This window comes from Megalobrama amblycephala, linkage group LG1 (genome assembly GCF_018812025.1).
Source record: "Megalobrama amblycephala isolate DHTTF-2021 linkage group LG1, ASM1881202v1, whole genome shotgun sequence".
NCBI lineage: Eukaryota > Metazoa > Chordata > Actinopteri > Cypriniformes > Xenocyprididae > Megalobrama > Megalobrama amblycephala.
This window is the reverse complement of record NC_063044.1, coordinates 30,382,157-30,453,490: the sequence shown is the minus strand read 5'-3', so window position 1 is coordinate 30,453,490 and position 71,334 is coordinate 30,382,157. Positions and strand designations below refer to the sequence as shown.

Below are 71,334 nucleotides of genomic sequence, written 5' to 3'. Positions count from 1 at the left end.
GAAATTATGACCTATATGATGTCACACAGCCCCATACTCGACAAAAAGACTGCAAAGTTTATGAGGATTTGGAAGAGTATTTTTGGCACAGAAATACTCTGTCATACGTCCAACTCGTGTTTTGAAACTTTGGCCAAGTTTAGCATGAGAATCCAACTCTTTAACAGTGTAAATAAGTCAGAATGCATGAAATAGCATTACACCCCCCTTTAAGGTTTCCATAACATAGTTATGAATGGACTTGGATGGATTCTTTTGCTCCTGCATCTAAAGGGTCCTAAAGAATTTGTATGGCGGTTGGGCTTAAAAAATAGAGAAGAGTCTCAAGATGGGTGAAGAGCATAAACTGCCTGTGGACCAATGTGAAGTCCTTCCTGTGCTTGAGGTGTCTGACCGTTGTCCTGGCATCCTTATCTGATAGTGTTGGACATTTGTTTGGGCTAGTCCACCAAGATCCAATCAAAATGTAGCCAACCTTTCTCTACTGTTGTAACCTGCCATAAACTGGGCCTGGAATGAGCTGTTCACTACAAAATACCCATGTAGTCTGAAGAAATACACTGCAAGGAAATATGCGATCACAATGGAAAGAGTTGAGGGATTATGGCTCAAAACGTGGACATGAAGTATTTTATTCTTGTTTGTGAACTGCAGGATAAAAGGACGAAGACATCAGCAAGTTTCTTTAGTGTCTCTCTCAAACTAATGAAAACTGAACACGTCCAGGTCTGCCCTCCTCGCCACACTATTAAACCCTATCCAGATTAGTCCCCTTGAGATTTCAATGAGTTTTACATGCTGACTCAATAATGGCATCAATCAGAACCAGACAGCATAAAAATACCAAGCAATTATGATACATTAAAGCATAACAGTAACACTAATTAAATGTGTAATCAAATGTAAAGTATAACATCATGGTAAAGTCTTTTGAAGGATCATCAGATGATGACTGAGTGACAGCAGCTCCATCAGTAGAACTGCTTGGAAAGTAGAGTTTCATTGTAATGAAGATGAAATTTTTGTTGTTGAAACTGTTACAAGTTTTGAAACAAATGTATCTTTTGATTCCCCCAGAGATGATAAAGCAGGTTGCAAAACAAAATGAAATGGTCAAAATGTTCCTCCTCCTTTTTTATTTTTTTATTTTGTAAATGCTTGATACAGAGGAGGAGCCTGACAATCAGAAAGATATTTAAAGATGCATCTGTTGCCTGAACATTCACAGATACGGTGAGTTTTATTTATGGTCATTTTGAATATTATGCAGATCTCATGAAATATATATATGATACAGTTTCTTTCTTCCGTTCATGTCATAACAATAAGGATTTCATTTGTCTGAACTGTATTTCAGGAGCAAATCCCACTGAATCCTCTGAGCTGAACCTCTGAAGAAACTTCTCAAACATGATTGTGAGTTTTTGTGTGTAAGAATGTAAGTAAGATTTAGTCAGACATCAAACATCAGTTGTGTGTCTCTCTCAGGTGTTGCTGTGTTTGTCCGCGGTGTTTCCCGTGTTGATGGGGACTGAAGTGGTCAACTCTAATTGCTTTCTTGCCACTGACTGCTCTGATGTTTATTCAAGTGGGAAAAATGACAGTGGCGTGTACACCGTCTCCTCAATAGATGGACCGGTGCAGATCTACTGTGACATGATCCCCAGCGGAGAAAATCACAGCAAAGGCCACTGGACGGTAAGAGTTTCAATCTGAGCAAGAGTGTTTTATCTCAAGACCTTATTTTATTAGCAGCGTGAATGAAACCATTTGCATATTTTATTGTAACATATACTCTTATCAAAATTGTCACCTAGTGCTTTTATTTGTGCTCTTTTATTTGACTTATACAGTATCTGATGAAATAGTTTCATAAAAGACTGTCACACATTTGGTGACTCAGGAATTTACATTTGTTGCTAAAGAAAGCCTGTTAACTTTAAAAATAAAAGCTTTTTTGATGCTTTACACCCTGAACATTTAAAAAAGATGAATGATGGAAAAGTGATAAATGAATGATTTATGAATGTTTCAGGTGATTGTCAGGCGAATGGACGGTGAGGTGAATTTCTACAGGCCATGGGACAGTTATAAACGGGGTTTTGGTAATAAAGAAGGAGAATACTGGCTGGGTGAGTGTTTTTGTGATGTTTTGGGCACACATTAAGGGGCCGTTTACATGACACTGTTTTCTAAAAACTAAAACAGAAAACTTTTAATGCGTTTTTGCTGCTCATTTACACAACAACAGCATTTTGAGGGCCTGCAAATGCAAGCTTTGAAAATGGATTTCAAAGAGAAAGTTTTTGAAAATGACACAGTTATCATCTCCATGTAAACCTCAAAAACATGAATTTGTGAAAACAGTGACGTGATGCAAAGTCACATCACCAACTACTGGCCTGGCGGCATATAAAGGGTTTTTAGTCATTTTGTGGATCCGTGTGTATGCAAAAAAATGCAAAAGAAAACATCATTGTCATGTGACCGTACCCTTAATCTGGACCATAGTATAAATGCAGATTTATTTGGGCATTAGTTAGCCTATTAAACCAGTTTCATTTCATGTTTTCAACAGGTCTAGAGTTTATTCACCTGCTGACACGCAGGAATCGGTATAAACTGAGAGTAGATCTGGAGGACTTTGATGGGACGAAGGCTTACGCTGTGTACGAGTCCTTCTCTGTGGACGCCGAGTCTGATGGGTACAAACTGCATGTCAGCGGCTTTGTAAATGGAGGAGCAGGTAAAAAAATCTACAAATGTTTAATTTTCCTGTTCTCAATTGTGTGACTCTAATGGATTATTGTAATGAAGGAGGAAGAGAATGCTTTAAACCATGTTTAAACTAATGCTTTTTTAAAAAAAAGTTATTTTATTTAAAAAAAAACTAAAAGCAGTTTATTTTATTTGTCTAAATGAAAGTTTCTCCTTTCTGCAGGTGACTCTTTGAGTTACCACAATGGAATGAAGTTCTCCACCTTTGACAAAGACCAAGACATTTGGAGTGATAACTGTGCTTTAAAACACTCTATGGGAGGGTTTTGGTACAAAACTTGTGATCACACAAACCCCACTGGTCTGTATTTGTGGGGGAAAGAGGGTAGCGCTTCGGTTATTTCGACCAACTGGTACTACTGGAAGAACAACAGGAAATCTCTGAAGGCCATCACCATGAAGATCACACGTGTGATGTAGACCAGGGGTTACAAATGCTTCACGACTGCAGCTTGTGCACATATATCCACAACTATTATGCATTCATGTGGATCTTTCTTAAAATATGGTGACCAGCATGTCCCATCAGCTTTCAGTGAGGGAAAATTGCACATAAAATAATAATTTGACCTCAACCGTCCTTTTAAATAAAAATGCATTGAAATTGGGTTCATGACTTTTCTACATGCTTTGTGTGCTTGGATTTTGAAGCAATAAAGGTTTATTCTCAAAGCAATATGTTGTTTTTGTGTGTTTTATGTATCAACTAAATAGGCAATACTCATGTGGGCTTCATATATGAATTAGGAAAATGTTTTATTTTGGGACAATTTAAGACCTCTTGAAGACCAAGTAAATAAAACCAAACTGAAAGGAACATAATATATCAATGTGTTCATAAACATAGGGAGCAGAAAATTAGTTGTATAAACAGTTTGAAAATGCAACTTCCAACAGATCTCCATTATATTTGAATTAATTTTACAAAAAAGCAAGACTATGTAAATAACATCTACTGCAAAAAAAGCTGTTCTTCCTCAATATTTTTGTCTTGTTTTAAAATCAAGATGCATTGGAAAGCAAAAAGACAAAAGATAACAAGTGTTGTTTGCCGAGAAACTGATCAAAATGAAGTGAGTTTATGATTACCCTTAAGGAACAAAAATATATGGGAATATACTGCAAAATGTAATGCAATATATTAAATACTACATTTCCATATATGGGAAACTAATGCTTATATTTTTCAATATACTGCAATGCATTGACTATGTATAGCTATATATTGATAAAACAAAAATATTTAGAAATGAAGACAAGAATAGCATTACATGTAATATTCATACAATTTTATCCTTTATTATGTACATACAGTGCTCAGTGTAAATGAGTACACCCCCTTTGAAAAGTAACATTTTAAACAATATCTCAGTGAACACAAAAACAATTTCCAAAATGTTGACAAATCTAAATTTAATATAACATCTGTTTAACTTATTTTAACTTATAACATGAAAGTAAGGTTAATAATATAAGTTAGAGAACAAAATTTTCAGTTTTACTCAAATTAGTGTGATGCAAAAATGAGTACACCTCACTGAAAGTCTCTGGAGCAAAGCTACATTTTAGACTACAAATGTCTAATTTAACAAGAATTCAACCACAGGTGAGTCTAATTATTCATTACACAGGTGTCCAGCAGACAGTTGACTATAAAAGGGTGTTAAACCCCCATTTCATGCTGTCAGCAATGGCACCACATGGAAGAGAAATGTCACAATAATTTCTTTACAGCAGAAAGGTGAAGGCTACAAGAAGATACTTATCAGGCAGAATATTGTAGCAAAAGTGGTACAAAAATTTCAAAAAGATTTCACAGAGACGTCCAGGTCGTCCACAGAAGTTAACACCTCGACAGGAGCGTCTTCTGATGAGAAGGGTTGAAGAAAATCGTCATGCAAGTTCACTGCAGTTAAAGAAGTAGAAAGACAAACTGGGGTGACTATTTCCCCACGAAAGAAGCCTCTCCTAAAGCGCAGGCACAAAAAAGGCCGCCTAGAGTTTGCCAGGGCCCATGCTGACAAAGATGAAGACTACTGGGACTCTATACTCTGGAGTCATGAGACAAATGTTTTTGGAACTGATGGCTTCAAAACTGTGTGGCGTCGCAAAAGTGAGGAATACAAAGAAAAATGCATGGTGCCTACAGTGAAACATGGTGGTGTCAGTGTCCTTATGTGGGGCTGCACGAGTGCTGCTGGTGTCAGGAGCTGCATTTCATTGATGGCATCATGAATTCACAGATGTACTGCTCTATACTGAAAGAGAAGATGCTACCATCACTCCGTGCCCTTTTCCAACATGACAATGGGTCTCATTCATGAAACATTCGTAAATATATGAGTAAATAAGTGGTGAGAGTCTTCATCCAGTGAGACAATAACAGCTGCTGCGCGCCCTGAGTCTCCATGCCAGAGAGAGGAAAGCAGATTTACCAAGTTCGAGTCTCTAGAGAGGAAGAAGACGGTTATATTCTTCTTTACATGGGTTCACGAGAGCACTGTGACTGTTAGTCCTCTTTTAAAGAGTTAATTCACCCAAAAATGAAAATTCTGTCATTAAGGTTTTTTTATCCTTTATCCCATTGAAAGCAACGAAATTACCACAATTACCACATTACCACATCTGGACAATTACATGTCCAGAAAAGTAGTAAAAACATTGTTAAAATAGTCAGATGTAAACATGGACATGTGTAACAACTGCGTAACAGATTGACAGGGAAGAGGAAAAATGTTGAATAAAGTCATTATTTTTGTTTTGTTTGTTGCGCACAAAAAGTATTATTGTCACTTCATAAAATTATGTTGACTATTTAACCGAGGTTTTTACTACTTTTCTAGATATTGAATGTGGAAATAAAGTTGCAGTCTATCGGAAGTCAGTCCGCTCTCGGATTTCATCAAAAATATCTTAATTTGTGTTCTGAAGATGAACGAAGGTCTTACAGGTGTGGAACGGCATGAGGGTGAGTAATTAATGACAGAAATTTCATTTTTGTGTGAACTAACCCTTTAATGCAGCACATAAACACACACTGCCAGAAGGTAACCACTTGCCTACTTAAACTTTGTAACACTGCCCTCTAGCGGGACGTTGCTGCAGCAATAAACGCAGATATAATTACTTCAATAGACTGTATGCACATGCATATACTACAAAATCAAACATTTGCAACAAGGTTAAGCTCATGAGAGCAAACCTTCACTTCAAGGTTAATCACATAGTATTTCTTTTGCACTTTATTCCTTTTTTTATTCATGGTAATTATTTAGTAAAGTTGATTTACTCTTGTTGATCTTTTTGTTTATAAAATACACTCATGTCTTCCTTGTGCTGATAATACAGAAGAGGCAAATCATTACATTTTTGAATGGCTGTTAATGGATAAAGATGTTCTTTGCAGTCAGATGAAACATCACACAGCTCACAAACACTCTCAGAATCAATGCAACACAATCACCTATTAGAATGAGTAAATTATGAATCTAGAAAGAGATATTATATAGATTCATGGATCACTGGAGAGAACAAACCCAAAGCAGAATGAAATGCTATCTTGATTTGAACAAAGACAGCTCAGCTAAATATCTCTTCTATGTCAGAGACATTATTTCAAGCTCGAGTTGTTCTTGCATTTTCCACAGACGTTTCTGGTGTGAAGGTAAAAAGGAAGTACATATACACTGCTTTGCAGAAAGGAGGAAGTTAACTAATGTCTGGCACATCAAGTCCAAAGATGATCAAAGAACTGACAAGAAGTGAAACTCAATAGAACGTTCCATTGCAGCACCGGCGCCCAGCCGCAGCCCTACGCTTCAGCCATTTTTCTGTGAAAGGCAGCGAGTCAGCAGTGCACTAGATTCTATGGCAATATCAGCTGCTTTGTTAAAAAAAAAAAGTACCTTAAAGCTGAAATCCATCCTGAATGATGACAACACAGAATAAAACACTATCACTAGTGATCATCAAATCCTTTTAACCGTTTATTTTACAGACTTTGTGTTTAAGTCTTCCACTTTTTTCACAAAACCTTTGCTCTCTAGAAACCCAGTCAGTTTGGGTTAAAATTCTTTGAAGTTCAAATATTAGCATTATAAACACTGAATTAACACCAACATATGAAATTAAATTAAGGACATGCATCAGAAAAATTGGGAATGTTGGACAATAAATATATATAACAAAATATCAGCTTGACAGTAAACTGTTTTTGCAGTGTTGTCTTATATTAATGTCCGCAAGGTGTAAACATAAAAATATGTTCAATAAGGTCATTATGTTTGTAGAGATTACTATTACTATTACTCAGTCTGAAATATTTATTGTACGTTTTAATCCGCTTGTACCGAACAATGAACTGAACAAACAGAGGGCAAGATATACAAAAGATAATGGACTCAAACAGGTGTGTGCTAATTAGTCATATAATGAATAATCATGGAAACAAATGACAAACAGGAACATAAGATTAAAGAAACAGGAAACAAAGATGAGCAAACTAAAAGTCCTTGAAAATGAAACCAAAACAAATTGAACTGAGCATAATTGTGACATAACTCGAAAATCACATCCACGCGCAGTAAAGTCCAAATGAGGAAAGTTGGGTGGGGGCTCTGGAGGAGGATGAGGGGATGATGAAGGAAGAGGCTGATGGTAGGTGGAGCTAGGGAGGCAAGGATAGGAAGAGTAGCCAGGTGAGAATCCAAAGTGCAGACAGGATGAAAGAAAGCCCATGGCGGAGTTGATGGAGGGAGGAGCCATGGTGGAGTTTTGGCTGATGACATCAGAGTGACTGACGGAGATGAGGCCAATGGAGAGCAGATGGGACTGGGCGACACAGATGGTCCTGAGGGTGAGTAAAGCTTGGGCTAATTTTCATTTGAAAGTGAACTAATCCTTTAAAGGGGACCTATTATGCCCCATTTTACAAGACATAAAATAAGTCTCTGATGTTCACAGAGTGTGTATGTGAAGTTTTAGCTCAAAATACCCACAAATAATTTTTTACAGCATGTTAAAATTGCCATATTTTGGGGCTGAGCAAAAATGCACCGTTTCAGTGCGGGCCCTTTAAATGCAAATGAGCTGCTGCGCTCAGCCTAAGAGGGCGGAGCTTCAAGAGCTGATTCTCCAGTGTCAGGATTCAGTCAGGACGCACTTTAATGTCAAAAACTGCGAATACATGCTGCATGGAGATATACTGCAGGTATAGTTATATTACAGTTTTAACTTATATTGTCTTCTTGTTTTTACCCACTATATTAGCACAAGCCAGTTGTACCGGACCCCGTTCGACTTTACCAATGAGTTTTATGACGTTTATTGTACTTCACATAAAATATGAAGCATCCGTTTTCACTCTAGAAAATCACTTTAAGAGCTTAATAAAACACAGTGCAAGTGTGCATTAAAATATTATCCATAAACTCTCTCTCTCTCTCCCTTGCATTATCATCAACATACACAGAAACACTCGTTACAACTAACAGTGAACAAATATATAAAGACCTTATGCCTTTTTGGGTGGTGCTTAATAAAGTGGTAAACTTTATATCCGTAAATCAACTCCGATGAACTGTAATAAAGTGCTCTCACCTTCATTACTGCCGTATCCAGTATCACTCTGGAGACTGTAAGCTGGATCACAAACTGATCTATCCTTGAGTAACACATTTTTAGCACAACCTCTGTTTTGTATTGTCCTTTTCTTTTGACATTCGTTCACAAAGTCCGGTGTGAAATGATTCATGCAGACATAAACGAATTTCAGTAGACTTGAGGGAGCATTTTCTTCGAAAACAAAAATGAATTCACCACGTCTTCAGAGGCTCAGATTTAGGGAGTAAATGAAGAGAGTTATGTGGATTAATCCATCCAGCTACAGAACACCTAAAATGCTTGGGAGACGTTCTCATCAGTGAATGGCAAACTGTAAACTCGCTGTGAACTCGCTCAGGGCGGTTCTGTTATAATGACAAGGATCTTGTGAAGAAAAATGCATGGATGTGGCAAATTACTCAAAAGCAATCTTTGGGAACAGTTTTGAACAGTTAAACATCTAAACAGACACTGTAAATGAAATCAACCAAAGCCAACAGACTAAAGTAAAAGACCGAATGACTCCAGATGTGTAAAATAAATGTTGGATGGATGTGAAAGTCTTGGCCGTTCTGAAGTGATTTCTCATAGATGTGATGAGATCTGCTGCTGCTCTCATCAATCTTCTGCTGTGTGTTCATGTCCTTCTCTAAATCTGCTCATTCTCACTTGTGGAACTTCCTGTTTCTTTCCTAAAATCATCAGATTCTCATCATCATCTTCACACTCTTAATATTTGCATGTCAAATCCATAATGATGATAATAAATGTCTCTGACCTGATGTGTGTCTCATGTAGATGTGAAAACCTCCTAACAGACCCAACAGAAACATCATCTGAAAACACCAGACCAGAACATGCACCACAGACTCTGAAAACAACACAGACACACCAATTAATCAATCAATCAATCAATCAATCAATCAATCAATCAATCAATCAATCAATCAGTTAACACTAGAAGTCCCAGAGATTTGTAACCCTCCTTTAGCCAAGTGGATGCTAACTGGCTAGTCTTTTGGCTATCATTAGCATCAATTCATGTGTAAATATGGTCATTACCTGAGCAATCTGCAGGGGGGTTGGGGGTGTGTGTGTGAATGGTTGCTGGTGGCTTGTTTGTATGTGTGGGGGAGGGAGGGAGGGCTGCAAAAAGCAGAGAACTTGATTGACCATGTCTCACATTGGCATGTAGGGTCTTGCCTAGGTGTAAACAGGTATGAATTAGCACATCTAATTGCATGCATGTAGTGTAGTGATGTAATGTAGTGATGAGGCTGATGGAACCATTCCTAGACAAGGGCAGAAATGTTACCACGGACAATTTCTTCACATCGCTGTCACTTGCGCATAAACTTCTTAGCCGGAAAACCACCATCCTCGGCACAGTCAACAAGATTCGCCGGGAAATCCCTCAATCCGCTAGACACACAGATCGCAATGAATTCACCACTCAGGTATGTTGCAGGTCTTTTGTGGTTCTATGTTTATGTGTTTCTAATTTTTAGAATCAACACCGCCAAGTGTGTCATTGTGTCATTGTGTGTAAAAGTGCTATGAAAATAACAATTTATCTTATTTATTAGGTGTTTTCAACCACTGCTGCTACGCTGACGGCATATGCGCCCAAACGGAAGAAGACCGTCTACATTCTTAGCAGCATGCACAGCGTGATTCAGACTGATAATACCACCAAAAGGAAGCCAAACACTGTCACCCTTTACAACACCACAAAGTGCGGCGTGGATGTGATGGACCAGATGTTGTGGGAGTACACTGTCCGCACAGGGACACGGCGCTGGCCAGTTGCCGTGTTCTATAACATGATTGACATGGCAGCACTGAATGCACATGTGCTGTATCAAGCATGCACCGGAAGGCAGGAAAGACGGGTGGACTTCCTGGTGGAGCTTGCAAGAGAGTTGTCTAACTCTCATATGTGTGCGAAGAAGGCAAGAAAAGAACAATTGCTTCGGACACAACCCTCCACACCTAGCCCTGGAAAAAGAGCCATGTGTCAGGTCAAACACCAATGCAAGAACAATCATGCCACTGTGCGATGTGTTCACTGCTACAGTTACACATGTGGTAAATGCAGACGGGAGATACCATGGCAGTGCCAGGATTGTGAGTGATTGCTGGAATGTACTCACTCACTTTTTAATATTATTTGTAAATATGTGTACAAATGGTTGGTTTCTTTATTTTATTTTGTACTATTTTTATCAATAAATCTCAGCAACAAAGGAAAAAAAAAGAAATGTGTGTTGATTTCTCCCTAAGATGGCAAAGTGAAACACAAGTTTCCTTGAAGTGGCTCAGCATGGCCCCACATTGTTTACATAACAAAAGCAACTGTTCACAGCTGATTAAGGATATTAGCCTAAAGCCTTCCAGCCCATCGGCTGTCCTGCGGGTTTTATAGGTAGAAAAGCCAAATGGCTGCTCTCTGGGACTTCTAGTGTTAATCTATATGAGTTGATTATATCTGTAGATGAACAAAAATCATCTCACCAGGACAGTGTTTTACACTAATGGTCTTCTGTCGGTGACTGACGTGGTTCTTCATGATGCAGCTGATGTTTCCATCAGTTCCCTCATCCAGATCAATGATGTTTCCATCCATCAGTGGATCCCCATTCAGAGTCCAGCTGAAGAGGAGCAGATCTCCATCAGAGGAGCAGGATGCCCTCATCACCCCACTGGAGGAGCAGATGATTGACACTTCCACTGAGCCAATAGGAGCTGGAGGGAGGGACACATGACAGTCACATGACAAACACAGCAGAATGCCATCCTACACTACTCCTATATTCCTGGAGTATGTAGTGAGTTTACTGTGTGTTACATGAATAAAAACCTTCACAGAGATTCATCTGATTGATTTGCATGAGAGTGAGATCTTTGGAGAACATGAGATTGTAATGAGTCTGATGAGAGAGTTACTGTACCTTCAACAATCACTGGAAGATCTGCAGATCTTTCTGTGCCATCTGAGTCTTCGAGTCTTAAAGTGTAAGTCCCTGAATCTGCTCTGATCACACCGTTTATTATCAGAATCCCTTTATAGACTGACACTTCAGGTCTTTTATTAAAAAGATCACATTCCTTCATCATGTCATTTTTTACTCTACAAACTGGATCATCTGAGTTGAAGTTTATTATCTTTAGTATCTTCAGGTCATATCTACTAGTGTCCACCATCAGCAGATTGAGTTTGTGTCCCAGAGCTGCGTAACAGGGATCTGACTGATTAAAACTGCAGTTAACCTCCAGACCTGAAGAACAAAACACACACACACAGAGACGGAGAAAGAGAAAGAGAGCTATAAGACAGGAAAAGCAGCCGAACCATGTGATGAGGTGTGAAAACAAGAATAGAATTGCGGGTAAATTTCTTAAAATAAAATGTTAGCTTAGTTTTCAGACTCATTAAAAGGTAAAGTAACAAGTTTTAATCAATCAGAGAATGATATTTGAATTTTCTGGTATGGAAGTACAAAAACACCTGTTACACTTTGTCCATGAAGACCATATGCAGAATATAATTTTGATTTCATGGGTCTTTAACACAGACGGTGACTGTTAATGAGACTTAAACACTGACATCTAACGTATCATAAAACTCCATTAATACACACTGTTAAGACCAGAAAACACCATGTCTAGATCCTGCGGATGTTTTTGGACATACTCTTAATGTAATATTACAGTGTTTTTATTGTTAGAGCTTCATCATTAGATGAGTTTGATCTGAAAGTCGACTCACATGCAGCAGTTTTCAGCAGCATCAGTCCAAAGATGAGCTTCATTTCTCTAGAGTCCAGAAGAGCCCAATAATCCAGCCGAAGAGAGAAGATGCTGCTTCAGTCACACAATCAAGATCTGCTGACCTTGATTGTGTGACCCACTTATCTGTGCTCTTGATATATTCAGACTATTGTACACTTCTGAGAGAAGAGGAAGTTCACATTGTTTACTGGAGAAGCTCAAGCACGAGGATAAAAAAATAACGCAATCGTTTCTTTTCTACCCTGCTATCTATCGGTTTTCCATCGACTATTGCTTCTGGAGTTTTTCATATTAATGAAGACATTATCATGTTAATAAGCTGTTTTTGTCACCCATTGGTTATTTTTTATAACCACAGGATCCAAAATTAACACTTGACAAGCATCGACCGTGGTTTGGTAGTGCATAGTATAAAAACATTGATAACTAACAAACATCTACTAAAACTTTACCCACGTTTGAATCTGTCACGGTGGCACACAAAAACAAGATGGTAAGGATCCAAGTGCAGCGTACTTTATTAAAGGGTAATCCAAAGTCGAAATCCAGAGAACAGGCAAGGGTCAAAATCCATATAACAGTCCACATCAAACAGAAAACCAGAGGTAACAAAAGTGCACGTAACAATTAATAACAAACCACAAACAAAGGCAGAAACAACTGAGACTAAATAGACAGAACTAATGAGCAAACACAAAACAGCTGGGTGCAATGAAACGTACTCGGTTACTAACGTAACCTCGGTTCCCTGAGATATGGAACGAGTACTGCGTATGGAGGAAAAGTCTCCCTTTTTCCCTGCTACTGAAGCCTTTTCAATAACGCAGTGTAACTACACCGTCATTGGTTCACTCATAGACAAGTTGTTGAACCAATGGCGGCGCGGCTCAGCTGCGCGGCCTATGGGAAAAGAGTGCGCGAACATTCCCGCCAAAAGGGGCGTGGTAAGGTGCTATATAAGCGGGCGTTTCGCCATAGGCCATCAGGCCATATCGACTGAAGCGACGACCTAAGCCGCAGCCTCGTGGCACGGCAAGTAACGCAGTACTCGTTCCATATCTCAGGGAACCGAGGTTACGTTAGTAACCGAGTACGTTCCCTTTTGATATTTCACTCGTACTGCATATGGGGGAACGAATTCAACCGCGCCGTGCCACGGCTGGGGAATGACAGAACTTGACCGGACGCCATTTAAGGGGGGACCAAGGACAAGTGAAGGCCGAAGCCGCCGTTACCCTGTTACACTACAAAGGAGAGAACTCCTGGGTTTGTGCAAAAAGCGGAACACCTAGAGGGCCGCAAATTTACACTGAAAGGACCCGAGCATGTAAGGTCGGAACGTCCAACTGGTAGAATCTGACAAAGGTGGACGGCGAAGACCAGCCGGCCACTTCACAAATGTCTTTGATTGAGACTCCACTGGACCAGGCCCACGACGAAGCCATGCCTCTAGTGGAATGGGCCCTAACTCTGATGGGGCAAGTAGCGCCCACAGAGGAGTATGAAAGAGCTATAGCGTCAACGATCCATCGTGATAGACGTTGTTTCGAGACCGGGGACCCTTTGGTGTGACCACCGAAACAAACGAATAGCTGATCAGACTGCCGGAAAGGCTGTGATCGCTCGATGTATACGCGTAAAGCCCTAACGGGGCATAAAGATTCCAGCTCTGGATCGTCCGATGAATGGGGAAGCGCAGAGAGTGAAATCACTTGTGCTCTGAACGGCGTTAAGAGCACTTTGGGAACGTAGCCAATTTTTGGTTTCAAAACGACCATGGAGTCGTTTGGACTGAACTCAAGGCATGCAGGGCTCACCGAGAGTGCCTACAGATCGCCAACTCGCTTTACTGATGCCAAAGCAAGTAGTAAGGCAGTTTTGAGCGTTAAGGGTCTGAGGCCCGCTAGATGCAGTGGCTCAAAAGGAGGACCTTTAAGAGCTCTGAGGACCACGGAGAGGTCCCAGGGGGGAACAGTGAGGGGACGAGGAGGATGCAATCGCCTAGAGCCCCTCAGGAACTTAATGACCAAATCGTTCCGCCCTACTGATTGTCCAGCAATGGGCAAGTGAAACGTTGCAATGGCTGCTACGTAGACCTTAAGCATAGAGGGGGCTCGCCCCAACTCTAAACGCTCCTGGAGGAAGGTTAGGATGGAAGAAACATCACATCCTTCCGGGTCTATGTTGCGTGTGGAACACCAGCTAACAAAGACCGACCACTTCTGGGCGTAGAGGCGTCTTGTAGACGGGGCTCTCGCCTGTGAAATGGTATCTAGCACTTCCTTTGGAAGGTCAGATGATTCCCGTCGAGAATCCACAGATGTAGAGCCCAAAGCTCCGGCTGCGGGTGCCAGATTGTTCTGTTCGCCTGAGAGAGGAGGTCCCGTCTCAGGGGGATTGGCCATGGGGCTTTTGTGGAAAGCCGAAACAGCTCCGAGCGGCTGGACGAAAGTGGTTGGACGAAAGACCCCCCTGGCGATTTATATAGGTGACCACTGTCATACTGTCCGACTGGACTAAGACGTGGCGATCCGTCAGATAAGCCCGAAAGGCATGGAGGGCTCTTGCCACTGCCAGCATTTCGAGACAGTTGATATGTAGGTGGCTTTCCTCGTGTGTCCACGAGCCGAAGACCGGACTGCCCTCGCACAGAGCGCCCCAACCCGAGTTGGATGCGTCTGTCGAAAGTACCGTTCTTCGTGATACCGCCTAAAGGGGTACTCCGAGTGTGAACCAAGTGGGGTTCATCCAGGGCTTCAGGGCTGCCAGACAGGCCTGATTGACCTTGAGGTGCAGGCGACCGTGGCGCCAAGCGTAAGGAGGTACCCGAACCTTCAACCAGTACTGCAGAGGCCGCATGCGAAGTAGGCCAAGCTGAAGAACTGGGGAGGCGGAAGCCATGAGCCCTAGCAACCTCTGGAACAGCTTCAGAGGGAGGTAGGCTTTGTTCCTGACGGAGGCCGCGAGCTGCTGAATGGCCAGAGCGCGCTCTGGCGAGACTACTGCCGTCATACGGACAGAGTCGAAAACTGCGCCCAGGAACGAGATACGTTGAGTGGGAAGCAGCGAGCTCTTGGCTGGGTTGACCCTGAGACCCAGGCACTGTAAGTGGCTGAGAAGCACGGATCTGTGGTGCTCTAGTTCTGTGCGCGAACTGGCTAAAATGAGACAGTCGTCGAGGTAGTTTAAAACGCGTATTCCCATCTGTCTCAGAGGGGAAAGGGCCGCGTTCATGCACTTCGTAAAAGTGCGAGGAGCCAGGGAGAGCCCGAAGGGGAGGACCATGTATTGGTAGGCCACACCCTCGAACGCGAATCTCAAGAATCGCCTGTGATGGGGGGCTATCTGGATGTGAAAGTAAGCGTCCTTCAGATCCAGTGAACAGAACCAGTCCTCGTGGCAAATCTGCGCGAGGATCTGCTTCAGCGTCAGGACTTTGAACTTTCGCTTCACTCTTTCAGTCCAAAGAGTCCTGACGGGGACACGGGGGCATCTAAGAAGGCCGTCTTGTCCTGCTCCTTGATCTCCGTCAGATTCAGCCATAGTTGGCGCTCCAGCGCAACAAGGCTGGCCATTGACCTGCCAATGGCCTGGGCGCTGTCAGTAGCGCTGCAGAGGTCCTTAAAGGCAGGCGCATCTCTCGTCCAGAGAGCGGAGGAGTTTGGCTTGAAAAACCTGAAAGATGGCCATAGAGTGAAGTGCTGAGGCGGCCTGGCCCGCTGAGGCGTAGGCTCTTCCTACTAGGGCGGAGGTGGTCCTGCAGGGTTTGGACGGGAGGGCTCTCTTGGCTTTCCATCCCATGGCCGCGGGAGGGCAGAGATGAGCGGCCACTGCTCCGTCCAGGGGCGGCAGGTGTTCGTACCCTTTTTCCTCCGCGCCGTCCACTTTGTCAGCTCCTCGTGGACTTCGGGGAAGAACGGGGCTCCTCTGGCTCCTCTGGCGGAGCCCAGTCGAGGTCCAGTTCCTCTACGGCCTTAGACAGGACACGGAATAACTCGGCGTCCATGCCGGTGCCATGTTCAATAGGCTCCAATGAAGGCAGGGGGGCGGGGTCGTCCGGCTTGCCAGCCCACGCTTCATGCTCAGAGGCTGCCATGGATAAAGAGTCGAAGAGCGGCTCTTCATCCGATCCACCGAAGGGGACGAGGTCGCTCGCATCTACCGAGGGACGCTGGTCTGGGCAGGAGAATGAGACGGGGGTCTGCTGTCTGTGGGGAGAGGGCGAGGCACGCGGGCGTTGGGCCGACGTGTGCTCACCCGACTCCATGCGCTGAACTGTTCTGCCCCGCGGTCTTTTCCTGGCAGGCGAGGGAGACGGGAGGGCATGAACAGGGGGGTCACTCTCGGAGAAGAAGGCGGCCCGCGAGCGCAGAGACGCTAAACTCATGCATTCACAGTGTGGGCATGAGCCGCCGGCAAGCGCGTCATCCGCATGGGCAACGCCCAGACATCCAACGCACTCCCCGTGTCCGTCATCTTCGTGCAGTGGGGCTCTGCACGTAGCACAGTGGTGAGGCATTAAAAAATGCCGGTAGCGCCGTGAAAACGGCGATTGGGAGGCTCTTTAACGGCGAGGGCCGGGCTCGTAGCGATGAAAACCGCTGGAAAGTTGCTCTGAGGCGCGGTAAGGTGACCGCGGGAAGACGCTCTCAGGGCGCGCCGGATGGCAGCAGGAGACACGCTGGGAAGCGGCCGGTTCGCGGGAGCTGAGCCGCGCCGCCATTGGTTCAACAACTTGTCTATGAGTGAACCAATGACGGTGCAGTTACACTGCGTTATTGAAAAGGCTTCAGTAGCGGGGAAAAAGGGAGACTTTTCCCCCATACGCAGTACGAGTGAAATATCGAAAGGGAACGAGGATAATGAGTCCAGGAGTGAATTATGGGAAATGCAGTTCAGACAGGTGACAAAAATCCATGTTGGAGTGCCCTCTGGTGGCTAAACAGGGCACTCCAACTCATGATCATGACAGAATCCACGAGGCCTGGAACAAAATCATAATGGATGATGTTTTCTGTTATCTTCACTGACAATGGAAATTTACCATAAGAAGTTTATCTAAGATAAAATGTTTTTCTACAGACACAAATGAGGAATGTTCCTCATATTAAACCACTGAAACTGAAATATGAGGGACAAATGACACAATGACCAGTGCTGCAAGTCAAATATTAAAACAAACAGCTAAATAAAATAAGCCTATAAAGGATATTTATATTATCAGTTTTAAAGCCTTCTTTTTATTGTTGCATGTGTGTATTAAAATATTTTCCCTGATAAAGAAGCTCAGTTTGTACTGCTGAAATGACACTCTTTACTCGTGTTCACCACACGAGGTCTCCATCAGCACACTTACCAGTCTGTTGCCATATTAATAAATGAGGCTTTTATCATGCAGAAAAAAAAAAAATAAAATTATATATATATATATATATATATATATATATATATATATATATATACGGAAACAGTTGTACGGCACATGACTTCCATAGAATGGAAAACAATGCTATGGAAGTCAATGGTGTCCCACAAGTGTTCTTCATTCTTCAAATGATCTTCCTTTGTGTTCAGCAGAAGAAAGAAATTCATATAGGTTTGGAACAACTTGAGGGTGAAAATATGTGTTGACAGATTTTTTATTGCAAACTGTCCCTTTAAGATCTCTCTAAACCTTCTTCTCCACATAAACCACAGTTTGACATACAGAAACAACTTAACATCTTAATGTGATGGTGGTTTAATACATGCATATGTATGATAGATAGCATCATTGGAATCACTTTCAGAACTGCTGAAAGTGCTTTTCCTGCATCCTTGCACTATCGACTGAAAATACAAAAGGACTTTAGGGTTGGTTAAATTTTGGGTTAGTATCCGCCGTATTTTGCAGTGTGGACGAAAAGCTATTTTATGTGATAACGGTGTGCATTCAGGTTGAAGTCCCCACCGGGATAGAAACACACACACACACGTCTGGTTTACTATCTTTGTTGGGACTCTCCATAGACGTAATGGTTTTTATACTGTACAAACTGTATATTCTATCCCCTTAAACTAACCCTACCCCTAAACCTAACCATCACAGGAAACTGTCTGCATTTTTGCAGACACAGACAGACGAGAGGAAGTGACCATGACTCAGATCTGCACCAACATTGTACAGCAGATGCACTGGGCTCAAGGAGCTTGTTCAGCCAAAATACAGTATATTTTGATTTTGTATAAGTAAACATTTGAAGTTTTTAAATAAATATATGAAATAATAATCTTTGAAATATAACCTCATCAGTTAATTCAACCCAAGGCTGCTTGGAGAGATAACAGGTAAAAAAAATTCAACATTCGAATTGCAAAACACCCATTATGAAAAACTCAACTCATTGTTGTGCTTTGAGTTCATCATTCAAGCAAAGTTGCTTTATTTGGCTTTGTTTTGCAACCTGCTCAAGTCACTGGTGTCTTTATAAAACTTGAGCAAATAACATGTAGACAACAGAGATACTGCTAATAGAGCTCTGGAGGTTGACGTCATGCAATCTAAACTCCGCCATTTTGGCAGGCCATGCAAACCGGACATGTTTAGACCTTACAAACCATACTATTTCAACATGCTGGACAGCTGCTGTGTGCCAGGATGCCAGAACAGGCAGGGGAAAGCAAAGGGGAAATCATTTTAACATATTCCTAAGGATCGCAATAGACGACTGAAATGGTTCACTGCAATAAATTTTGCTAACCAACCCAACAAAACAACAGATGGTTGTATTTGAATTTTTTGTCTTTTATCTCAGTATTCCTATAAGTGTTGTGTAAGGGTTTTTATGTTTAATAGTAACCCTAAAATGATATGAAAGAGTTTAAAATGTGTTAAATAACTGGGCTGATAGGCTATATTTTCAGTATAATGTAACGTTACACATTATTCCACCGGTCACAATTGTGGCCGAACATAAAACACAATTTTTCACACACGTTTCCATAAAAATTTCAAAAATAATTATTGATTATTTCAGGGGCAACTAATGACATCTCATTTGGATATTTTCATGTCTGGGAAAAATTTGGGATTAAACGGGTTAAGATATTATGACATTTATGATGTCTACTGTATTCACAGTAATATAACGTTAGCTGTGCTGTATACCTACAAACAAGGACAGCTAGAGTCATACAATTTTAATGATGCCAAATGAATACACAAAACAAAAGTAAATGCACTAATAGGCCTATAAAACAGTATTAATTCCATGAACACAAAGATATTCCAAACAAGGAGCCGATGGCAATAAACACAAACATGATGACAGATGTAAAGACAATGACCGACAACTACTGACTGAAACATAAGGGTATGAATACTGTACACAAAGCCAAGTGAAGGCAAGCTTGCGCCATTACCCGAAAAAAAAAGCATAACACTGCGGTACTGTCACAGACACGTCAGGCTCCACCATGCACCAATCACAATGCTCCCAATCACCAGAATACTAATCACCGTCACCTGCTCATCATTATCCCCTTCATCACCACCAGTATATAGAGCACTCACACCCTGCACTCACTGTCCGGTCTTGTTGAGCTATACTTACCTGTATGCTTACCTCAAGGACTCCCCACATACTACTTACCTGTCTCCTGTGCATCCCGATCTCCCAGTGTGTTCTTCGTCTGTGTGTGAGTGCTCCTACGATCTCCAGCTCCATCCAGTTAAAGGACTCTGTCATCTGCAATCACAAAAGGACCGTAACTATCACCAGTCATTACCATTGCTCATCTGTTCACTCCTGCTTGCCTTATCTGCTCACTGGTTTTATAATAAAGACTGCTTACCTGTTTACATCTGTGTCCGACCCCTCTGTATCATAACAGGTATGCTTATCACACAAATGCCGTTTTTGTCCCAAATAGCAGGATTGATTAGGGTGGCCATATGCGCCATTCTCCCAGGACGCGTCCTGTCCAGGATTTCTAAATTGCCTAAAATGACTTAAACGCCCTTGCCTCTTTAATTGTGAAAGTGGTCATATCGATGTGCCCCCGGAACGTGATTTAGGAACGCGATTTCTACACGGAGGTCTGTGCAAGCCACTGTTCTTATTGACATTCTTCATGCAATGCATTAAAATGTTGTCGTATTTGCAATGCTTTGACCGTTATCTGTAGATCCAGCCTTCTTGCAAGCAACGATCGGTTGATTATGTATAATGCATGCTATTGGTCAAATTATTTTTCAGTCGTTATCTTCCGCAAATATGAAAACAAAACCAAAACTGGGACATTTTATGCAACTTAGAAATCCTGGACAGGACGCATCCTGGGAGAATGGCACATATGGTCACTGTTACGGCCCATGTCCGAGTTAACAGCTCGTTTAAAGTAATAACTCCAATTAGGACATGAGCCGCACACATGCAAGAGCCACAGACACCGGTAGTTAATTTTCAGGACAGTAGATCGCCCTTGTTTAATTATAATAGAAAAAAGGAATAAACAATTCATAAATGTTACAAACAAAATTAGACAAAATACTGACAAAGGAATTAACAAGAATTAACAGTAGACAGGTAGGGAAAAACAGTCAAAGAAACAAAGAATGCCTGCCTGGCTATTCTCACCAATAGTTCTTACCTAGCTTCCGATAAAGCAAAAGGAGTGAGTCTTCCGGGCCTCTGCTTCCTTCACTATAATTACTACATTAATAAACAGTGACCTGTTTAAGCAAATCCACAACCCGTTACTGTTAAAATTAAACATTAACCATATAAAGAAAACATATCAAACAAAACAATGAAAGATCAAGAATACAAACTAAACTACAACAAAACACAGACTAAGCGCCCCATGAGAGCGGACGATAGATGTTCAGAAAGGGACCGCAGCGAGGGAATCGCGGAGAGAGACACCGGCCAAGACCAGCCCAGCGAGAGAGAGACTCCATTGACGCCATCCACACTTTTTATGCCGGAAACTCAGTGACGTCATCGTGCTTCCACCAATCCAGAGCTTCAGCGCCACCTATGGGTCTTTAAAAAATAAAAACTACACAGCCACGTAACGGTCACCCTAGGATTGATTATATACAACAGTTAAAAAAGAAGGTAATATTGTGTCATATTTTAGTCACAATATTTTCTGCTTTTGCACAGTTTTGCCAACGAACGCACACAAATTATTAAAATAAACTTGGCGTAAATATGTTTGCACCATACGGACACTCTAGACCAGTGGTTCTCAAACCTGTCCTGGGGACCCCCCACCACTGCACATTTTGCATGTCACCCTCATCTAACACACCTGATTCAAGTCATCAGCTAATTAGTAGAGACTGCAAGAGTTGAATTGGGTGTGTTAGATGAGGGAGACATGCAAAATGTGCAGTGGTGGGGGGGTCCCCACAACAGGTTTGAGAACCACTGCTCTAGACCATGCGTACACACTCTTTAACTGGAGTGAGTGAAGTAATGAAGTAAACAGAATGATTTTAAACTTTTACATCTGATATAAACATTTAAATAAAAATATCTCTCTCCTTAATGGACTTAAGCACTGAAATTTCATGAAATCATAAGTTACAACATTTTTTATATTAATTTTAACAGAAATAATTTTAGGATGTGCTGCTTTTGAACACTATGTTTTAATGTTTTAACGTCAGTGAGGATTGCTTGGCGCATATAATTAGCAGATAGCACAACTTGTGTTCCGAAAAAATATTTTTGTGCAAATAATCGATGATGCACACTTGACTCTGTCAAAGCAGATAGCATAATGAGAGAAGAACTCACTCGGTGATTGAACAGTGAGAGTTGACAAAACTTAAATAGTTTAAGTAAATGTGACTCAAAACAAGTAAAGAACAACTTGATACAATTAAGGCAACGAGTTTGCACAATTGAATTAAGTGAACTAAACAAATTTGTGTTTACGGTGAAAGTCCATAATCCATAATATTGTTTTCTCCAGTGAAAAAGTTGTTTTGTCTGAATCAGGAGAGAATTGCGTTTGCCGAGGCTGCATTTAATTTTGAGGAACTGAATGGTGAATTCCCGGGGGGAAATGGATAACACCTCATCATGCAGTGCCCATCTCCCTTTGGCGCTATAAGCTGAAGTCTCCAATTTAGACGAATCTGAGGATCGTTGTTATCGTGAAGAAGGCTTCGGTGAAAAGGTTCTGACATCAGTGGTGTCAGACCTCTGAGGGCATCCCCTCTGGGGGAAATGGATTACACCTCATTTCATGGTGTCCATCTCCCTTCAGTGCCTTCAGGGAGCAATTCTGCCAACCCCGCCACCTCTGTGCTTTGGGGCGCAGAGGTCCCCAACGAGTTCTAGTTCGGTTGTTCACTGCCGGTCTCCCGTTTAAGGGCACCAAATTGGCTACTCAAGTTATGTCAGAGCCCAGTCTCGAGAGGCTGGTTCTCTTAGTACAAATTCTTTTCAGGGTAAGATATATCTGAGGACCGTCATTATCTCCAAAAAGGCTGCGTAAGGGCAGTCCCCTCCGGGGGGAAGTGGTCAACACCTTATAAATGACACGATTCTCCTGGCACCTGGTGGTGATGATGCCTGGGCACCAGATTTAGGGAGTAGACATCCTGTCGAGACAGGGGCTGAGGCCCGGGGAATGGCGACTCCACCATGGGGTGGTGGAGCTCATATGGAGTTGCAGACGTGGCTAAGGCTGTACACGGTTTCCCTTATCATTCTACTCCCGGGAGTTCTGGAGAGCAGAGAATATGGGTTTGGCCTCCTGAGGAGGCCCAACTCGTAGACTCAGGTCTCTCAACTGAGGTTGTAAGACCATGCTAACTCCAGAGCTCCCTGCACAAGGAAACTGGCAGAAATCATCAGCAGGATCCAGTTACTGGCCGGCTGGTAGAGTGCTAGAATTTCTGCAGAATCGATTCTCTGCAGGGTTATCCCCCTTCACTCTAAGGGTTTATGTGGTGGCATAGCTGCTTACCATGCACCATTGGGTGGTGTCTTTGGGGAGAAACCCATTGGTGTTTCCTGTGTGGTGCGTCGGATCAGGAGTATGGTGGCTTTGGAAGCCTTTTTATAGGGGTATCCCTACAAGAGGTCTGTGATGCGGCGGGCTGGTCCTTTCCACACACATTCATCAGGTTTTACAACCTAGATTTGGGCTTCACCCCTGGGTCCCAGTTGCTTTGTCTTAGTTGTGCTTGCCTGATTTCACACAAGACAGGCACTGGTCAGTATGGCTGCGTGGGTATAAACATTCCCACAGCGTCATTCTCAACGCAACGTGAGTTCCCTTGAAAGGGAACGTCTCGGTTACGACTGCAACCTTAGTTCCCTGAAGAGGGAACGAGACGTTGCGTCACCCTGCCATACTTCCGGCAAGCCTGTGAACGACTTGCTTCAGCTTATCAGAAGCTGACGTTGTTTGGTCTGGGTTTGCTTTATAGTTTCCTGGTCATGACGTCACCCACCTTCCGTCATGCCATTTCACTGATTTCATAGGTGCTTCACGACGCAATCATGCAGAGCGTTCCCACAGCGTCATTCTCCACGCAACATCTCATTCCCTCTTCATGGAACTAAGGTTACCGTCGTAATCGAGACGTTTTCTCAACTTAATTTATTACTACTTATCATCAATTCTGTCAGGACCACTATCGTCAAATATGATAGATAATGCATAGTTTGTATTGGCGGTATGGTTCTGTTCTGGGCAAGAACTCCCTGCGCATCCATGCAGCCTAGCATGGATAAGAGCAGGGAGAGCAGCAATAAACCCCCTAGGGTAAACAGAACAGGACCAACATGCAGATGTCATTAAATGTCATGATTTAATGTACACATATTTCGAGAATTAGTCTGATTCAGGGGAAATAATGAGGCCAATCCTGACTGAAGAGAGGAGGAGCTGGGGATGGAGGAGGGTAATTTGCTCCTGAGAAATGCAATAGCTGCTGATAATACTGAGGAGCTTATATATAGATGCCGTAATAGGCGTCATATTCCTATAGGTAGACATAAGTCACCTGGGAGTCAGCTGATGCAAGCTTGACTGACATGACCTGCCAGAACTGACGCTAACGCTAGATCTTAATTTCACTAGGTCAATCACACTATTATTAGTATTTGTTCAATCCCATTATTTACATCAGTCTAACTTAATTTTACCACATTCCAACTTAAATGTGTTAATTTTACTCAAATCATTTTTTAAAAATTGCCTGCAATTAAAAACCTAATTTTTAAAAATAAATTGCTTAAAACACAAAAAAACAACATTTTGCTTTGAGAATAAACTTTTATTGCTTCAAAATCAAAGCAGACAAAGCATGTAGAAAAGCTTGAAGTCATGAACCCAATTTCAACATTTTTATTTAAAAGGACAACAGATGTCAAATTATTATTATTTTATGTGCAATTTTTCCTCTCTGAAAGCTGATGGGACATGCTGGTCACCATATTTTAAGAAAGATCCACATGAATGCGTAATAGTTGTGGATATATGTGCACAAGCTGCAGCCGTGAAGCATTTGTAACCCCTGGTCTACATCACACGTGTGATCTTCATGGTGATGGCCTTCAGAGATTTCCAGTTTTTCTTCCAGTGGTGCCAGTGTGGCCCAAAATGCACACTGTCATCCTCTTTCCCCCACAAATACAGACCAGTGGGGCTTGTGTGATCACAATCTTTAAACCAAAACCCTCCCATATTGTGTTGTAAAGCACAGTTATTTTTCCAAAGGTCTTGGTCTTTATCAAAGGTGGTGAACTTCATTCCATTTTGGTAACTCAAAGAGTCACCTGCAGAAAGGAGAAACTTTCATTATAGAGACACTTTCATTTAGACAAATAATATAAAATGACTTAAAAAGCATTAGTTTAAACATGGATTAAAACATTCTATTCCTCCATTACAATAATCCAGTTTGTGTAGAATAAACATTTGTAGATTGTTTTACCCTCTCCTCCATCTACAAAGCCGCTGACATGCAGTTTGTACCCATTAGACTCAGAATCCACAGAGAAGGACCCGTACACAGCGTAAGCCTTCGTCCCATCAAAGTCCTCCAGATCTACTCTCAGTTTATACCGATTCCTGCATGTCAGCAGGTGAATAAACTCTAAACCTGCTAAAATGCCCATTAAAATCTGCATTTATACTACAGTCCAGATTAAGAGTACGTTTACATGACAATATTGTTTTCTTTTGCGTTTTTTTGTTTACATAGATCTGCAGAAATGATTAAAGCACTTTATTATGCTGCAAGGCCAGTAGTTGGCGATGTGACTTTGCATGACATTTTTTTTTTTTAATTTTACACCGAGACAATAACGCTGTCATTTTCCAAAACTTGCACTTTGAAATCGTTCTCAAACGTTTGCGTCTTCAGACTCCCAAAATCGTGTAAAAAAAAAAAAAAAAAGGACCAAAACGCATCAAAAGTTTTCCATTTGTCGAGTAAACGGCCCCTTTCCATGTATCTGATTGTTTATATTTCACTGTTTGCTTTTTTTGCCCAAAACATCACAAAAACACTCACCCAGCCAGTGTTCACCTTCTTTATGACCAAAAACCCCGTTTATAACTGTCCCATGGCCTATAGAAATTCACCTCGCCGTCCATTCGCCTGAGAATCACCTGAAACATTCATAAATCATTCATCGCTTTCACACATCATTTCACATCATTCATCTTTTATAAATTAAGGTTTAAAGGTTTAAATTCTGTTGTGTGATTCCTGATCCACTAGCGTCACCAAACGCCTGACAGTCTGTTATGGAACTATTACAGTTTTTTCCAACTGCTTACACACAAAATCTTTTCATGTCACACGATTTTTGAAGCCTGACACTCAAACAGCAGAACCACACACCAAATCTGCAAAACCACACACTAATTCTCTGCCTTTGACTCATTTTTCAATTTCATAAAACACTTTTTGCAAAACACACACAATTCTCTATGTAACACACAAAAATCTAACAGGAAGTATCTTGATTTCCTTTTTCAAACACAACCAATCAAAATGCCACACTAATTCATCAGTGCCTCACACTAACTCCTCACATGCGCAAACACTTATTGCTTTACTTAACACCAATGGCTTTAGAATAGGCCTATAAATTAGTATTTAAAAATAGTAATATTTTTCAACATCTCTCTGCCAATTACTTTCAATCTTGTACAGAAATGTACAGCTTATGAAAGAAGAGCTTTAGGTTTTGAATAACTGTGTGTATATGATATATCCAAAAATAGAATATTATGGCAAATGTGTTTGCAAAGTAAGACAAATGTTTGCTTTTGAGTCCAGTTTGTGATATTTTGAATGCAGTTCTTTATTTTGCAAGATGTGAGGCATTTTGCATTTTGTGTGTAATTCTTGGATTTGTTTGTAAAGTTTTGAAAAAAAAGAGACAAAGTTTTGAAAATGTATGTTAGCAGTTGGAAAAAACTGTAAATTACAGTATTTCACAATTGCTAAAACACATTTCTTGAAACCATCACTCATTTTCTCAAAACATTAAACACAAATCCAATCTTCAAACTAATTTCACAAAACTTCTGACTCTTATGGCAAAATCAAACAAAGCTTTCAGATCATACACACATTAAGGAAAATATAAACACATACAGATCATTCATTAGACACTACATTAAAAAATGGAAAACACAACATCCAGAACATGAGGTTACAGAAAAAAAAGTATATTGTAACACAGTAAACACATTTTGCCATTACATAAAATGTATAGAAATCACAAGTAATGTGAATTTAAAGTATACTGTATGTACTGCAAGTACAGTATTATATTCAATATTATATAGTATTGAATGTCTGTATATACAGTACTTACATACTGCAAACATACAGCAGTCTAAATGCAAATGACTAAAAGGTCAAAGAAAACTCTAAATGAAAAGCATGATACAGTACACACACACACACACACACACACACACACACACACACACACACACAAAACAAAGTTCAGAGTCAGTGAGAGATTCATTCTGCTTCAGCATCACGTCTTCATGTTGGGTCCGGCCTAAATCAAGTCAAGTCACCTTTATTTCAATTGCAATTTATACTACACAGATACTAGTCTAGTCTAGTATAGTCAAAGCAGCTTTACAGTGATAACAGGTACATGATGATCAGTAATGCAAAGAGGGTTCATTTTGGCTGTACAGCTCTAAAAGAAAATAGTGTCATTGTTCAGCTGAAGTCAGTTCAGTGTTGATTCACTTACATTGTAAAGACCATCAATTATTATGTAAATGACTGTAATTATTTTCCTCTATAAAGCAGTTCTGCAGAAAACAGTGATGTCATCATCTAAGCTAGCTTAGTTCAGTTCTCATCCTATAATGTCAGTACTGTCAGATCGATAATATTGTTGAATATTATTGAATATTGTTGAGGACATTTTCCACATCACAGGCAATGTCGTCTCTTGCCAGGCAAAGGGAAAAACCTGTGGTGGATCCAGCCTTGACAGCCTTGTCTCCACACCCCTTGCTCTTTCTCCTCATCATCCTCTTACACATACTCTTCCTCCTCTACTTTTCAGATTGTTTCCATCTATTGTTGGTATCATCATTCAGCACCTGTGTCACCTGTGCACTCTGAACTGACCTATATTTTATACAGTTGATTTGATCACATCATTAGAAATAAGTGTGAATAATTTTGAGTCATTGTGTTTAAAGGATGACAACTGTGTTGTAGTTGTGTTTAACTTTTGCCACATGTATTTACCATTTTGCAACACAGTGCAAAATGTGTTTTAGTGAGTAAGAATGTGTTTAGAGTTTTGCAAAAAGAGTGAATGATATTTGCAAACAGTGTCTTAACTACCTGAACTTGTTTAAGGTTTTGCCTACAAAGTGACTGATTCGACAAAAGGGTTTAGGCCACTGAGCATTGGGTTCAGAGAATGGGGTTTAGTGTTTTAGCAATTGCGAAATACTGTAAGTAATAATAATAATAATAAAAGTAAAATAAACAAAGACAAATAAAAGCACTAAGTGACAATTAGAATAATAGTTTACAATAGTGACTTACATTGCATTATACTATACATTTGTATCTGAGTATGTGCAATCCCTGGGATCAAACCCATGACCTTTGGCATTGCTAGTGCCACGCTCTAACCACTGAGCCACAGGAATATGTTACTATAAAATGCAAATGGTATGATTCACGCTGGGGTTCATCTGCTAATAAAATAAGGTCTCAAGATAAAACACTCTTGCTCAAATTGAAACACTTACTGTCCAGTGACCTCTGGCATTTTCACAGTAGATCTGCACCGGTCCATCTATTGAGGAGACGGTGTACACACCACTGCTGGTTTTATCACTTGAAAAAACATCAGAGCAGTCAGTGGCAAGAAAGCAATTAGAGTTGACCACTTCAGTCCCCATCAACACGGGAAACACCGCAGACAAACACAGCAACACCTGAGAGAGACACACAACTCAAGATCTGCTGTTTGACATCTGACTTAAACACTTACATTCTTACACACAAAATCTCACAATCATGTTTGCAAAGTTCCTTCAGAGGTTCAGCTCAGAGGATTAGGTGGGATGTTCAGGTGGACGGTGTGTCTTTAAATATTTCTCTGACTTACAGGATCCTCCTCTGTATTTGCAAAAAAACAAACAAAAAAAAGTATATGAGTGAGTTTGACGAGGACCAAATTGTGATGCTAGAGACTGGGTCAGAGCATCTCCAAAACTGCAGCTCTTTGGGGTGTTCCCAGTCCGCAGTGGTCAGTATCTATCAAAAGTGCTCCAAGGAAGGAACAGTGGTGAACCGGAGACAGGGTCATGGGCGGCCGAGGCTCACTAAAGGCTGGCCCGTGTGGTCCGATCCAACAGACGAGCTCCTGTAGCTCAAACTGCTCCATAAGTTAATGCTGGTTCTGATAGAAAGGTGTCAGAATACACAGAGCATCAGTTTGTTCCGTATGGAGCTGCATAGCTGCAGACCAGTCAGGGTGCCCATGCTGACCCCTGTCCACCGCCGAAAGAGCCAACAGTGGACACGGGGGCATCAGAACTGGACCACCGAGCAGTGGAAGAAGGTGGTCTGGTCTGATGAATCACGTTTTCTTTTACATCACGTGGATGGCCGGGTGTGTGTGCATCTCTTAGCTGGGGAACACATGGCACCAGGATGCACTATGGGAAGAAGGCAAGCTGGCAGAGCCAGTGTGATGCTTTGGACAATGTTCTGCTGGGAAACCTTGGGTCCTGCCATCCATTTGGATGTTACTTTGACACGTACCACCTACCCAACACAATATTAGGAAGGTGGTCATAATGTTATTCCTAATTGGTGTATACCGTATATGTTGATTTTGTACTTTGAAATCCATTTTGAAATAAATAAAATCAATTTAAAAATATAATATGTGTTTCTTTGAAATCTAACCTCAATAGTTAAATCAACAGAAGTTCACCCAAGGCTGCTTGGAGAGATAATAGGTTGAAAAATTCAACATTTAAATTTCAAAACATCTGTTAAGTAAACTCATTGTCAGAGTAATTGTTGTGCTTCAAGTTCATCATTCTAGCGAAGTTGCTTTTTTGCTGTGTTTTGCAACCTGCTCAAGTCAGTGGTATCTTTATAAAACTTTTCCCATGTCTAACCCATATGGTTTGGCCAAGAGGGCGCATATGTATTTCCCCATTCAGAAACCATAGATTACCTATGTGGGTACTACCTTGGGCCCATGTAGGCAGCCGATATGGTACTGATTGTGTTTGCTCCGGTCTGATAAAAGCCTCTCAAAGTATATTCAACTCCTGTTGCAGCTCATGATTGGCCTCCTCCAACTGTCTGACAGCAGAGCAGAGCTCTTGTAGTTGCTGCACATGTTGAAAACAGTCAGGAAGACTATTAGAAAACAATAAATATGGACAGTGTATAAATAATATACTTAATATACTACTTCCTGCTTCGCTACTGTTCGGACGCTCTTGCTTACAGCTCCGCGCTTTGCTCTATTGCTTTTATATTTTATCTCCTAATTTTAACTACAGCAAATAGGCACAGTGCTCAAACGACAAATCTTGGCACCAACAATCGTTTTAACTGGAAGAATTGCTACAAAAAAGGGGAATTTTTATCCAACCAGCCTCCCACTGACGGCAGCCATCAGCTTACATTCCGGAGAAGGGAAAACACAGCTGCCTACATCCAAAAGGATTAGAAATAATATGCCTCCTCTGGTTGAAGAATCTACCTGCTGCACAAACTGCCACAGACTTCTACAAAGGATTGCAGTTCTTGAAACAAAGTTACTTGCGGGACTACCAAACCAGAAGGAACACACAACAGAGCTTCATCATGGACGTCCTCAGCACACAGTCGGTGAGTCCCATGAATCCAATGCTCCTAAACAGACCGTACTGAGTGCTGAAATTGATCAACATATTAATCGATGGCACACACAGGGAGCGAGACCCAAAGGCACTCGAGACATCAGATTGTCACGAGTATCACATATTAATGCAGTAGCATCCTCTACCCCAAACAATAGCTCCCTACCACCGCCAATACATCTGGAGAACAGATTTGAAGTGTTAATGAATGTGGGTGAGGAATCTCCAGACATGATGAATGTGGGTGAGGAATCCCCAAACATAATCGGACACAGATCAAATCAGCCAGCAGCTAACACCGATGCTAACTGCCGCTCAAGGTTGAATAGTCAGCGGCACTCAGCTCAGAGAGCAGCCGAGCCCAGGACTCTGATAGTGGGTGACTCTATTATCAGAAACATTAGCAGCAGGGATACAACTACATGCTGCCTTCCACAAGCAACAGTTTCTGATGTAAACAGTGAACTTAAGAGCATTCTGATGAAATATAAGACTGCAAATCGACTAATCATTCATGTGGGGAAGAATGATATTCGGAAGGAGCAGTCAGAACTCCTTAAGAGGGATTTCAATGAACTTTTTGAAATGCTTAAAAGACTAAAAGTTCAGTCGTTCATCAGTGGACCACTCCCAGCAAGAGGAACAAATAGATTTACACGGTTGCTTGGTCTTAACACATGGCTGCAAAAAACCTGCAACTTAAAAGGACTGAATTTCATCGACAACTTCAATCTGTTCTGGAGTCAGAGACAACTGTTCACTCATGATGGCCTGCACCCAAACAAACTGGGCTCAAGAGTGCTAAAGGACAATATCTACTTCTGCCTCCATCATCCTTCAGCAGTGTGTGCAAATCCACTCAATCTGAATGGCACAAACACACCTGGACAGAGTACAACTGACCACAGGACTTCATTTCAGCACCTGAATGGACATGCGGTTGACACATCCCACAAGGTCAATGATAATACCACGCAGCCACAACAACCACTGCTCACGCACACAATCCTGACTGAGCCCTGCCCACAGAGCTCACCGAGAGACAGTGACGTGTTAGAACTGCTCCAAGATTCAGCACCCAAGGACGACTTTCGGGAAAACAGCCAGGGAAGCCAGGACAACATATTACAGCCTCCGGTAACACCAGAGCAACAGCCCCTCTCACCGGACACGTTATCCCTTTCTCCAGCATCCCCTCTTCTGTGCTTCTCAGAGAAAATGGAGGAACTGGTGTATGCTGGAACCAAATTCTCCCACTCTTTTGCTGCGAGCCCCCAGATATCAACAAAAAAGCGTCAAGCCCCGAAACCACCAAAGCCTGTGGGCCCAGCTCGGCCACCCCCTCCTCCTGCGAGAGCTCTTCGGCCCCTGCCTCAACGCCAGGGCCCTCAACCTCCTCCGTCTGTTCTAGGTGAACCAAAAACAACCAATAACAGCTCTCAGTGATGTGTGTCGGGTCCCCGCTATGATAACAGTGACTTTATCAAATGTTTACAGAACAAGTGGGAACCAAGTGTGCCTGTAGCTTTCTCTATTTCTGTTTTATTACGTTATAGAAAGCCTAAGGCCTTTTCAAACCGTCTGGCAAACCCATTTAATTTGCTACCTATTACACGTCAAACTAAGATTACTGTAGAGACAGAAAGTAAGACTGTTAAGTTAGCACTTTTAAACATCCGCTCACTTAAAAATAAATCACTTCTAGTCAATGACTTAATAACCACAAACAACCTAGATTTTATTCTTCTAAATGAAACATGGCTTGAAGATAGCTGCAGTGCAACAATCCTGAATGAAACAGCCCCTCCTAACTTTACTTTTATGAGTGTCTGCAGAGCTGTTAGGAGAGGTGGAGGTGTTGCTGCTCTATTTAAAGATGTCTATCAATGCAAGCAAGTCTCATTTGGTGATTACTTGTCTTTCGAATACTTGGGTATTGTGTTAAAAGGTGCTCCTCGCATTCCACTTATAGTTATCTACAGGCCTCCAAAATACTCTCCAGCCTTTGTGGAGGACTTTACAGAACTGTTATCAGCAATTTCCTCTGAGTTTGACTGTTTTGCTATTACTGGGGACTTTAACATCCACATAGAAAATGCAGAATTCAATATGGCAAAAGAAATCATAACTGTTTTGAATACTTTTGATCTGACTCAGCATGTACATGGACCCACACACAATCGTGGACACACTCTAGATTTAATTATTAGTAAGGGTCTAAACATTTCATCCATTGTCATTAAGGATGTAGCACTATCTGATCATTTCTGTATTTTCTTTGATTTATTGATCTCTCCGACTGTTGAAGCTAGATCTATCTCGGTCAAAAAGTGATGCTTAAATGAGAATACTAGTGCACTGTTTATGAAGGCTATATCTTTAACACCAAGCATATCTGCAGACTCTGTTGATTTTCTCCTTGATTCTTTTAACTCAAAAGTACAGAATGTTATTGATAACATTGCTCTTGTGAAAGTCAGGAAGAAGAGTGGCAGACAAAAAGCACCATGGTGAAACTCAACAGCAGTGCAAAATATGAAAAGACAATGCAGAAAAGCTGAGCGCATGTGGCGAAAGACAAAACTTGAAATCCATTATAACATCTATAAAGATATTCTTCATGCTTTCAATGTGGAATTAGGCAAAGCTAGACAGACCTTCTTCTCAAATATTATAAACAAAAACTTAAACAACACCCGCACTCTTTTTGCTACTGTAGAGAGACTAACAAACCCCCTGTGACGAGCAGGGCGGGCGAGAGCCGTGAGGGAACGGCGCGAGGCCGGTGACGCGAGTGATAATGAGCGTCACCTGCGAGGCGTGCCGGCCTCGAGTCTCTCACGGAGGAGCTCCGGAGGCATAAAAGGAGGAGCGACATCAGTGAAGGACGAGAGAGGACCAGGCCTGGACTTTATTTTACGTTTTATTATGTTTGTGTGGCCGGCAGACGTCCGCGAGGGTCTGCCGGCATTACTTTCGTTTTGTTCTTTGTTTATTTTATATTAAAGTTTTGTTGAACGTTCGCCGGTTCCCGCCTCCTTCTTCCCACATCTATGAACCGTGTTACATTGGTGCCGAAACCCGGGAGGAAGGAGGGACATGCTGTCGAAGAGCCCTCGCTGCTGAGGGGGATCGCGGTGCTGCGGAGTTCGGGCAGCGCGGGAGTGTGTGTAGACCGCGAGAGGCTGCCCGAGGCGGTGGCACTGGACGCTCGGTGGACGGCCCGATCCTCGACCGCCTCCTGGCGGCCGGCGATGGCTCCTCCGACTGAGGGCAGCCGGCAGCGAGTCCCCCGTCCCCTGCTCCTCCCCTTCATGGCGGACGGCAGCAGGCTCCGGCCCACGGCAGACGGCGGCGACTCCTCCGCTCCCTCCAGGTCCAGGACGGCAGCCACCCCACCTCGTCCCAGGAGCACGGCATCCGGGTCTCCGTCCCACCTTTCACAAGGCTCCAGCACCACCGCCTCGGGCAGCCTCTCGCGGTCTACACACACTCCCGTGCTGCCCGAACTCCGCAGCACCGCGATCCCCCTCAGCAGCGAGGGCTCTTCGACAGCATGTCCCTCCTTCCTCCCGGGTTTCGGCACCAATGTAACACGGTTCATAGATGTGGGAAGAAGGAGGCGGGAACCGGCGAACGTTCAACAAAACTTTAATATAAAATAAACAAAGAACAAAACGAAAGTAATGCCGGCAGACCCTCGCGGACGTCTGCCGGCCACACAAACATAATAAAACGTAAAATAAAGTCCAGGCCTGGTCCTCTCTCGTCCTTCACTGATGTCGCTCCTCCTTTTATGCCTCCGGAGCTCCTCCGTGAGAGACTCGAGGCCGGCACGCCTCGCAGGTGACGCTCATTATCACTCGCGTCACCGGCCTCGCGCCGTTCCCTCACGGCTCTCGCCCGCCCTGCTCGTCACACCCCCCAAGTCAGATTCCCAGTGAAATGCTCTCAGACAGCAAATGCTGTGAGTTTGCTTCCTTCTTCTCTGAGAAAATTAATAATATCAGAAAGGCGATCAGCACATCCTTGAGCTGCACTGGGGTAAAACAGATCAGATCACAACTTCAGAAAGTAGCTATTATGTCTGTTTTCGAAGCAATTGATGGTAAAATTTTGGAAGAAACAGTACAGAACCTTAAAACATCAACCTGCGCCCTTGACACACTTCCCACATCTTTTTTTCAAAAGTGTGTTTAACTGTTTAGAAGCAGATCTCCTAGAAGTGGTAAATGACTCACTTCTCTCTGGGACTTTTTCCAAAACCCCTGAAAACTGCAGTTGTCAAGCCCCTCCTGAAAAAGAGCAATCTGGATAACACCATATTGAGCAACTACAGGCCAATCTCAAATCTTCCTTTCATAGGCAAGATCATTGAAAAAGTTGTTTTCAATCAGCTGAACAAGTTCTTAAGCTTGAATGGATACTTTGACAACTTTCAATCTGGTTTCCGACCGCATCACAGCACAGAGACAGCACTCATAAAGATAATAAATGATATTCGCCTTAACACAGATTCAGGTAAATTATCAGTGCTGGTTCTACTCGATCTCAGTGCTGCGTTTGACACTGTCGATCACAACATTCTTCTTGACAGGCTGGAAAACTGGGTTGGGCTTTCTGGAATGGTCCTTAAATGGTTCAGGTCATACTTAGAAGGGAGAGGTTATTATGTGTGTATCGGTGACCATAAGTCTGAGTGGACATCCATGACATGCGGAGTCCCTCAAGGTTCAATTCTTGCACCCCTCCTGTTCAACCTATATATGCTGCCACTGAGCCAAATAATGAGAAAGAACCAAATTGCATATCACAGCTATGCAGATGACACCCAGATTTACCTAGCCCTATCACCTAATGACTACTGCCCCATTGACTCCCGGTGCCAATGCATTGATGAAATTAAAAATTGGATGTGTCTAAACTTCCTTCAGTTAAACAAAGACAAAACTGAAATCATTGCGTTTGGAAACAAAGATGAAGCTCTCAAAGTGAACATGTACCTTCACTCTAGGGGTCAAACAACTAAAAATCAAGTCAGGAATCTTGGTCTGATTTTGGAGTCAGACCTGAGTTTCAGTAGCCATGTAAAGACAATAACTAAATCAGCATATTATCATCTCAAAAATATTGCAAGAATTAGATGCTTTGTCTCCAGTCAAGACTTAGAGAAACTTGTTCATGCTTTCATCACCAGCCGGGTGGATTATTGTAATGGTCTCCTCACTGGTCTTCCCAAAAAGACCATAAGACAACTGCAGCTCGTACAGAACGCTGCTGCCAGGATTCTGAGCAGAACCCGAAAAAATGAACACATCACACCAGTCCTCAGGTCCTTGCAATGGCTTCCAGTTGCATTTAGAATTGATTTTAAAGTACTGTTACTTGTTTATAAATCACTGTTAGGTTTTTGCTCCTAATTCGTGCCTCATCCCAGACCTCTTATTTGGCAATTGAATGAGCAATCACTCAGCGCTGAGGGAGAATATAGTCTCATTTTATTGATAAGAAAAGAGAGAATATATAAAAAGAGTACAAGGGGTGTAGTATAGTTTCAGCCAATGAGAAAGAGAATACATCATATAGATCATGTTATAGGAATGTGATACATATAGAAAAACAAGTCTAAATATGGTCATCTATTGGTCAGGTACCCATGAGGTCTCTTAGCATCCCAAGGACCTTCTCCTAAGCAGGGACCATTCCCTGTTTCACATTCACTCCTAGTAGAGCCTTATATGGAAATGGTTCTGGTACATAGAAAACCATATGTTTAAAACATAGTATACAACTTTGACAGAGGAAAAAAAGGGAGCCTCAGTCCACATACTTTCAATGCTGAGACCAACATAAAATCTATCAATTGCCCCTTTTGGCAATAAAATTGCCACACCCAAGTCTCAGCATTACTTTTCTCATATCCAAATATAATCACTTTCTTTACTTTCAAAATCATAACATTCTTCAGCAAACATTTCCTTCATTTTCCTTCAAAATTATTAACATTTAACAGGTCTATTCATCAAAGCATATTGAGAGGATACAAAGTTGTTCATGGCACGATTAATCAAAGCTCTAATAAATGGAATAATACAACAGATAATAAATGCCATAATTAATAGGATCACACCTATAGGAATCAAAGCAGATACAAGCATTTGTTGCCATCCTGTGAGCCATGCTAAGAACCCACTTTGATTATCAGTAACTTCTCGTTCTTGTAATTCTTGAGCAATTCTAGTCATATTTTTTAAACCCTCTGAAATTAAATGACCATCTGCATCATTTTCAGGGATATAAGTACAACAAGAGGTACCAACAATAACACAAACTCCTCCTCCTGCCGCGGTTAATTGATCTAAAACTAGCCTGTTTTGCAGGGCAGTTAAACGGAGCCCTCGGAGTTCCTGTTGAACACCAGCCAATGTGTCTCTTGTATTATTGATAAATGAAATTAGCTCATATCTTGTAACCTCAACTTCAATTTGAAGACTAGAGACACCTATTCCTGGAAACACTGCTTCAAAAAATCTTTCAGTACCAGTCCAGAGTCGATGTTGCTTTGGTACTGGATTATCTCTACTCAAACTACTAGTTGAACCGCGACTAGAGAGGGAGCGTTTCTTTTTCTGTTTTTGTTTTGTCATAACGTGAGGTTTGTGTGGTCTAATAACCATGGAATATTCTTCCAAAGTTACTAGAGCACATCTTCCACTCCAATCTTCTGGAAGAGTAGTGTAGACTTTATGTCCACACAGCCAAAACCAATCTTTTACAGCTCTAGTTCCCCGTGAAGCAGGAGCATATCTGTAGCAATTTTGACCTGGCACAAGTGCACAACCAGGTAAAATGTCAATTTAGCAATCATGGCTAGAGAGCTTCAATGCTAATTATTGCTGGTTTTAGATCTCTAGCAATCTCTTTCTTCTTCTCCTCGTTGAACGTCTTGGTTCACCTTCCTTCGGATCTTTCCTTGGCTCACTGGCTTCCTTCTCCTCATTGACCAGAACGTTCCCCTGGGATGGAGCTGCTTTCAGTCGACTGGCATGGATCCACTGCGGCTGGAAGTCAGTCAGCACTCCTGTTCTCGTCACAGCAATCACCGTGGCGGGCCCCAGATATTTCGGCTCACCCAGTTTTGTGGGCTTCAGACACTTTATCAGCACCTGTTGTCCTGGAACGAAAGGATGAGTGGGTTTTTCTGCAGGAAGAGGGAGAGAGAGAGACACATCACCATTGATGCTATTCAAAGTTTTAATTAGGGAATCCACATAATCCGTGATGATCACCTCCGTGTCACCTGTGGAAAAATTGCCAGCGCGACCTCTGACCCATGGGGTCGGGAAAGGTCTACCCATAAGGATTTCAAACGGAGACATCTTTGTTGTTGCTGATGGTGACATTCTAATTTCTGTCAATACGGCAGGCAGCAGATCAACCCAATTTCTGCCTGTATCAAGACACGCTTTATTAAGACGATCTTTGATAACCCTATTCATGTTCTCAACTTGTCCACTAGATGGAGCATGAAATGGTATATGTAATCTCCAGGTAATATTAAGCTCTTTGGCTAACAACTGCGTGACTTTGGAAGTGAATGGTGTTCCATTATCACTATCGATAACCATTGGTATACCAAAACGCGGTATAATGTCCTTAGCCAGAACTTTAACTACCGTCTGTGCATTTTCTTTTCCACACGGAAAAGCTTCAGGCCATTTAGAAAATCTGTCAACAATCACAAGCAAATATTTATTATTTCCGCAAGGAGGCATATGCGTAAAATCAATTTGCAAGTGTTGGAATGGTAGCTCAGGATGTGGTAAAGCGTCATGTTTAGTTGCCTTGTGCTTGTTAGTTTGAGCACACACCAGACAAGCATCCAATATCAACAGAGTATTTCTTTGAATATTTGCGATGCAATAAGATCGATTCAACATTTGTATCACTTTCTTTTTTGACACATGTGATACACCATGATAATGTCTACATAGCATAACAATCGCAGATGCAGGTAATGCAAGTCTACCCTGTTTGTCTCTCAAGATTCCAACTTGATCTGGTTTTACTTCATTGTCTGACCAGTAAGTCAAATCAGCTTGCGTAGGGTTAGCTTGTAATATTTTAATGTCCAAATCATTAGTCAATAATGAATTCATCATAGGCACATCTGTGCCCCTTTCGCTTACATGTGGACTTAATATTACTTCTTTAGCAGCCCATTTCGCTACTTCATCTACAAATCTATTTCCTTTGGCTTCATCTGTTTCTCCTGACGTATGTCCTGCTACTTTAATAACAGCGAGTTTTGATGGTTGTTGTGCTGCATTAATGAGCTCCGCTACAATACTATGGTGAGCAATTGGCTTTCCATCTGAGGTTTTAAAATTTCTTTCTTCCCACAATTTAGCAAAATCATGTACTATGCTATACGCATATTTAGAGTCAGTGTATATATTAACACACTGATCTTTTGCCAATTGACAAGCTCTCGTTAAAGCAATTAATTCTGCAACTTGCGCTGACTTATATGGCAAAGAGTATGCCTCAATTACACGATCAGGTAATTCAACAATAGCATACCCACACAAGTATACATTATCATTTGGCTTGAAACAGGATCCATCAATATACCAATTCTTCCCCTCCTCCAGGACAGATGTAGAAACATCTGGCCTGCAGGCAGTCGAAATCTGGATTCTGTCCAGGCACTCGTGGTCATCACTCTCAAATTCACCTTGCGTCAGCAACCTGTGCAAATGTACAGTAGGGCCATGAATAACAGAAGTTGGCTTCAAAATCAAATTAGCAGTAGCTAATAATATAGCCTCATAGCCAGAGCGGCGTTGAGCAGTCATATGTTGAGTAGAAATATTACTCATAATGACTCCTACCTGATGAGAGGTATGCACTATCAATTTATGTGATAACACAATTTTTTCAGCATCTTGCACCATGATCGCCGTGGCAGCCACTGCACGCAAACAAGCAGGAAGTCCCCTGGCTACTGAATCAAGAGTTTTAGACAAATAAGCTATGGGACGAAAAGTACCCCCATGTTCCTGGGCCAGGATTGCGGCGGCTGTACCCCCACTTTCATGCACGTATAAGTGAAAGTCTTGAGAACAATTTGGGAGGCCGAGTGCAGGAGGTTTCATGAGGGAGGATTTCAAATGTCTGAATGCTTGATCCATCTCAGCTGTCCATGTAATGTCCTCTGTGTCCCCCAGAGTAGCAGTTCGTAGGATTTTATCATACATGGAACAGTTGGGCACCCATATTCGGCAATAATTAACCAGTCCCAGGAAGCTTTGCATCTGCTTCCGTGTCGATGGGTGCTTGAAAGTAGCAATAGCTTTCACTCTGTCAGCAGACAATTGCACTTTGCCCTGTGACAGTTCATGTCCAAGGTACTCGACCCTCCTCTGTACCCACTGTAGTTTCTCTCTTGATGCTTTGAAACCAGCCTCTGCCAAAATATTGCAGACAATTTTAGAGGCAGCAGCACACATGTCCTCAGTTGCTCCTGTGATGAGGATGTCATCTGCATATTGAAGCAGACAGGTGTTTGGAGGAAGTTTGGCATTTTTCAGCGTTGCGTGCACTACAGCAGAGAAAACAGCCGGAGAATCCCTGAACCCTTGTGGGAGTCTTGTCCACATTAATTGTGAATTTTCCAAGGTAAAAGCAAACAATGGCTGTGTTTGGCGATCAACAGGAATGCTGAAGAAGGCACTGGAAATATCCAGAACTGTAAAAAATGAATGTTCAGAAGGAATAGAATTAATTATAGTTTGCACATCAGGTACAATAGGAGACAATGGTGTTACCAACTCATTAACTTTTCTCAAATCTTGAGTTAAACGCCAAGAACCATTTGCTTTCTTAATTGGATTAATTGGTGTATTATAAGGTGAATGAGTGTGCACCAGGATGCCTTGAGCCAGTAATTTATCAATAACAGGAAGAATACCCTCCACCTTTTCTTTTGAGAGGGGGTACTGTTTCTGATACACAGGCTTGTCTGTTATTAGTTTAGCAACATAGGGCTGGACATCAATGAATCCTGCGTCATCCTTATGGGCTGCCCACAACTTGGGGTTGACGTCCTCAATTTCCTGTTTGAGCTCAGTTGCAAAATCATCCTCAAGGAGAGCATTTCCTGTATCAACAGTGAGAGAAAAGGCTGCAGGAAAAATAAGTTGTAGAGAGTCAGCATTAAAATTAAGTTGAATACCTAATTTATGTAAGAGATCGCGTCCCAGAAGAGAAAATGGTGAACTCGGTATTATCGCAAAAGCATGCATTTTAAACAGTGATGGGATATCATTAGAAGTAACTGGAAATGTTGGTGTCATTTCACATCTCACAGGTACACCATTGATTCCCACAGAGTTTACATGTTTTCCTGTAATCGAGCCCTCATAGACAAGAGAGGATAACGATGACATCGACGCCCCCGTATCTATGAGAAAAACATAGGGTTTATGGTCAACATTTAATTCAATAAATGGCAAAACAGTTGACACATTCGGATAACTCAAAGAAATCAATGAAAAATTATCAGAAGAGGGCTCAGTCGAACTCAGTCATTGTTGCCAGGAAATTGGATACACTGGATTTTGTCTGTCAGTCTTTGCAGAAGGGAGCGCAAGTGGGGGCTTTTGCTTCAAGCCACCACCAGAGCCCTTCTTCTTCTGCTTTTCTGACCTCTACCTCAAATCCCAAGCCTTTTTCCTACAGTCACGTTCCAGATGTCCTGGCTTGCCACAATAAAAACAGCGTCTCACATTTCCAAATTGTTGTGGACGAGGATTCACAGCAGCATTCACTTGAAGCATTGCAGGAGTTTTGCCCCTGGAGACATCAAAAGCTCCAGCAGAGGAAAGCTCACGCAAGCGTCGTCCTAATTCATCAACAGAAATGGTAGTAATATTCGGAGTTGTTATACGAATTAACTGCGCAGTGTCTTTGTTCATATTATTTAGGAACGTATTTAAGAACAATGGACAATTTTGTTCAATAGGAATCGCAGATTCCTCAACCCATGCATGTTTAAATCTATTAAAGAATGCAACAGGGCTTTCACCAGTTCTCTGTTTGGTATTGGCTGCATGCGAGATGTCTTGTTTAGCAGAAGACACTTTTAACAAAAAAGCAGTCAATTGCTTGAAAAAATCTTTAAGTTTACCTGAGCTGGCCCAAATCCAATCCCCTGCTTCGTCCTCATCTTCCTCCGAATCAATAATTAGAAGCACTCGTGAAGGTTTAGACAAATCAAGGGGCTTCGAATCTCCAGCTTTCTGAGATACAACACGACGAACAGGCGGTGTATCGTAGATGGGGTTTAAGTAATAAACTTCTTCAATCATTTCCTCCTCTGTGATTTCCGCAGGCAGTGTTTTAGTCAAAATAAAACGATAATCTCGTCCCGTCAATTGACTGTAGGCAGTTAACCGTTGCAGCACTGCCACAAATTGATGTGGTGACTTAGCCGGATCAGGCAGATCTTTGCAAATAGCCACTGCCTCCGTAACACTCAGAGGAGTAATTTTGTAACCATCTGGAAGCTGTACAAACGGAAAAACTTCAGTTGTGGACGGCAACTGCGGATACAATCGATTGGTCAAGGGCTTTGGAATTTCAGCAGAAACAACACATTCATATGGAGGAAGAGACGCATCAGGTTTCAGCTGAGACTGAGAGAGAGAGCTATCTTGTTTTTTCAACTCTGGACCCTTATCCCAATAAGTTTTCATCTTCATCCAAACTTTATATGCATCTTTCATATAATCAATTGGCCATCCTGGGTCACCCCAAGAACCAAAGATCATATCTTTTGCACCACGCATATCTTCATCTTTAAAAGAACCATCGCGGGGAAACGGATCTAATTGTATTTTCCCTTCTGACCATCCCGCGAGATTAGAGATATAGGGTTCTGTAAAAAACGCTTTATTATTGCGATTCATGAAATCCCTCGGGGTTTCCCCCATCAACGGTCGACTAATCGTTTCACCCATTTAAAACAGCCAACAAAGATCTCTCCTTTGCTTAAAGAAAAGCCTTACAATTTCAGAAAATGGCCAAACAAAATACAAATTAAAGTCTGCAGCTTTATATTAACTTTTTAGTATTTTTGGCAAAAAGAAAAATTTTAAATTCAGTATTATTCATTCAACTGCCAACAAGAACCTGAGGATATCATCATGAAATGGACTAAGAGAGAGAGAAAAATTTTCAACTCAAACTCATCTATTCCCTTCCCACGTATATAATCCGTGAGGATAACACCAAAAAATGAAAGGGTGATCAATCCTCTTTCACTCTTCCCGCATTTATCTAAATACGAGGATATCCACTTTTAACAAATATGAAAAAGTGCGGCACAAAAATACAAGGATCAATTTCTCAACAGACAGTAAGATGCACTTAAGCATTTTATTTCTTACCTGTCTGGAGAAATCCCGGACGAGCCCCCAAATTGTTAGGTTTTTGCTCCTAATTCGTGCCTCATCCCAGACCTCTTATTTGGCAATTGAATGAGCAATCACTCAGCGCTGAGGGAGAATATAGTCTCATTTTATTGATAAGAAAAGAGAGAATATATAGAAAGAGTACAAGGGGTGTAGTATAGTTTCAGCCAATGAGAAAGAGAATACATCATATAGATCATGTTATAGGAATGTGATACATATAGAAAAACAAGTCTAAATATGGTCATCTATTGGTCAGGTACCCATGAGGTCCCTTAGCATCCCAAGGACCTTCTCCTAAGCAGGGACCATTCCCTGTTTCACATTCACTCCTAGTAGAGCCTTATATGGAAATGGTTCTGGTACATAGAAAACCATATGTTTAAAACATAGTATACAACTTTGACAGAGGAAAAAAAGGGAGCCTCAGTCCACATACTTTCAATGCTGAGACCAACATAAAATCTATCAATCACTCAATGGTCTAGGACCTCAATACATTGCAGATATGCTCATAGAATATAAACCTAACAGATCACTCAGATCATCAGGATCAAGTCACTTAGAAATACCAAGGGTTCACTCAAAGCAAGGAGAGTCTGCTTTTAGCTGTTACGCCAGCCGCAGCTGGAACCAGCTTCCAGAAGAGATCAGGTGTGCTCCAACAGTAGCCACATTCAAATCCAGACTCAAAACACATCTTTTTATCTATGCATTTGCTGATTGAGCACTGTGCTATGTCTGAACTGTTTGCACTTTATTTTATACGTATTATCTTTTTATTCTTTTAATTCCTTTTCCTGTTTTTATTTCATTTTTAATGTATTTTATATCTTTTATGTATCATCTTGTTATTCTGACTTTTAATGCATTTTAAATATTGCTGTCTGGTTGAAAGAGCTGGGAGAATTAGGAAGAAAGTGATTAGGTTAAAATTTGGTAAATTTGGATAGGGGACAAACCATGGGGAAATTTAAGCTGTAGTGCATGGTTAAGATATCTCTGGATTACAGTCAGGACACTTTCCAAAGGGGGAAATTTCCAAAGGGGAAATTTTAACTGCGTTGCATAGATAAGATATCTCCGGAAGGGGGATTAGGGCTGTGTGGTGCAGTTTGAGGTGTCTTGGCAAAAGGGGAGATTGAAACTGTTTATCAGTTTGAAGTGCCTTAACAGGTAGCAGTCCTGTCGTGTGAGGAAGATCCATTCAGATCTGCTCTGATGGATAGATCCATTTAGATCCACTCTGATGGACAACAACAACAACAACAACAACAACAACAAACTCCCTGAGACTTCCTAGCTCTTCCATCCAGATAGCAAAATTCTCTGTTTTTACTGTTATTCCTATTCCTTATGTTCTATTTTTATTATTCTTTTTTATGTAAAGCACTTTGAATTACCATTGTGTATGAAATGTGCTATACAAATAAAATTGCCTTGCCTTGCCTTGCCTTATATACAGTATATGTTGATTCTGTACAAGTTACCTAAACATTTGAAATAAATTAATTAAATAAATTTAAAAATATGATATGTTTCTTTGAAATCTAACCTCAACAGTTAATTCAACAGAAGTTCACCAAAGGCTGCTTGGAGAGATAATGTGTCAAAAATTCAACATTTGAATTTCAAAACATCTGTTATGAAAAAGTAAACTCATTGTCAGAGTCATTGTTGTGGTTCAAGTTCATCATTCTAGTGAAGTTGCTTTATTTTGCTGTGTTTTGCAACCTGCTCAGGACAGTGGTATCTTTAAAACTTGAGCAAATAACATGAGATACTGCTAATATAATTCAATTTAATGATGTCAAATGAGAAGTATACAAAACTGACAAAAGTAAATGCTCTAATATAAAACACTTATTTTTCACCTAATGTTCACCTAAACATTTGAAAACAAAGATTTACAAAGCTGTCAGTAGATTTTGGAAATGTTACACAAACAAAATATCATATCTAGTTCTTTACTTGTTCTGTTTAGGACTATAGTTTACTGTTTAATATTGTTCACTCAAACAACTTAACAGATTCTGTCTGATAATGGCGGACCTTTTTGTCCCTTTAAATCTTTGTACATTTACACTCTACTGTAAATTTGTCATGGGAGTAGCAGGGGCGATGAGAGGCAAGGATACTTTAGAAAACAGTATTTATTCCATGAACACATAAACACAAACATGACGACAAACAAAATAAAGGAGATTTACAACAGATGTAAAGACAATGACCAACAACTACTGACTGAAACATAAGGGAAAATACACGGATGGCCTCCATTTTTATATAATATATATATTTATATATATTTCTTTATATATATCACTGTTATCACAATAATTTCCAGCTCTTCTTCTTCAGCATACTGATAGGCTGTAACTTTGTGCTAGTTCTGTTGTTCAGCAGATTTATTGTTGAGATATGACTTCCCTTTAACTCTGCATGCTTTCTTTATATGCCCAGTCTTTCCACAATTGTGACATTTAGAATTTTTAAAATAACATTCCTGAGCATTGTGGTTTTGCCTTTACAACAATAGTATAATTGATTCTTGTGAAGAACAGTCTTTTCATTTACCTTATGCACTGTTGCTGCTGTTTTCCTCAGTTGTTGCGTCACGATCTGCTGAGAACAATTTCAAGTGCATGTGCAAAAGTGAGTGTGTACTCAATCTTCGTTGACATGCTTCACTTTGGATTCCGATAAAACAAAGCAATCACGTAGAGCCTCATCCAAACTGTGCACCAAAGTCACATTTCGACGCACATTGTTCAGCAACAGATTCCGTAGTATTCCATATGTGGAAGCTCCCACAGCAATCATCCATGTTATGTGCAATCATGAACAGTTCCACTCGTCACTTACACTAGATAACGTTACATAAAGCAACATCACTTCAAAAGAACTATATTTGAAACTAGACCTCTGAGTAATACTGAAGATATTGCTATAAATTACAGCAACAGAAATTTTAATTTTTCATATGATTTTTACCTGTATTCTTGTGAAATATGATGCTTATGGAACATGGTATGATGTTGGCTTAAGTGGTAATGTTTAACATAGTGTTAACATAGATGTTAGAAATAGAAAGAGCAAGATATGGTATGGGGACATGCAAGATGTATGTTAAAAACATGTCTGTGCTAACAATGTGTGGAAAGTTCCAGCCGCTAAGAGATGTTCCTAATATGGTAAAAGGACAGAGGCTTCGGCCTTGGAGGTTAGGATATAAAAGTGAGGGGAAGCTTTCGTTCTTTGTCTTACACTCTGCAGCTACTTGTGTTTCTGTATGACCTGTCTGACCTTTCTTGCAAGAAATAAACCCTTACCCTTTGCCCTTAAATGGGTTTGGGAGTTTTTTGTTTTTACTAAATTGGTGTACAGACACAGTCTCTATGTGATAATATCTAGGTGTAAGAGTTTCTATGTGTTGGGATTTATCTGACTTCTGTGACATGAGGCAGCTAGCACAAGTTCAGTGTAATAGAATCGCCAATAACTAGGGCACTTCTCAGTGGGTGCGTCACTGAGTGGAGAAAACGAGTTTGGAAGGGAACAGCATGTTTTGCCCCGTGACTATGCCGTCTCAGTCACCCATCTGCCCTGATGCATGTGCTCTACAGCCAGAACCGAACAATGTACGGGGTTCATTAAGCTAGTGACATCCAAAACATACTATTCTTGATTAAAGTTTGGATGCGTGTCTATAATTCTGAAATCTTCTCCATCAGCCTATTTCCCTGCATTTATGAAATGTGAATCCTTCATCGTGGACTTCATCGTGATGGACTGAAGTCGTGTGGATTAAGGACATACGCAGAACAGCAAAGGTTTCTTCTCTGCGATCCATGTGCTGAATTCACAGCTCATCTGGTTGTCTGCGTCCTGCGTCCTGCGGTCAGCGGAGGACAGAAAGTGCGGTGGGCGATGAAACATTTAAAGAGTTTCAAAACATCTGATATGAAGAAGTCGATTCATCATCAGAGTCATCGTTGTGCTTTAACTTATTGCGATGGTAAGCCTAACTTGATTATCTTTCAGTGAATCAGCTGTCAAAGAAGGAGAAGTTGGTTCATTTTGCAACCCACTCAGATGACTTGTGTCTTTGTTAGAAAACTTTAGCAAATAACCAGTGGACAGCAGAGATACTGCTGATACAGTGCAATTTAATGACGGCAAATGAGAAGTCCAAAACTGACTAAATTACTAATTTTAAAATGCTTAATTTCTCCAATATTCACTCAAAATTAATTTGAAACCAGAAACTGTGCATCTTTCCATTTACAAATCTAAATTTGACTTTGACATGCTGCTCAAAAGTCGGCCTGACCACTGGGAAAAGTCTCAGTTCCATCAGTCATCAGTCCATACCTGGTTACAGTCCAGATAAACCAGATATATAATACACCTATTTATATTTCAACAGGGTTTTACATTTTAGAATAATCTGTTTCTAGTTTACTCTCATACGTTATCATTTTAGATACAGTAATAAACAGGGTTTCTGCGGGTCTTGATTCACCCTTCCACAAAATAAAGCCTTAAAAGGGTCTTAAATCAAGTGTAGTATTAAATTCATAAAGGCATGACATTAAATGTTGCATGCACTGCAAAAAATTAAATAAATAAAATTATCCTGTTTTCCAATACAAATATCATTAAATCAACATACATTTACTTGAAATGCAAAATGAAGATGCCGAACTGAACAAAATGTAAGTTTACACTTAAGAAGAGCAAATATATATCAGTGAACTATGACTTTGAAATAAGTTGATTTTTCTGAGATCGTTGGCAGATATTTGTTCTTGTTTCAATCATAAACTCACTTCATTTTGATCAGTTTCTCTGAAAACAACACTTATCTTTTGATATTTTGCTTTTCAATGCGTCTTGATTTAAACTTCAGACATTTTTACTGGAAAACAAGACAAAAATATTGAAGAAGAATAGCACTCTTTTTGCAGTAGAAGTTATTTCCATATACTAGCTTTTGTAAAATGTATTAAAAAGTAATGGAGATCTGTTTGAAGTTGCATTTTAAAACTGTTGTTAATAAAACTCATTTCCCGCTCCATTAGACATTTATGTTTATGAACACATTGACATTCCCTTCAGTTTGGTTTTATTTACTTGGTCTTCTAGAGGTTTTTAAATGACTTCATTAAACCTGCAGAAACCCTGAATAAACTATTTTCCTAATTCATATATGAAGCCCACATGAGTATTGCCGATTTAGTTGATTAATACTTAAAACACACAAAAACAACATATTGCTTTGATCATAAACTTTTATTGCTTCAAAATCAAAGCAGGCAAAGCATGTAGAAAAGTCATGAACCCAATTTCAACACATTTCTTTTTTTTTTTTTTTTTTTAAAGAACAATGGATGTTGAATTATTATTATTAATTTATGTGCAATTTTCCCTCACTGAAAGCTGATGGGACATGCTGGTCACCATATGTTAAGAAAGATCCACATGAATGCATAATAGCTGTGAATATATGTGCACAAGCTGCAGTCGTGAAGCATTTGTAACCCCTGGTCTACATCACACGTGTGATCTTCCAGGTGATGGCCTTCAGAGATTTATAGTTTTTCTTCCAGTAGTACCAGTTGGCTGCAATATACAAAGTGCTAGCATCTTTCCCCCACAAATACTGACCAGTGGGGTTTGTGTTATAACAGTCCTTAAACCAAAATCCTCCTCCCCATTTTAAAGCACAGTTTTCACTGCCCTGAAGGTCTTGGTCTTTGTCAAAGGTGGAGAACTTCATTCCATTGTGGTAAGTCAAAGAGTCACCTGCAGAAACGAGAAACTTTCATTATAGAGACACTTTCATTTAGACATCTTAAAAATAAATAAATAAATAAATAAATAATCTAGTTTGTGTAGATTCCTCATTTTAGTCACACAATAGAAAACTGGAAAATTAAACATTTGTAGATTGTTTTACCTGCTCCTCCATCTACAAAGCCGCTGACATGCAGTTTGTACCCATCAGACTCGGCGTCCACAGAGAAGGACTCGTACACAGCGTAAGCCTTCGTCCCATCAAAGTCCTCCAGATCTACTCTCAGTTTATACCGATTCCTGCGTGTCAGCAGGTGAATAAACTCTAAACCTATTGAAAACATGAAATGAAACCGGTTTAGTAGATTAACTAATGCCCAAATAAATCTGCATTTATACTATGGTCCAGATAAAGGGTACATTCACATGACAACAATGTGCTAAAAACTGAAACATTTTTTTCCTTTATGTATTTCTCATTCACGCAGATCAGCAGAAACGACTAAAAACGCTTTACTCTGCTGCCAGGCCAGTAGTTGGCAAAGTCACTTTGCATGATGTAACCGTTTTCACTAATTTTTTTGCCAAAAACGTCACAAAAACACTCACCCAGCCAGTATTCTCCTTCTTTATTACCAAAACCCCATTTATAACTGTCCCATGGCCTAAAGAAATTCACCTCACCGTCCATTCGCCTGAGAATCACCTGAAACATTCATAAATCATTCATCGCTTTCACACATCATTTCACATCATTCATCTTTTTTAAATTAAGATGTTCAGGGAGTAAAGCATTAAAAAAGCTTTTGATTTTTTTTTAAGTTGACAAGCTTTCATTTCTGACCCTAGCATCACCAAAAGTGTGACAGTCTGTTATGGAACTATTAAATTCAGTAAAATAAACAAAGACAAATAAAAGAACAATTTTCAAATGAGTGACAATTTGGATAATAGTTTACAATGTTACTATAAAATATGCAAATGGTATCATTCAAGCCGCTAATACAATAAGGCCTCGAGATAAAACACTCTTGCTCAGATTGAAACTCTTACCGTCCAGTTGCCTTTGCTGTGATTTTCTCCGCTGGGGATCATGTCACAGTAGATCTGCACCGGTCCATCTATTGAGGAGACGGTGTACACGCTCTCCTCACAGCGTGTACACCGAGCGTGTCCTCGGTGTACACGCTCTCCTCAATCTCCTCAATACACGCTGCTGGTTTTATCACTTGAATAAACATCAGAGCAGTCAGTGGCAAGAAAGCAATTAGAGTTGACCACTTCAGTCCCCATCAACATGGGAAACACCGCAGACAAACACAGCAACACCTGAGAGAGACACACAACTGATGTTTGATGTCTGACTAAATCTTACTTACATTCTTACACACAGAAACTCACAATCATGTTTGAGAAGTTTCTTCAGAAGTTCAGCTCAGAGGATTCAGTGGGATTTGCTCCTGAAATACAGTTCAGACAAATGAAATCGCCTTTAGTTGAACAAGATAAATTCTGTCATTAAAGAAAAAAGACCAGAGACCTGCATCATTTTCAAAATGACCAGAAATAAAACTCACCGTATGAACTGAGAATCTGTTGAATGTTCAGGCGAGAGACGTGTCTTTAAATATCTCTCCAACTGTCAGGATCCTCCTCTGTATTTGCAAAAAAAACCCTAAAGCTTACCTTCAAATCTTTATTGGACACTCATGGGTTAGATGCCATAAAAGGAGAAGTTTTTGTTTATTTTTGCCCCTTTTTTTGGCAACCTGCTTTATCATCTTCAGAGGAAACAAAAGACACATTTATTTCATCTGAAAGTGATGATAAAGTAATTTATCTAGAAACCGATTGCAACAGACCCCTTAAGCAAAAGATTTAAGAAAATCCTTAATCATTTGTATCATAATTTGTATTTTGTTAGCTTAAGGTGTTTGTTCCAACCAGGTCCTGGTGACTTTCTGACATGCAAACATTCAAAAAATTTTAACATGATGTTGGTGACTAAACATGCATTGACAAATCAAACTGATGTACTTTGTGGTAGTGTTACATAAGTGTAGTATTCATGTATTTTACACTCTCTGGTTCTCATACCATAAACAGGGCTTAATAGTAATAATTAAAAATATAGCTGCAAGTAGAAGTCAAGGGGCAAAGCAAAAAGAAGGCACGATAAGTCATGCCAGCATTGCTGGGATCATCAGACCAACTGCAACAATGAGCAATTAAAGACATTAAGATGATTTTAGGCAAAATGGCTGAAAAATCAAGAAAACAATCACTAGTAATATGATTTAATGGTTTATGACTTTCGACCAATAGGTGGCGCTGTTATGAAATTGATGTGGTGTGGTCAGAGTGAGGTGATAATGACACATGCAAAGTTTGGTGTCAATATGCCAAAGCACTGCAGGGATACAGCCTTTTGTGGCATCATGCCATCAACACGAAATCCATAACTTTTTGCCATCAACACGAAATCCATAACTTTTTGCCATCAACACGAAATCCATAACTTTTTGCCGGCATGTTGTGAAGATGATACAATTAAATTGTTCTGAAAATTGGACCAACGTTCTAGAATGATTTGAAAGAGTAGGTTTAAAAAGATCAAAATGCCGGACAGGAAGTTCGGCTGAGTATGGAAAAATTGGTATCCATGGAATATATTAAGACAGTTTCATTATAACAGGTAAAATTAATCAAGAGTTATTTCATTTTTGGAAATTTCATTCTAACTTTTGGCCACAAAGTGATGCTGTCTCAACTTTTTGAGTACCTCCAGGGCATGGTGCTGATGGCACATAAAGTTTCTTAACGATATACCAATGAGTTTATAAAATATAGCATTTTATGAAAAAAATGAAAATAGCACCTAATCTAAAGAGTTTTGTGATATTTGGCCAAACCGTTCAGAAGTGATAAGCAAAAAGAGCAATTTTTCATATCTCCTGACCACTAGGTGGCACTGTGCTGAAACTCTGCAGGTACCCTCAGGTCATTGTTGTGAAGTTTGGTCAGAATACGCTAAAGCGTTTTGGAGATATACCCTACGTCCCAATGTCCATACTGTAAGTGTCACGGAATGAAGGGAGGATGCAGATGCAAGTTAAATCTCTTTAATAGAGCTACACACCGAAGGTAGTCAGATTCAACATACACACAAAAACATATAACAGTCAGCAGGAGAGTGGTAACACAGGGACGTCGATGGGCGGTGAAGATCCGTGATGAGTGGTGACCGAAGAGCAGTGTCCGTGAAGTAATCCGTGAGTGAAGTCCAGAGAGTAATCCAATAAGAACACGAAAACCAGGAAGCAACGAGTCGAAGTCCAGTCCAGGGAAACACACAACAAGCAACACGGGAAACAACACACGGACACCGCACAACGATCTGACAAACAAGGGACGAAAGACAAGGCGTTAAATAGGCAGATGGTAAGTGCTCACAGCTGCCGCTGATCAGCAATCAGCGGCGACGCCCACACAACACAATCAGGTGACACACCCGCACCATCACACAGACACCAGAATGAGACAGCGGATTCATGAACCGTGACAGTACCCCCTCCCCTAGGAACGCCTCACGGCGTTCCCAGAACTCCTTACCTGTCAATTGTAATCATCGATAAGGGAGTGATCCAGAATGTCCCTAGCAGGAACCCAACTTCTCTCCTCCGGACCGTAACCTTCCCAGTCCACCAAGTACTGGAATCCGCGCCCCCTCTGCCTAGAGTCCAGAATACGATTAACCGAATAGGTCGGTTCCCCGTCTACGAGCCGCGGCGGTGGGGGAACCGGAGAGGGCGGATTAAGATGTGAATGAAAAACAGGTTTAATTTTGGAGACATGGAAGGCGGGGTGAATCCTCCTGTACGCCGGAGGCAATTTGAGTCGGACTGCCACTGGGCTAATAATTTTAGTGACAGGAAACGGGCCGATGAATTTGGGAGCTAACTTATTGGCAACAGAACGGAGCGGAATGTTCTTGGTAGAAAGCCACACTTTTTGACCCACGACGTATACGGGAGGCTTCGACCGGTGGCGATCAGTCTTAGCCTTGGTGCCCGCCCTCACTTGCAACAGAGTCTCGCGGGCTCTGTTCCAAGTGCGGTGGCACCTCTGGACAAAGGCGTGAGCGGAGGGGACCGCGACTTCGGATTCCAGACTGGGAAACACAGGTGGCTGGTAACCTAAACTACATTCGAACAGAGAGAGGCCCGTAGAAGACACTGGTAACGAATTGTGTGCGTACTCAATCATAGAGAGTTGTTGACTCCAGGAGGAAGGATTCTTGGACGCCAAACATCGCAACATATGCTCTAAATCTTGGTTGGCTCTCTCGGTCTGCCCATTGGTCTGGGGATGGAACCCAGAGGAAAGACTAACCGTCGCGCCCAGCCGTCTACAAAACTCCTGCCAAAATTTGGACACAAACTGGGGACCCCTGTCGGACACCACATCCACCGGGAGGCCATGTAACCGAAAGATGTGGTCTACGACAGTAACCGCTGTCTCCTTGGCAGAGGGCAATTTGGTCAAGGGAATGAAATGGGTCGCTTTCGAGAACCGGTCCACTACGGTCAAAACGACCGTGTACCCCTGGGAGGGTGGGAGGGCGGTGACAAAATCTAGAGCGATGTGGGACCAGGGTCTCGAATGGACAGACAGCGGTTGGAGTAACCCATCTGGAGGGCGGTTGGAAGTCTTACCAGTGGCACAAACCGAGCAAGCCAAAACAAAACTGCAGATGTCCCGAGCCATAGCAGGCCACCAGAATCGTTGCTTGACCAAAAATCTGGTTCGATTAACCCCTGGATGACAAGCCACGTTGGAACTATGACCCCACTTGATGACGCAGGACCTTAACCCCTCCGGCATAAACAAACGGTTCGGTGGGCACCCGGGCGGAGGCGTTACCCCTTCTAAGGCCGCCAGGACCTTCGATTTGACCTCCCATGTAAGAGTGGAGACTACTAACGTCTCAGGAAGAATACACTCGGGAGTAGACGGGCGCTCGGATAGATCAAAAATACGAGATAAAGAATCGGGCTTGATGTTCTTGGAGCCCGGGCGGTACGATAGAGCAAAATCAAAACGTCCGAAAAAAAGTGCCCACCGAGCCTGCCTGGAGTTGAGTCTTTTAGCCGATCGAATATATTCTAGGTTCTTGTGATCCGTCCAAACGATGAAGGGTACCCCCGACCCCTCCAACCAATGACGCCATTCTTCCAATGCTAATTTGACAGCCAACAACTCTCTGTTACCAATGTCATAATTGCGTTCCGCGGGAGACAAACGATGAGAAAAGTACGCGCAGGGATGCATCTTATCGTCTGAGGGCGCCCGCTGGGATAGAACTGCGCCTACCCCCACCTCTGACGCATCAACCTCCACCACGAACTGACGCAAAGGATCAGGGGCAATGAGAATGGGGGCCGAAACGAAGCGGCCCTTCAGTTTGGCAAATGCAGCCTCAGCTGCATCTGACCACCTGAAGGCCGTTCTGGGGGAGGTCAAGGCGGTCAGAGGTGCGGCTAGTTGGCTGAAATTGCGAATAAAACGCCGGTAAAAATTGGCGAACCCCAGAAACCGCTGTAGGGCCTTACGGGAATCTGGACTTGGCCAATCCACCACAGCCTTAACCTTGTCAGGATCCATGCGAATTCCCTCAGACGAAACGATGTGTGCATGAAATTCACATTTCTCCGCCTTGACAAAAAGCCCATTCTCTAACAGACGCTGGAGCACTCGTCTGACGTGTTGCACATGTTCCTGGAGAGACGACGAAAATATCAATATGTCACCAGGTAGACATATATGAACTGATCAACCATGTCTCTCAACACGTCATTAATGAGTGCCTGGAAGACCGCAGGCGAGTTGGACAGCCCGAAGGGCATGACCAAGTATTCAAAGTGCCCTCTGGGGGTGTTAAAAGCGGTCTTCCATTCATCCCCCTTCCTAATGCGGACCAAATGATAAGCGTTCCTCAAGTCCAATTTAGTGAAAACGGACGCTCCCTGCAACCTCTCAAAGGCTGAAGACATCAACAGCAAAGGATAAGTATTCTTTACCGTGATGTTGTTCAGCCCTCGGTAATCAATACAAGGTCGCAGAGATCCGTCCTTCTTCCCCACAAAAAAGAACCCCGTCCCCGCTGGAGAAGAGGAAGGGCGGATGAACTTCGCTGCCAGAGAATCAGAAATGTATTTCTCCATGGCCTCCCTCTCGGGAACAGATAGAGAGTATAATTTGCCCTTAGGCGTGACAAAGGACCTTTTCAAAGACAAGACCTGTGACACAAAGTGCTCCATTCAGTGATGGTGTTGAGCTGCCAGTCGATCCGGGGATTGTGCTTAGTGAGCCAGGGATGTCCAAGAACTACAGGTGCGTGTGGTGAGTCCATGAGCATGAACTGAATCCTTTCGTTGTGGTTACCGGAGGTGATGAGGGTGACGTAATCCGTAGTCTGAGAGATGTTAGGGAGACGTTGACCATTGAGTGCGTTGACTGTAATCAGGTGAGTGAGCGAAGAGATGGGTAGTTCGTGCTGTTGTGCAAAGATGGTATCCATAAAGTTCCCCTCAGCCCCGGAATCAATGAGTGCATCGCAAGTGACGTTGTGAGTCGCCCATCTCAGTCTTACCGGGAGAAGGGTGGATGGTGAGGACTTCTCAGCGGAGATCCCGCCTGATAGTAGCCTCAAGTTTACTATCGGGCTTGGTCTTTTACTGGGCAAGACCTGAGGAAGTGTCCCGATGCATCGCAGTAAAGGCATAAGCCCAGGGATCTCCGCCTTTCTCTCTCCTCCCGGGAAAGCCGAGCTCTCCCTACCTGCATGGGCTCAGGATCTGACGTGGGACCGACCGTATCAGCAACACTGGCCGTACGGCCCTCCGCTCCCGGCGCTCTGGTGCTGGGAGCTTCCAAGGACTTCAGTCTCTGGAGACGGGAATCCACCCGTAAAGCGAGGTCGACTAGCCCGTTGAAGGTTTGAGGAAGATCTAGGGCGTAAATCTCGCGATGGATACGGTCGGCCAGCCCATGCAGGAACACATCCCACTGCGCCTCCTCGTTCCATCGGCACTCTGCCGCGAGGGTGCGGAACAGGATGGCGTAGTCCGCGACCGTGCGGCTGCCCTGCTTGAGTTCGGTGAGCTGACGAGCGGCCTCCTTGCCCGCAACCGCACGGTCGAACACCCTCTTCATCTCCGTGGAGAGTGCCAGGAACGAGGTGCAGCACGGGTCTTGATTCTCCCACACCGCCGTTCCCCATAAGGCCGCCTTCCTGGTAAAAAGGGTAAGGACGAACGCCACCTTGGATTCTTCATGTTCGAAGGTGCGAGGCTGCAGTGAAAAATGCAAGGAACATTTATTCAAAAAGGCTCTGCAAAATTCAGGCTCACCGGCGTAACTCTGGGGCACAGGAAGGTGGGGCTCCGGCAGATCAAGTAATCGCTGGAGCGACGCGGGGGGAACAGGCGGTGTGGGTGGCGCAGTGGGAGCACGAAGTTGTTGAAGTTCCCGGGAGAGCTCGGACACCTGTGTTACCAGCGCTTGGACGGCGCGTCCGGTGGAAGTGATGCTCTCCTGCTGCTGGTCCATGCGGGAGATGCTGTGGTTGATGAACTCCGTTAAAGCTGCTGAACTCGCTGCATCCATGTTGGTCAGATCGTTCTGTCACGGAATGAAGGGAGGATGCAGATGCAAGTTAAATCTCTTTAATAGAGCTACACACCGAAGGTAGTCAGATTCAACATACACACAAAAACATATAACAGTCAGCAGGAGAGTGGTAACACAGGGACGTCGATGTACGGTGAAGATCCGTGATGAGTGGTGACCGAAGAGCAGTGTCCGTGAAGTAATCCGTGAGTGAAGACCAGAGAGTAATCCAATAAGAACACGAAAACCAGGAAGCAACGAGTCGAAGTCCAGTCCAGGGAAACACACAACAAGCAACACGGGAAACAACACACGGACACCGCACAACGATCTGACAAACAAGAGACGAAAGACAAGGCGTTAAATAGGCAGATGGTAAGTGCTCACAGCTGCCACTGATCAGCAATCAGCGGTGACGCCCACACAACACAATCAGGTGACACACCCGCACCATCACACAGACACCAGAATGAGACAGCGGATTCATGAACCGTGACAGTAAGGCAACCCTGCATCGGTCCAAAAACGGAGCCCGACACCCCCGGGCGAAGGTTAACGCGTGTATGCCTTTTCAGCGTCTCTGAATGTTCACTTAATTTCACTCGTTTAATCTGACTCCAATTTCAAATGATCATTACTCTTAGGTTGTGTTTCCAATTAGAACTTAATCATTTGTTATGTATTAATTTAGATTTTTGGATTATTCTGATTACCTTGTATCTTAAATTATTCCGTTCACTGCAGTCCCGGTATCGCTTTAGAAGAGTCACTTCGGCCGTTTAGCTCCCTTCCCGATCACAAACTCTTCAGTTCTGACCTTAAACATTGGATGCAGGGTAAATATCTACCTTTAAGTCGGTCGCGCTCTGCTTACTCGTAACAAAAAGCATAGTTTTGATATATTTACGAAAACTGCAACTTATTTAACACTCTGAGGTCTAAAAACGCGCCGGCGCGTTTTGCAGTTTTTTTTTCACATTGCAGCAAAACAGACTTAAAATACTCCGTCATTTTTTATCATAGAGACATAAGTAATATATCAATTGAAACTATAGAATGTCTTCTTTTTTTTGTGTACACTCACAATCAAAATAAAACTTTGTGCTTTTTAAAAATAAATAAAATATACAGGGTGTGCTGTCCTGCCATCTCCGTCTCTGCAAACATCATTCTAAAAGGTCACTAAAAGTAACTAAAATAGACGGCTTATACATGCTACATGGACATGAGAGATATGAGTTTGCAAAGCTTTAAGTGTCTACTTTTAAACGAAACAAATAAATTCTAAAAAAAATATTCTCCCTTTATGTAATCAGTATAAAAGTAAAGAGAGGTACTGTTTCTCCTGTCTTACCTAATTATCTTTAATGTGTGCCCGCCCACGCGCAGAGCGCTCTATTCATAAGATAATGTGCTGAGGCGATCTATGCAAACTGTAAACGCCCCTAACAGCGTCTTAAAAAGCATCAAGTTTCATCAGATTCATTCGCTTTCCTGCGCGTTTGGAAGATGGCACGCTACTCAGGTGAGCAGGCTCTTCAGATGGTCCTGGACAGTGAGGAAGAGTTCACTTTTTCCTCGGAAGAAGAACACGACTCTGACGATGAACGTCTGTATTTTGAAGAGCGACTTGATCCAGCTGAAGATACAGTTTCTGATGAGTAAGTGATTTAGTTTTACTTAAATTATTTGACGTGTTTTTTCTATATAAGCGTACATATATATTTGCCTTATATTTACATCTAGGCCTATCTATATAACTCTATATAACTTTATCTCATAAAAATGCTTATAAATAGAATGCTTTTCTGTTGATATACTTAAATTATTTGACGTATTTTTTTTATATAAGCGTACATATATATTTGCCTTATATTTACATCTATCTATATAACTTTATCTCATAAAAATGCTTATAAATAGAATGCTTTTCTGTTGATATTCGACTTGTTATTAATATGCATAGATACGTTGGATACACGCGTTAGATCGATTAACTGCATGCAGTTGAATAGCATATTATGGTAGACGTGAATGTGCTAAAATATGCTTGGTTGTGAAATGCGCGAACGTGTTGCTATTCACTAAATGTGCTAACTGATATAGCAGACTGTAACGTTTACACATTCGCACACTTTGTCCGGTAATGGCCAATTGACAAACATATACAGCATGCTTGTATACCTGTTACTTTCCTGTCCGTTATGCATAGGTAATGGTATGAGAGTAGTATCTTATATGCTAATAATAACAGTTTTTTTGTTTTGTTTTAGAAATGTGGATCCATCACTCTCGCATTCACCTGCAATTCTCACTAAGAGGGCACGCAGCAACACAGGCGATAATGAGAAAGAGTAAGTACACGTTTACCCACTATATGTGCAAACTGATATAGCAGACTGTAACGTTTACACATTCGCACACTTTGTCCGGTAATGGCCAGTTGACAGACATATACAGCATGCTTGTATACCTGTTACTTTCCTGTCCGTTATGCATAGGTAATGGTATGAGAGTAGTATCTTATATGCTAATAATAACAGTTTTTTTTTTACAATTTGTTTTTTTTAGGAATGTGGATCCATCACTCTCACATTCACCTGCAATTCCCAGCTTCAAAACGGACCAAAAGTGACCATGTACCGGTTCCAGCAGCAGAGCTAACATCAGATGCAAGGAATAATGCCACCGCTGGTCGTCGGAACTGCATGCTTTACAGCTTGGTAAAAGGCAAGACACACCTTGGAAATGCCAGGCATGTGACATTTACTTGTGTCTTCAGCTGAAAAGGAACTGTTTTCAAAAATGGCACACAGATGTGTGACTGTTCAGATTCTCTGTTCACCACCTCTCACTGACCATTGGGCTGCAAAGATTATCTATATGTGATCAAGCAGGTTATGTATAGGGTGTAAAAGTGGGCTTTTTTTATAAACCTTACCTTTATTTGCCTGTATACACAAAATGTGCCTTTGACCCTAGTTTATATGTGGATTATATTGTTAACTTTATTTTAAATAAAAAAGAAAAAAAACAATGATATGTCTTGTCTTTGCATTTTCTTAGTTGACTCAGTCACATTCCTGACTGAATGGCTCATTATGCGGCTCATTAGGGGCAGGGTCTTAATCTCCCCAGGTGTAAATCACTTCATTATTCATGAAGAGTCACACCTCTTCGCATATGGCCTACCTAAACAAAAAGTGTCTTAGAAATTTAAAATCAATACAATGTTTTATGTGTCAGAGTAGGGAGGATCATTTCCACATCATTTTGAAGCAAAAACTCTACACTAAAATATACAATTCTCAAAAGTCTTGTGAAAAAACATTTAGTATGCATTTTGAGGTATTGTTTCAGTTACTTTTTTTTTTTTTTTTTTTCAATAACCACGCATAAACATTATTCCTTTAAAAACACAAACATGTACATACATGTTCCTCACATATTATGGTAGCCTAGTTTGTGCTGAATACAGTGTAATGACACTTTTGTCATTAATATGTTTATAACCAACTGATAAAAGCACAAATGTCAGGGCATGTCAAAACTTCTCCAGGGCCCAAAATCAGCCTCAGACTCCAGAGGGTTAACCGTGATAGTTAGCAGTGATTGTCAGAAATCAGAATGGACTCAATTGATGTGCTCTATGCTCCATCCATCAAACCTTCCGTATGATCAATCCTGAACACAGATTTGAGGTAATACCTTCGCTTTGATCTACTAGAAATAATGAATTAAGAATAATACAGAATAAACCAAATATAACATTTTATTTGTCAAGTAAAAATGTATCATGCCAATTACATTACAATTAGACAATTAAAGCCAATTCAGAAATGATAAATGCATAACATGGATTACTCAAAGAAATGATGTTTTATAAACGTAGTTCAGGAGGAACAAGTCAAATAAGATACCCAATCATTACAACATCTTAATCATTACCTCATCTCAACCAGCTGTCAACAATCTGTAATCAACGTATCTACCCAATCGGCATGAGTTCAGGCCTGTATATAATCACAGTCAAACTCACCCAAGATCCTCGACAGTTCAAACACCACCCCGTCTCTCACACTCTCTGGATTACTTCATATAATCTAAAAGGGGGGGGGTACCTGTGTTCGGGCCGATTACCGAGCTCGGAGCCCTCTCCCCGGACAGCACGCCAAATACGTTTACCAATTAATTTACCTGACTTATTTGTAAGTGTGAACTCGTGAAATGCATATACACAGGGACATGTGAATATCTTCAGATATTCAAACATCTCTGTGGGGGGCCTCTGGCTACAGGTGATCCCCCCTGACTGCTTTGCTTTTTACCTTATATACAGACCAGAACAAAGAGTTGTAAATGTTTATTACACCAACACCTGTTTTGAGGTAGAGGAGAAGAGACACCACCCAAAAAGAGGACAGAATTTTCCTTAGTTTTCAATCTTCTTCATAACACCAGTGACTGCTGTGAAATTGAGACCATTTTACCAATCGCACTGAGACATTTAAAATGATACCAAACATAAAAAGGGAAAAACAATAAATACACAAGTTACATGATCTGTTTTGAATAACTTTCAGTCAGGGGGAAGGGAAGGTGTGTTTGTGTGTGTGTGGTGGGGGAGGCGTTGTCACTTGCTACTTCTTTGAGATCTTCTCTAGGCAAGTTTTATTGCTTTATTGCAGGATGCTTGATCTCAGTTTCTGTTTATCAGGAAAATCAAGCCTTACAATACTATCCATCCTAAATAGTATGTGAGATTAAAATAAGTGCATGTCCCAAAGCATAGTATGTTGAAAAGAGTATGCCAAAAGTCCCCGGATGGTCTACTATTTCCGGTAGATTTTCGAAGTGTGGATCCGTGCACACTATGGCTGCATTCCACTCCAGTTTTAGACACGCACTCGTGAACTTCCCTACACACTTCCCCTCGGGGGAATCCCTGCCGCCATTTTGAAGTGCGTTCCACTTCGTGAATTGGACGAGGGAAGTTTACATGGACAGACCCTCGCTCCCTCGATTTTAACCGAGGGAGCGAGTCTACTTCACATGTACACTTCAGGCAGCTCCATAACCCACAATGCAACACGATTATGACGTCAGCGCATATTGCGTTTAATTTACCCTACCACAAACAATTATATGATATATTAATTATTTTTTTAAACATTTAAAATACACATATATACATATAGAATGCTGTATTAAACAAATTTGTAAGGGGAAAAAATAAATAATAAATCAGCTCCATTGCGGATTCCAAGTGATCAAGGGCTTAGGACGTTCCAGTTCAGCCCATTGCAAAGGTTCCGCCAGAAGTGGGCACTCGTGCAACGCAAGCAATGACGTACATCCGAGTCAACGAGACCGAGGGAAGTTACCGAGGGAAGTTAGCGAGGGAAGGGCATTTAAAAACCGAACTGGAACGCAGCCTATAAATGCTAATATTGCCCACAACCCATTGTGCGTTGGACGAGGATTCAGTTCAGAACTACAAACACGAGTAAAAAGTGTTAAAAAACTACAAAACATGGCGGAAATGCGCGATCGACACTGAGAGGTTTGAGTGACTAATAATCAGTTCAACCTCATAGAAAATATTTATTTAATGTTATCTGTGTTATTTTTCATCTGCAAATACCAATGTGGACTTTTATAAAGATCCGATTGGCCATTAACTTTTAAATGCATCATTATGGATTAATAAGAGGAGAGTTCTCCACATGAAAGACCCGTGACTGCAGAACAACGTGCAGCATTTCTCACTGATACAGTAGGAAATTAACTAAATGAAATGTGGAGGATGTAAGATGATTGATAGGCCAGTTTACGGTGACAGAGAGAAAAGATGCGACAGAGAGAAAAGACGCAATTGTATGACGTGATAGTACTGTATGTCCCAAAGCTTGTCTACTCTTTTGCTACACACTCAAAAGTAAGTACTTTTTGTTCACAGAAAGAGTACATACTTTTAGGGCGTAGTATAAGTAGGCAAATTGGGACGCAGCAATAGCCTCATGTTCATTTTGGCGTAGGGTGACCATATGCGCCTGTCCAGGATTTCTAAATTGCCTAAAATGGCTTGAGCCCTTGCCTCTTTAATTGTGAAAGTGGTCATATTGATGTGCCCCCGGAACGCGATTTAGGAACGAGATTTCTACACGGATGTCTGTGCAAGCCACTGTTCTTATTGACATTCTTCATGCAATACATTAAAATGTTGTCGTATCTGCAGTGCTTTGACCGTTCTCTGTAGATCCAGCCTTCTTGCAAGCCACGATCGGTTGATTATGTATAATGCATGCTATTGGTCAAATTATTTTTCAATCGTTACCTTCCGCAAATATGAAAACAAAAGCAAAACTGGACATTTTATGCAACTTAGAAATCCTGGACAGGACGCGTCCTGGGAGAATGGCGCATATGGTCACCCTATTTTGGCGTGCTTTTCATCAAATTAGTTTGTAGCCTAAGTGTTTGCTATTTGAGAATGGTTTAATGAATCGACTTGAACTTTTTGTCTGTATGGTCTGAAGATGATCTGGGTCAATTTTTGTTAAAATCAGAACAACAGCCTAGGAGTTATAAAAAAGTAGGTTTCAAAATGGTTGATCATTTTTCCTCACTGCTAAATCAAATTCAGTCAATAGCCAGGTTTCCATACAAGGATTTTTTTTGCAAAAAAACGTTTAGAGCTTTAAAATGTGTCGCAATATAGCTGATCTAATGAATCTAATGTCAACATTGTTTTTCTATTTATTTTTAGTGCATAAAATCTATATTGATAGTTGAAATGTCACAAAAATGAGTTTGGAAACACTTTTTGTCTTGAAAAGGAGCAAATAAATGTGGTGTCGCATGACAGAATTAGTCTATTCCCACAGCGTCCGCACGTTCGTGTGTTGCTCCCGTTAAAGCTCCGTAGCTCAAAGGAGCATCACAAGGATGAGGAAAATACGTATCATATGCTTATTTTTGTCAAGCTGCAGAGATTTTTTCCTCATCCTTGTGATGCACCTTTGAACTACAGGTGTGTAGTTCAGGTGTGTATTTCGCCGGGTGCACCGACCATTTTCCCGTCTTTAAACTAGCAAAAGTGGATTCGGACAAGCCCTAAGTGCACTTGCGCTGTGCGCTTTAGACCATGTGCTTAGATCGTTAAAATAGGGCCTTTAAAATCAATGCACCACAACCTAGCATAATAAAGAAAATGATTAATCTAGAAAGAGATATTTACATATCACTGGAGAGAACAAACAAAAACCCAAAGCTGAATGAGATTCTATCTTTGTCAAAACAATGTGTAGTAATATCTCTTCTCTGCCAGGGACAGAAAAGCTGCTAAACAAAATGTGGATTCAGTGACCATGAGATGGCCATAAAAACAGAAAGGCATAAAAAGACATGGAAGATCTGCAGTCTCTGCACATCACGATAGGCCGAGAACATGTTTAAAGGGTTAGTTCACCCAAAAATGAAATTTCTGTCATTAATTACTCACCCTCATGTCCTTCCACACCTGTAAGACCTTCATTCATCTTCAGAACACAAATTAAGATATTATTGATGAAATCCGATTTATCTGTTTATGACTCATCCATAGACAGCAATATAATCAACACTTTCAAGCTCCAGAAAGGAACTAAAGACATGGTTAAAACAGTCATGTGACTGCAGTGATCCAACCTTAATGTTATGAAGAGACGAGAATACTTTTTGTGCGCAAAAACAAAACAAAAATAAGGACTTTATTCAGCAATCTCTTCTCTTCTGTGTCATTCTCATACGTTGTTTACATCCAGCGCTTCCAGTTTCTGCGTCAGAACGCCGACTCATTATTGGCCGGCTCCTGCGTCAGCATCACACTCATGCGTCGTGCTGATCACATGATCAGCTTTGACCAATACTGAGATGGCATTCGGATGTAAACACGGAAGCTTCGCTGTGTTACTGCATCACCTGCGTAAGATAATGAAGAGATTGTTGAATAAAGTCATTATTTCTGTTTTGTTTTTGCGCACAAAATGTATTCTCGTCTCTTCATAACATTAAGGTTGAATCACTGCAGTCACATGACTGTTTTAATGATGTCTTTAGTTCCTTTCTGGACCTTGAAAGTGTTGATTATAGATATTGAGTCATATTCCTCTCAGATTTCATCTAAAATATCTTAATTTGTGTTCTGAAGAAGAACGAAGGTCTTACGGGTGTGGAACGACATGAGGGGAGTAATTAATGACAGAAACTTGACAGTATGACAGTATGAAATAGAAATGCTTCAGCAGCTTCACATGATGGTGGTTTGATACAAGTTGGTCTTCAGTAGTTCTCAAACTATAATATTTATTGTTAAGCCTATAATTTACAGTATTACAAAACAGCACACATTCATTACATTACATTATTTCCTGTTTAGCACTCCCTCTACTCCACTTTAAGTCCAGCAAAATGTACAAAAAGTGAACCATTAATAATTTGAGCTGAGGGGGAATTCACATGCAGCAGCGCCCCCTAGCGGACAGATCTGCAAAGACAGATATCAATACAGTTCCTACAAAAATATTTCAGTGCCACTTACAAATCAACACAACCCTTCCTGACAGTTCAACACAACAGCTTCTTACAATGGATGTAAATGAAGAAATCTTTCTGGAGAATTTAAAACAGAAATGCGACTCGTCGGTCCACTAGTTTCTATGGCAATACAGCTGCTTTATTAAAAGAAAAAAGTACCTTAAAGCTGAAATCCATCCTGAATGATGACAACACAGAATAAAATACTATCACTAGTGATCATCAAATCCTTTTAACCGTTTATTTTACAGACTTTCCCCCGGTTTCACAGACAAGGCTTAAGCTAGTCCTAGACTAAAATGCATGTTTGAGCTGTTTTAACTGAAAGCAACTTGCTCTGACATATCTTAAAATATGTCCCTGCCATTGTTTTTTCTCAAAATGCACACAAGTTATGTTTTTTTCTAGTGTACGCTTATAAAAGCTACTTAAATATCCTAATTGAACTAAGGCCTAATCCTGGCTTAGGCTAAGCCTTGTCTGTGAAACCGGGCCTTTGTGTTTAAGTCTTCCACTTTTTTCACAAAACATTTGCTCTCTAGAAACCCAGTCAGTTTGGGTTAAAAGTTCAAATATTAAACGGCGGAGCTTCAAGAGCTGATTCTCCAGTGTCAGGATTCAGTCAGGACACACTATAATGTCAGAAACTGCGAATACATGCTGCATTGAGATAGAACAGGTATAGTTTAATTACGGTTATAACTTATATTATCTTCTTGTTTTTATCCACTATATTAGCACAAGCCAGTTGTACTGGACCCCGTTCGACTTTACCAATGAGTTTTATGACGTTTATTGTACTTCACACAAAATATGAAGCAGCTGTTTTCACTCTAGAAAATCACTTTAAGAGCTTAATAAAACACAGTGCACTCCCTTGCATTATCATCAACATACACAGCGAAGTACACAGAAACACTCGTTACAACTAACAGTGAACAAATATATAAAGACCTTATGCCTTTTCGGGTGGTGCTTAATAAACTGGTAAACTTTACATCCGTAAATCAACTCCGATGAACTGTAATAAAGTGCTCTCACCTTCATTACTGCCGTATCCAGTATCACTCTGGAGGCTGTAAGCTGGATCACAAACTGATCTATCCTTGAGTAACTGTAACGAATACGGTTCCCGCGGCTCTTCATCCCGGCCGCCGGAGGGAGCCGTCACCGGAATATTGACTCTTCCCATTCTGGACTACATTTCCCATAGGCCCTCATTCCTGGGACTGATTGCGCACACACCTGCACGTCATCACACACACTCCATATAACACACACACACACATACATGCACCGCGAAGTCTTGATTTGCCTAGGTGATCATTTCCGAGCGTTTCTTTGTTGGACTGTTTCCCTGTTACCGATTGGATTGTTTATTCTCTGTGAACCTCTGCTGCCGACCCTGACCTTTGCCTGCCTCCCGGACTCTGTTTGCTTGCCGCCTGCCACGATCCCTGCCTGTTGTAAGACCCTGCCTACTTGCCGCCTGTCTCGACCTAAGCCTGTCCCCGTTTACGATTCTGCTCTATCCCTGTTTGTACTGTATTGTCTTCTGTTAATAAACAAGCTGCACATGGATCCTCACGCTGTTGACCCATCATTACAGTAACACATTTTTAGCACAGTTTTATATTGTCCCTTTGTATTGACATTCGTTCACAAAGTCTGGTGTGAAATGATTCGCGCAGACATAAACGAATTTCAGTAGACTTGAGGGAGCATTTTCTTCGAAAACAAAAATTAATTCACCACATCTTCAGAGGCTCAGATTTAGGGAGTAAATGGAGAGAGTTTTGTGGATTAATCCATCCAGCTACAGAACACCTAAAACGCTTGGGAGACGTTCTCATCAGTGAATGGCGGACTGTAAACTTGCTGTGAACTCGCTCAGGGTGGTTCTGTTATAATGACAAAGATCTTGTGAAGAAAAATGCATGAATGTGGCAAATTACTCAAAACCAATCTTTGGGAACAGTTTTGAACAGTTAAACATCTAAACAGACACTGTAAATGAAATCAACCAAAGCCAACAGACTAAAGTAAAAGACCGAATGACTCCAGATGTGTAAAATAAATGTTGGATGGATGTGAAAGTCTTGGCCGTTCTGAAGTGATTTCTCATAGATGTGATGAGATCTACTGCTGCTCTCATCAATCTTCTGCTGTGTGTTCATGTCCTTCTCTAAATCTGCTCATTCTCACTTGTTGATCTTCCTGCTTCTTTCCTAAAAGCATCAGATTCTTATCATCATCTTCACACTCTTAATATTTGCATGTCAAATCCATAATGATGATGATAAATGTCTCTGACCTGACGTGTGTCTCATGTAGATGTGAAAACCTCCTAACAGACCCAACAGAAACATCATCTGAAAACACCAGACCAGAACAAACACCACAGACACTGAAAACACCACAGACACACCAATCAATCAATCAATCAATCAGTTAATCTATATGAGTTGATTATATCAATAGATGAACAGTAATCATCTCACCAGGACAGTGTTTTACACTAACAGTCTTCTGTCGGTGACTGACGTGGTTCTTCACGCTGCAGCTGATGTTTCCATCAGTTCCCTCATCCAGTTCAATGATGTTTCCATCCATCAGTGGATCTCCATTCAGAGTCCAGCTGAAGAGGAACAGATCTCCATCAGAGGAGCAGGACGCCCTCATCACCCCACTGGAGGAGCAGATGATTGACACTTCCACTGAGCCAATAGGAGCTGGAGGGAGGGACACATGAAAGTCACATGACAAACACAGCAGAATTCCATCCTTCCACACTACTCATATATTCCTGGAGTATGTAGTGTGTTTACTGTGTGTTACATGAATAAAAACCTTCACAGAGATTCATCTGATTGATTTGCATGAGAGTGAGATCTTTGGAGAACATGAGATTGTAATGAGTCTGATGAGAGAGTTACTGTACCTTCAGCAATCACTTGAAGATCTCTAGATGTTTCTGTGCCGTATGAGTCTTCGAGATATAATCTGTAAGTCCCTGAATCTGCTCTGATCACACCGTTTATTATCAGAATCCCATTAATGATTGTCACTTCAGGTCTGTTATTAAAAAGATCACAGTCCTTCATCATATCATTCTTTACTCTACAAACTGGATCATCTGAGTTGAAGTTTATTATCTTTAGTATCTTCAGGTCATATCTACTAGTGTCCACCATCAGCAGATTGAGTTTGTGTCCCAGAGCTGCGTAACAGGGATCTGAATGATTAAAACTGCAGTTAAACTCCAGACCTGAAGAACAAAACACACACACACACACACACACACACACAGAGACAGAGAGAGAGAAAGAGAGCTATAAGACAGGAAAAGCAGCCGAACCATGTGATGAGGTGTGAAAACATAAATAGAATTGCGGGTAAATTTCTTAAAATAAAATGTTAGCTTAGTTTTCAGACTCATTAAAAGGTAAAGTAACAAGTTTTAATCAATCAGAGAATGATATTTGAATTTTCTGGTATGGAGGTACAAAAACACCTGTTATACTTTGTCCATGAAGACCATATGCAGAATATAATTATAAAAACTATAATTTTGATTTCATGGGTCTTTAACACAGACTGTGACTGTTAATGAGACTTAAACACTGACATCTGACGTATCATAAAACTTCACTAATACACACTGTTAAGACCAGAAAACACCATGTCTAGATCCTGCAGATGTTTTTTGGAAACTCTTAATGAAATATTACAGTGTTTTTATTGTCAGAGCTTCATCATTAGATGAGTTTGATCTGAAAGTCGACTCACATGCAGCAGTTTTCAGCAGCATCAGTCCAAAGATGAGCTTCATTTCTCTAGAGTCCAGAAGAGCCCAATAATCCAGCAGAAGAGAGAAGATGCTGCTTCAGTCACACAATCAAGATCTGCTGACACTCATCTGTGCTCACGATATATTCAGACTACTGCACACTTGTGAGAGAAGAGGAAGTTCACATCATTTACTGGAGAAGTTCAAGCACAAGGACACAACATAACTAACACAATCGTATATTTTCTGTCCTGCTGTGGGTTTTCCATCGACTATTGCTTCTGGAGTTTTTCATTTTAATGAAGACATTATCATGTTAACAAGCAGTTTTTGTCACCCATTGGTTATTTTTTTTATAACCACAGGATCCAAAATTAACACTTGACAAGCATCGACCGTGGTTTGGTTGTGCTAAGTATAAAAACAATCATAATGATGATCCTGTTACCTTCACTGACAATGGAAAATTTACCATCAGAAGTTTATCTAAGATGTTTTTCTACAGACACAAATGAGGAATATTCCTCACATTAAACAACTGAAACTGAAATATGAGGGACAAATGACACAATAACCAGTGCTGCAAGTCAAATATTAAAACAAACAGCTAAATAAAATAAGCCTATAAAGGATATTTATAATATCAGTTTTAAAGCCTTCTTTTTATTGTTGCATGTGTGTATTAAAATATTTTCCCTGATAAAGAAGCTCAGTTTGTACTGCTGAAATGACACTCATTACTTGAGTTCACCACACGAGGTCTCCATCAGCACACTTATCAATCTGTTGTCATATTAATAAATAAGGGTTTTATCAGGCAGAAAAAAATAGTCAGAAATAGTTTTGTGGCACATGACTTCCATATGGAAAAAAATACTATGGAAGTCAGTGGTGCCCCACAAGTGTTCTTCATTCTTCAAATTATCTTCCTTTGTGTTCATCAGAAAGAAATTCATACAGGTTTGGAACAACTTGAGGGTGTGTATATGTGTTGACAGATTTTTCATTTTTGGGTGAACTGTCCCTTTAAAATAGCTTCATCTGTATCTCTCTAAACCTTTTTCTCCACATAAACCACAGTTCGACACAGAAACAAATTAACATCTTAACATGATGGTGGTTTAATACATATGTATGATAGATAAACAACATCATTGGAATCACTTTCAGAACTACTGTTCCAGAGAAAAAAAAAAAAAAATGCTTTTCTTGCATCCTTGCACTATTGTGTGAAAATTACAAAAGGGCTTTAGGGTTACAAACCCGATTCCAAAAAAGCTGGGACACTGTACAAATTGTGAATAAAAAAGGAATGTAATAATTTACAAATCTCATAAATTTATATTTTATTCACAATAGAATATAGATAACATATCAAATGTTGAAAGTGAGACATTTTGAAATGTCATGCCAAATATTGGCTCATTTTGGATTTCATGAGAGCTACACATTCCAAAAAAGTTGGGACAGGTAGCAATAAGAGGCCGGAAACGTTAAATGTACATATAAGGAACAGCTGGAGGACCAATTTGCAACTTATTAGGTCAATTGGCAACATGATTGGGTATAAAAAGAGCCTCTCAGAGTGGCAGTGTCTCTCAGAAGACAAGATGGGCAGAGGATCACCAATTCCCCCAATGCTGCGGCCAAAAATAGTGGAGCAATATCAGAAAGGAGTTTCTCAGAGAAAAATTGCAAAGAGTTTGAAGTTATCATCATCTACAGAGCATAATATCATCCAAAGATTCAGAGAATCTGGAACAATCTCTGTGCGCAAGGGTCAAGGCCGGAAAACCATACTGGATGCCCGTGATCTTCGAGCCCTTAGACGGCACTGCATCACATACAGGAATGCTACTGTAATGGAAATCACAACATGGGCTCAGGAATACTTCCAGAAAACATTGTCCGTGAACACAATCCACCGTTCCATTCGCCGCTGCTGGCTAAAACTCTATAGGTCAAAAAAGAAGCCATATCTAAACATGATCCAGAAGCACAGGCGTTTTCTCTGGGCCAAGGCTCATTTAAAATGGACTGTGGCAAAGTGGAAAACTGTTCTGTGGTCAGACGAATCAAAATTTGAAGTTCTTTTTGGAAAACTGGGACGTCATGTCATCCGGACTAAAGAGGACAAGGACAGCCCAAGTTGTTATCAGCGCTCAGTTCAGAAGCCTGCATCTCTGATGGTATGGGGTTGCATGAGTGCGTGTGGCATGGGCAGCTTACACATCTGGAAAGGCACCATCAATGCTGAAAGGTATATCCAAGTTCTAGAACAAAATATGCTCCCATCCAGACATCGTCTCTTTCAGGGAAGACCTTGCATTTTCCAACATGACAATGCCAGACCACATACTGCATTACAAAGCCGATTAATCTGCGATAATGAACGCAATATTGCGTAGCTTATCAGTGATCTACGGCTCTGTCTATTAAATGCCGCTCCATTTGAAAGCAGGT

At 41.3% G+C, this 71,334-nt stretch overlaps 5 protein-coding genes across 7 annotated transcripts; 2 read left to right on the top strand and 3 right to left on the bottom strand.

Annotated features, from left to right (window-relative positions):
- The first annotated feature begins 1,178 nt into the window (after window positions 1-1,178).
- LOC125249740 (microfibril-associated glycoprotein 4-like) lies at window positions 1,179-3,454 on the top strand. Its single transcript, XM_048162104.1, has 6 exons — window positions 1,179-1,233; window positions 1,358-1,416; window positions 1,489-1,698; window positions 2,036-2,132; window positions 2,579-2,746; window positions 2,942-3,454. Exons 2-6 carry the CDS (start codon window positions 1,411-1,413, stop codon window positions 3,196-3,198), a joined length of 738 nt encoding a protein of 245 aa, XP_048018061.1. The 5' UTR covers window positions 1,179-1,233; window positions 1,358-1,410; the 3' UTR covers window positions 3,199-3,454.
- Window positions 3,455-8,556: 5,102 nt separating this feature from the next.
- Window positions 8,557-12,293, bottom strand: LOC125249729. The gene is made up of 5 exons (XM_048162079.1): window positions 12,149-12,293; window positions 11,331-11,657; window positions 10,894-11,124; window positions 9,158-9,250; window positions 8,557-9,071 (listed from the first exon to the last, which is right to left on the bottom strand). The coding sequence occupies exons 1-5, from the start codon at window positions 12,189-12,191 to the stop codon at window positions 8,998-9,000; spliced, it is 768 nt and encodes a 255-aa protein (XP_048018036.1). The 5' UTR covers window positions 12,192-12,293; the 3' UTR covers window positions 8,557-8,997.
- Window positions 9,344-10,886, top strand: LOC125249733. Its single transcript, XM_048162093.1, has 2 exons — window positions 9,344-9,836; window positions 9,966-10,886. Exons 1-2 carry the CDS (start codon window positions 9,651-9,653, stop codon window positions 10,512-10,514), a joined length of 735 nt encoding a protein of 244 aa, XP_048018050.1. The 5' UTR covers window positions 9,344-9,650; the 3' UTR covers window positions 10,515-10,886.
- Window positions 12,294-24,551: 12,258 nt separating the features above from the next.
- On the bottom strand, window positions 24,552-50,592 carry LOC125267429 (microfibril-associated glycoprotein 4-like). 3 transcript variants are annotated; one of them, XM_048189074.1, is made up of 6 exons: window positions 50,411-50,592; window positions 50,235-50,293; window positions 49,887-50,162; window positions 49,443-49,539; window positions 48,997-49,164; window positions 24,552-24,959 (listed from the first exon to the last, which is right to left on the bottom strand). In XM_048189074.1, the coding sequence occupies exons 3-6, from the start codon at window positions 49,926-49,928 to the stop codon at window positions 24,703-24,705; spliced, it is 564 nt and encodes a 187-aa protein (XP_048045031.1). In that variant the 5' UTR covers window positions 49,929-50,162; window positions 50,235-50,293; window positions 50,411-50,592; the 3' UTR covers window positions 24,552-24,702. The 3 variants fall into 3 exon arrangements, with proteins under 3 accessions (XP_048045031.1, XP_048045021.1, XP_048045013.1); XM_048189064.1 differs by lacking the exon at window positions 24,552-24,959 and adding an exon at window positions 48,402-48,842 and having other exon boundaries at window positions 49,887-50,061; window positions 50,213-50,293; window positions 50,411-50,587; XM_048189056.1 differs by lacking the exon at window positions 24,552-24,959 and adding an exon at window positions 48,402-48,842 and having other exon boundaries at window positions 50,411-50,587.
- Window positions 50,593-66,809: 16,217 nt separating this feature from the next.
- On the bottom strand, window positions 66,810-69,023 carry LOC125249723. The gene is made up of 5 exons (XM_048162065.1): window positions 68,871-69,023; window positions 68,023-68,349; window positions 67,583-67,813; window positions 67,396-67,488; window positions 66,810-67,309 (listed from the first exon to the last, which is right to left on the bottom strand). Exons 1-5 carry the CDS (start codon window positions 68,911-68,913, stop codon window positions 67,236-67,238), a joined length of 768 nt encoding a protein of 255 aa, XP_048018022.1. The 5' UTR covers window positions 68,914-69,023; the 3' UTR covers window positions 66,810-67,235.
- Between the last annotated feature and the right edge of the window lie 2,311 nt (window positions 69,024-71,334).

What these genes read in the sequence shown, in the direction of transcription:
- LOC125249723 (XM_048162065.1), bottom strand. Translation starts at nt 68,913, where the DNA reads ATGAAGCTCATCTTTGGACTGATGCTGCTGAAAACTGCTGCAT. An exon ending in TAGTGTAAAACACTGTCCTG is followed by an intron (nt 67,489 to 67,582) that starts GTGAGATGATTA and finishes TGGTGTTTTCAG; the next exon opens with TGTCTGTGGTGTTTGTTCTG. An exon ending in CTACATGAGACACACGTCAG is followed by an intron (nt 67,310 to 67,395) that starts GTCAGAGACATT and finishes TGATGCTTTTAG; the next exon opens with GAAAGAAGCAGGAAGATCAA.
- LOC125249740 (XM_048162104.1), top strand. An exon ending in ACAGCAAAGGCCACTGGACG is followed by an intron (nt 1,699 to 2,035) that starts GTAAGAGTTTCA and finishes TGAATGTTTCAG; the next exon opens with GTGATTGTCAGGCGAATGGA. An exon ending in AGAAGGAGAATACTGGCTGG is followed by an intron (nt 2,133 to 2,578) that starts GTGAGTGTTTTT and finishes TGTTTTCAACAG; the next exon opens with GTCTAGAGTTTATTCACCTG.
- LOC125249729 (XM_048162079.1), bottom strand. Translation starts at nt 12,191, where the DNA reads ATGAAGCTCATCTTTGGACTGATGCTGCTGAAAACTGCTGCAT. An exon ending in GCTGCTGAAAACTGCTGCAT is followed by an intron (nt 11,658 to 12,148) that starts GTGAGTCGACTT and finishes TTTGTTCTTCAG; the next exon opens with GTCTGGAGGTTAACTGCAGT. An exon ending in TCTTCCAGTGATTGTTGAAG is followed by an intron (nt 11,125 to 11,330) that starts GTACAGTAACTC and finishes CCCTCCCTCCAG; the next exon opens with CTCCTATTGGCTCAGTGGAA.
- LOC125249733 (XM_048162093.1), top strand. Translation starts at nt 9,651, where the DNA reads ATGAGGCTGATGGAACCATTCCTAGACAAGGGCAGAAATGTTACCACG. An exon ending in GCAATGAATTCACCACTCAG is followed by an intron (nt 9,837 to 9,965) that starts GTATGTTGCAGG and finishes CTTATTTATTAG; the next exon opens with GTGTTTTCAACCACTGCTGC.
- LOC125267429 (XM_048189074.1), bottom strand. Translation starts at nt 49,928, where the DNA reads ATGATCCCCAGCGGAGAAAATCACAGCAAAGGCAACTGGACG. An exon ending in ACAGCAAAGGCAACTGGACG is followed by an intron (nt 49,540 to 49,886) that starts GTAAGAGTTTCA and finishes TGAATGTTTCAG; the next exon opens with GTGATTCTCAGGCGAATGGA. An exon ending in CTTTGTAGATGGAGGAGCAG is followed by an intron (nt 24,960 to 48,996) that starts GTAAAACAATCT and finishes TCCTTTCTGCAG; the next exon opens with GTGACTCTTTGAGTTACCAA.